Source organism: Chelmon rostratus, chromosome 19 (genome assembly GCF_017976325.1).
Source record: "Chelmon rostratus isolate fCheRos1 chromosome 19, fCheRos1.pri, whole genome shotgun sequence".
In the NCBI taxonomy this organism is placed as follows: Eukaryota; Metazoa; Chordata; class Actinopteri; order Chaetodontiformes; family Chaetodontidae; genus Chelmon; species Chelmon rostratus.
Window position 1 is genome coordinate 373,409 of NC_055676.1, and position 72,089 is coordinate 445,497.

At 41.0% G+C, this 72,089-nt stretch overlaps 3 protein-coding genes across 14 annotated transcripts in view; 2 read left to right on the forward strand and 1 right to left on the reverse strand.

The window, feature by feature from the left end:
* Nucleotides 1-2,524, forward strand: part of hmgcs1 (3-hydroxy-3-methylglutaryl-CoA synthase 1 (soluble)) — a 12,589-nt gene extending 10,065 nt beyond the window's left edge. For all 4 annotated transcript variants that reach the window (XM_041960855.1, XM_041960859.1, XM_041960856.1 and 1 more), the window contains exon 10: nucleotides 1-2,524. This exon is cut by the window's left edge and continues 1,028 nt beyond it. The gene's annotated coding sequence lies outside the window, so the exon portion shown is untranslated.
* A 2,831-nt stretch (nucleotides 2,525-5,355) lies between these two features.
* LOC121622651 (spindlin-1-like) lies at nucleotides 5,356-29,180 on the forward strand. 9 transcript variants are annotated; one of them, XM_041959512.1, is made up of 9 exons: nucleotides 5,356-5,488; nucleotides 5,725-5,850; nucleotides 9,626-9,726; nucleotides 11,070-11,165; nucleotides 13,911-13,959; nucleotides 14,165-14,300; nucleotides 15,476-15,593; nucleotides 19,597-19,830; nucleotides 25,931-29,180. In XM_041959512.1, exons 4-9 carry the CDS (start codon nucleotides 11,126-11,128, stop codon nucleotides 26,128-26,130), a joined length of 777 nt encoding a protein of 258 aa, XP_041815446.1. In that variant the 5' UTR covers nucleotides 5,356-5,488; nucleotides 5,725-5,850; nucleotides 9,626-9,726; nucleotides 11,070-11,125; the 3' UTR covers nucleotides 26,131-29,180. The 9 variants fall into 9 exon arrangements, 3 of the variants coding, with proteins under 3 accessions (XP_041815446.1, XP_041815445.1, XP_041815444.1); XM_041959511.1 differs by lacking the exon at nucleotides 5,725-5,850 and having other exon boundaries at nucleotides 5,364-5,488; nucleotides 9,626-9,822; XM_041959510.1 differs by lacking the exon at nucleotides 5,725-5,850 and having other exon boundaries at nucleotides 5,364-5,488.
* An 11,995-nt stretch (nucleotides 29,181-41,175) lies between these two features.
* dnajc25 (DnaJ (Hsp40) homolog, subfamily C, member 25) lies at nucleotides 41,176-48,186 on the reverse strand. The gene is made up of 5 exons (XM_041960881.1): nucleotides 47,777-48,186; nucleotides 45,968-46,120; nucleotides 44,610-44,980; nucleotides 44,371-44,470; nucleotides 41,176-41,647 (listed from the first exon to the last, which is right to left on the reverse strand). Exons 1-5 carry the CDS (start codon nucleotides 48,182-48,184, stop codon nucleotides 41,525-41,527), a joined length of 1,155 nt encoding a protein of 384 aa, XP_041816815.1. The 5' UTR covers nucleotides 48,185-48,186; the 3' UTR covers nucleotides 41,176-41,524.
* Nucleotides 48,187-72,089: the final 23,903 nt, after the last annotated feature.

Here is a 72,089-nt window from a genome sequence, read left to right on the forward strand (position 1 = left end):
CGATTCTAATTCCAGTATGGTTTTTGTCAAATTCACTGAATATCTCTTAGGGTCCACTAGCTGTCTTCTCTGTGCATGTGAAAAAAAATCCAGTGTTTATACACAGCCCTGGATCTCTAAATGGGAAACAAACAAAGTGGCCCCAACCAATCCAGACACAACAGTATTCCAGCCCATCAGCAACAGGGGAACCAGTTGCACTCTGACCTCTGCCCCTTCCTCTGCAGGCTACTGTCCCTCTTCATGTTCTCGCTCATGAGGAACAGAGCTGCTCCATGATAGGAATGAAACATCAATAACATTGCAGATAGTACCTTGCCAACTTGATATAAAAATATTTTACTTTCTACAGTAGACATCACATGTGTCAATACCTTGGCAAGAAACATCTTCACCTGTGTAACATTACTTATGGAGACTAACTTATCGTTGGTAAAAGGAGGCTCTGGATTCCACTATATTTCTGTTTTGGCCAGCTAGCTCAGTTGTTAGTGTGTAGCGTCCGTGGATTTGGTGGACAGAGCTTCTGAGGAAGCAGTGAAGTGGGAGGGAAGAGAAAGAATTGCTAACTCAATCTTTAACCTTGCAAAATCATCAGCTCTGATTTTTTCAAAATTCCATTAAAAAAAGCTTCAGGAGATGTACTGCAACATGTGTTAAAACATACTTAACAATACTTGCATTTTATTTTTTCAGTTGATGAAACAATTAGGTGATTGATAAGGCATTAATCATTTAACAATTCGTTAAAAAATGCCAAATATTCTCTGGTTTCAGCTTCTCAATTATGAAAAAAACAGCTTTTTTAAAAAAAAATAACTGAACTGATTTGCTGGTAAACAGAACAAGATATGGACTCATTGGAAATGGAGCAGGACATTTTGACTTTTTTTTTCCCAGACTATATGATTAACCCAGTTAGATAATTATCAGTTGCAGCCCAAATTCTTTCCAGACCACTGCAATGCCACAAGTAGTGTCTTTGCCTTTTTACTGCCACCACCCCTACAGTAAAATGTACAGAAACAGTTCAGTACAACATAATGAAGAGAGGAAAATACAGAGTAAATTATTTTTAAAAATATTGCCATTACAACATTATTGATTGCAGTGGTCACCTGTGAGCTCTTCTTTTTGTAATGTTGCTCAGCAGTAAAACATGCAGTTTAGTATGGACAGCAGGAAGGAAGGAAGGAAGGAAGGAAGGATTTATTGCAGAGATGTTGGATTAGACTACATTAGTTTTAGAAGGGTGGACCAACAATCTGGAAACAAAGTAAGTTTTATTATGACCCGTGTCATTTTACCTTTCATCTTTCGTCAGTTCAGACAGATGGTGAGAAAGGCATTTTGGGTTCTGTTACAGTTTGTTTGGTCCAGTTTTTCCCTCTGGTTTTACAGACACTAAACTGAATGCTGATCAAATGATGGATAGTTCAGGGACCAGGGATTTGGAGCATCCCCAGCAAATACAGTGAGCTCTGGCTCTGCCTCTTTAAAAGCTGGAAAGCAGTCACTTAAGCAGCAACAGTACAATGATGTATTGTGTTTATTTTTGTGCAAAAAATTACAGGGGAAAAGTATACTATACTGTATACTGTATCCAACAATTAATTACAGACCCTCGTGCAACCCTTGTCAAATCCCATTGTCAGGCAGTGATTGCCACAGTTTTGTCACTCCTCATTATGCCAAACTGCCACTCGTTTGTATCAGCCAGTGTTACATTGGAACAGCTGATGTGAATGTGAACTGCAGTGTTCCAGCATTGTTGTCTTTCCTGAGTGAGTTTCATTCAGTAAAAGTGTAACATTAAATCATACCAAAGCCTTAATGTCAAAGCGCTTTGTCTCATGAAGTTATAGGTCAGGACATTTAAATGCAACACACAAAACTGAACAGTTTCATGTCTCATGTCAGCAAATTCATGTCATTCATGTTAATGTTTTTCATTTAAAATTACTGGTTTTTCCTGTTCAGCATTGATTTGACAATAGCACTCTCAGCAACAAAAAACAAAAAAACAAATGTTGAAATTTATAGAGCTCAGGCAGAAAACATCAGCCTTAAACTTGATGTCAGGAATTCTGCTCCTGTTCATGGTTCGGACTTGCTCATTGACTTGCACACAGGGATCAGAGGAGTTGGGACAGTTGATGTCAAGGCGACTACCTTCTTGAGAAGCCTTACATGAAGCATGTATGAACTGTAAACAAAGCTTTTCTCCTAATAATGTACAGGTACACTTTTTAATTGTATAGTCAGAATTGTTTTTCTGGAGTTAGGCCTTGCTCACACCAGCATCACAGGCACACAAAAGATTGCTGTGACTGTTCTTGGTGTGACTGTAACATCTGTATTGTGTATGTTTGTAGGGCCTGTCTCAAAGGTCTCATGATCTTTACCAATGTTGATGGTAATGTACAGTACAATCTAAAAGATAATCTATGCTGTGTAGATGTAAATTAATGTAAATTAATTTTATTCAGTATGTTCAAATGTGTAGATTCAGAATAAATGGACATTCAACATATATGATGTATTTGTGATTATTTTTTCATCAGTAATTAGATTCATGACATTTCACCATACAGCCGTCCTATAACCTCCAATCTCCACAGAATCTCCACAGACATCCTATAATCTCAAAAATGACAGAGAGTTTACAAACAAAACATGCTAAAAAAAATGTGTATCCTGTATAATTGAGTTAACAATTGTTGGTCATAAAACTAACTGAAAAGCATGATTTAATTTAACAACTGATTAGTGATATGAGAAAATTAACACAGATTGAATTACTGATGGTTTAAATGATGGTGTGAATGAAACTGCTGTAGTTTCAGAAGGCAGAAAGTCCAAGAGGAATATATATATAGAAATATAACTACTAGCTATGACACTGAAAAAAAGAAAAAAGAAGCAAGACTTAGACACAGTGGAGCATTGAGATAAATGCTAACATCAGCATGCTAATATTCTGATGTTAATCAAGTTTAGTGTTTACAATGTTCCCTATCTTAGGTTTAGGACATTAACTAAGAATAAATAAGAAAATCTGTTTTCAGGAATATATTGACACAATTGACAAAAATGTCCACTTAAGATGACAAACAGGATGGGTGCCTGTTTCCATGGTTACCACTGTAATACTAATGTAGTGCTGAGAATGGCATAGGCACTTTTTAAAATATTTGTAAGTAGCAAATTAACTGAATAAAAGAGTATCAAATGTTTTGTATTGAGACTTGAAAACGTTGTCTGTGAGCTTCCATGCATGAAGTTCTATTTAGTGTTTCATTTTTGCATGATGGTTTATGTCGTCCTGATGTTTGGTGGTGAGTAGAAGCCCTGAAAGAGACGAATCAGAATTAATTCTGCTGAGAGTCGACAACCGGACATTGACCAGTTTGACATGTTTTATTGTTGTTGTTGTTGTTGTTGTCCACAGCATCTTTAAACACACAACTGAACCGTGAAGAGCTCCAGAGCTGCTGAAGGACATGCTGTCCCTTTTACTCTGTAGCAGTATTGGAAGCTGTAGCAGTATTGGAAGCTGAATAAGATACATGTGTGCACTTAATAAATGTAACTGAATCTGAGCTTTAGATATGACATAAAGCCAACATCGGTCATGTCAGCTATTTTATTCTGAGTCAACAAATGGCTTTCTGACTGTGTCCTTCATGATGTCTCCAGGTTGTTGAAGACTGTGTTGAATGACTGAGCAGGGTTGGTCCACACTGGGCTTGAAACAAGCTCTTGTCGTTCCACATCCCAAAGGTTACTAGCAGTGGAGCTAAGGGACGACTAGTGACTGCAGTGCCAAAGAGAAATTTACGATTGTGTTAAATGTTATTTATTAAGTGAGAGAAATAGCCTGCTTTGCAGCATGCGTGTTCTGCTGTTCTGCTTTACAGAACATGCATGTAATATGCCACTCATGGCACAAGTGTACAGTTTTGAATTACCCTATTTGCGTTCCAACCTCCTGCAGGCCTGCTTAAGAGCATGTCAAAAGAGGTGTGACAAAAACTAGTGAGTAGACAGAGTTACGTTTAAGTCACTGGTCCAATTTTGAAATATCCCTGCAGTGAAAGGAACCTGGACCACAGACAAATGGTCACAGTTGATGGACCAGTGTGTGGAGTAGTACAGTAAATATTCATCAGCACCAGCAAGGACAAAAAAGTGTTGCTTCAAATTTAATTGGAAATTGGCCATGCAGGTTTAAGCGCATTGTTTGGTTACACTACTGCTTACTATCACATAACAGTTCAACAGGAGGAAACAAATGAGAAACTTTTGCTTTAATAAGTGGCACAACACAGAAATGATAGCAACTGGCTGAGCTGATACTACATCTATTTGTCTAGTTGCCATTTCAGTTCATCTCTCTGTTTGTCCGTCTCTCTCTGTCTGTCTCACCCCCTGTCCGTTTCCTCCACTGGCGCATTCAACAGCAGGACGGATCACTATTAGGCAAGCAAAAACAGCGTAATGCGCCAGTCGTTGTCTTTCTATTTCCTCTCGGTTGCATTATTTGGCAGAACGAGTGAGAGGCGGGGAGAGAGAGTAAGAAATGTCACGTTCGCAGCATTATGGCCGGAAGTGAGGCGATAACGAAAAATAAGAGCTGTATGAGATCATGCTCTTATTCTTTCTCGCATCTTCTATATTTATTTTTAGTATTTGTTATGCTATCTGTAGATTTTTATCAAAAACTTGGCAGCGATGGTATAAAATAACATTTCACATAAGATCATAGTTGAAAAGCATGAAATAAATCTCTTAGGGTAAAGTGCATTTGAAAATAAAACAAAGGTGGTTTTAAAAATTGAAAACGAGAAGAAATGGAAGAAAGAGATTTTACTCCATATAGTAGAAAAAGCAGAGGGGGTGAAATTTGGGGCAATACAATAAACATATGTGAATGGAGAATTTCCATAATGAACAAAGGACATGGGGTTTTGCATTTTTTCGCAACATGTATGTCTGTTTTTACACCTGTAGAGTACTCAGGATACAATGTTTAAATCAGACAGTTTTGGAGTTGTTGGAGAGTATAGTTTTGACATGATGGTGCTTAAGATCGCGAGCCTGCATGCAGTCTCCCTGCAAAGATAGACAAAACAACCTCTGAAGATAAAACTGACATCCATCTGACACTGAGGAAAACAAATGGTTAACCTTCTTTTAAAGAAACCTATCGTGGCGTTTTTTTATTTTAATAAATATAACTTGTAAAATACTCTTTAATCTCTTGACATTGTCTAATCTCAAGCCCTAGCGAAATTACTCTGAAAGGCTGAACCGGACATCCTGCCTCACATCGTGTCTGGTTTATCTTTACGTGGTGAGATGGCCGATTGGCCGTGGAGTTCCGGCTGGTTTCTGTGAAGTCGAAACGGGATCTGTGGACAGACAGCAGGAGGCGAGCAAGACCGCCGCAGCCTCCTTCGACCACCATTTCTAAAAAACAACAACGGTAAGGCAAAAACAAACACGCGCTTGTCATTTAGCTTGCTAGTTAGCCCGCAGGTAAACAGCCAAAAACAACACACACTGAGCTCTGCTGTTGTCAGCAGCGTTCTCCCGCCGACTGCTGATCCTGCGGGGGAGGGGAGGGGAGGGGAGGGGCGGAGGAAGCTTCGGCAGACAGCCGGAGACCTAACGTGGTGTGTTGCTGTCTGTCTCTCTGGGATATTGCTGCCTTTTCCACAGAAACGCTGTCGGGCAGTTCTTCTTCTGTCTGCTTGTCTGAAGCCTGCGCGCCCTTCTGTTCTCGGGTTCTAATAATACTGAAGAAGGCGAACAACATGGCTGACGCTGGCCCTGCAGAACCTGCTTGTTCGTTTGTCACTGCAGATGATACACACACACACACACACACACACACACACACACACACACACACACACCGCATTCACACTGAAAGTTGAAAGCTAAACAGCTGTCAAAGTGTAGACCGAAAACAGTAACGTCTAGTTTCCACCTATCCCTAGTAAATGGAGATGAATGGAGTTTTGTTTGTGATGAACACAGCATCGAAAAATGAAAAACTTTTGTGAAAGTTTACCGTTGAAATCTTTTTCATTATCGACTTTGGCATATGTGTTTTGGTAAAAGGTCATGAGCTGTGTCATAGTTCAGCAAGAATGCTCACTAAGTGATTAAAGTTACTGCTCGACTGTGCTATATGGACACCAGGAGTCTTGTGGTGACAGTGTTTCCTTTAAAGGTGTTACAGGGAAACAGCCAATTTTCAATCAATTTCCTACCATTACAATGTGTGTAGCATATACAAATGAACAGTGTTAAACTTCCCTCCATGTTGCCTGCACCCACAGACCCCTAACATTTGCCTGCCGAAGGTGCTTTACCAGCTGTAGGACTGTTGTGTGAACTACAGATTGTACTTCCACATTTTTTATGCCCTCCTTCACAGACAGAACAGGTATAGAAGTCTGACCGAGATCAAACTGTCAAACTAGGCAGTGTTGATCAAATCTAAATAGATTCTGTTTCGTTTTGTCATCTCAGATGTTTGCAGAAGCATATTTTAGCCTACTAAAGTAACCAAATTAGCCAAAACCAAGCACTGCCCACCTTGCAGTACATCAGCCACCAGTGGGGGCTGTGTATGCTGATTGGTGTAGGTTTTCTACCTTCTGAGAAAAAGCAAGTACCACAGCCCTTTTCTCTGTTTTCTCTGGTCATGGAAAGACTGTATTTCTAGCATTGAAACACCCATATAAAGTGTAGTAAATTTGCCATTTACACTCACTTTTCTGTTAGTTCTGCTACAGTGTAGCATGGTTGCCAGCTATAAATGTTTCTGTGGTTATATAGCATGGTTATATGTTACTGTGGTCAAGCTCTACAGCAGTGAAGCATAGATGCTAGCTAAATATGATTCTGGGGTCACAGCCAAGGTTCCGGCTGTTCCAAAATATCCTGACGACAGTCTTTAAGTGAACAGTGGCCATCTGTAATGTAAAGTTGCTTTTGTTTGGCATTTCTGTCAAATGTATTTTCCCTTAGCAGTCCTCACTGACAGTAAGGTGGCAATTGAAGGAGGAAGGTGAATTCTGTTATTTGACATTATGTCTGCTCAAATCAAATCTTTATGTGTGCATGAAAGTAATGCAACCTAAAATATATCCATTAGCTGATGCTTGATTTGAGGCCGATGGAAATATTGAGATTGATTAATTCCTCTGGTACACATCTGAGGACTAATTTAAAGTGAAATGATAATTACTGAAAAGTAATCATCCGGCTGAATTAAAACCTTGACAATACTTCTTACAAATTTTGGAGAGTCTGTCAAGATTAAGTTGCATCCATGAAGTTAAGGTTGAGATGTGACTCTTCTTGAAAATATGAAAATTGGCCATAAGCCAGAAAAAATTGATGCGTTGTATCTTTTAAATACGGACTTCTTGGCAGAGTCCGTGTATTAGAACTAGTCTTTAAAATCATGTTAGGAAAACTGTAGCCTTGTTGTTCTTGTTGAATCACAGAGCTAAAGTCCAAATGTCTTAAAAGTTTGGGCAATGCCAGGACTTGATATAATCCAGATGTTTTGGGGGAGAACAGAGTGAAACGTTCAATGTTTGATAGCTTTTTCAGTCTAGAGCAGGGGTTGGCAACCTTTACCACTCCAAGAGCCGACCCGTTTCCCACAGTAAAGAAAACACTGGGAGCCACAAAACCCTTTTGACATGTAAAATAAAACAACGCTGCATGTAATGTTTTTTTGCCTTTATGCTATGTACAAGCAAACTATAATGTGTTGCATTTATGAAATCAATGGACGACTGCAGAGAAAACGAAATGACATTTCTGCACGCAACAAAAACAATTTAAAGTCTGACAAAAAGATGTTGGGTTGAAGGTGTTTTCAAGTAAAATTCTCAGTGCATTCATTAAAAAAACCCCACCAAACTTAAAATATCCACCTTCAGGTTCATTTTGGCAAACTCCAGGCAGTCTTCCATGTGCTTTTTACTATGGAGTGGCTTCCGTCTGGCCCCTCTACCAGACAGGTGTGTGCCTTTCCAAATCATGTCCAATCAACTGAATTTACCACAGGTGGACTCCAGTTAAGCTGCTGCAACATCTCAAGGATGATCAGTGGAACAGAAGGCACTGGAGCTCAATTTTGAGTTTTATGGCAAAGGCTGTGAATACTTATGTACTTGTGATTTCTTAGGTTTTTATTTGTAATAAATTTGCAAAAATCTCAAAAAAACTTTTTTCAAATAGTCATTCTGGAGTATTGTGTCTAGAATTTTGCTGAAAAAATGAATTTAATCCATTTTGGAATAAGGCTGTAACTTGTAACCAAATGTGGAAAAAGCGAAGCGCTGTGAATGCTTTCTGGGTGTTTGAATACACTGAAGTTATGTTCTTGACAAGGTCATGCTGAGTTGTTCCTGTCCAGCATTGTTTGGCCCTTCAACAGATCACTTATCATGTGTTGCCTGGGCAATGGGATGGAAATCAGAATCATAACACTTTATGGACTCCGAAAGGGAAATTAGGTAAATCACCACCAGCTGCAGCCAAATGCTCTCAAGTATCTTGTGTTTCTGGTAGTTTAGTTTCCTTCGCAGGTAACCAGCAGTGGGCAGGAATCTGAGTTTTAAATGTCTGCTTTGATAAACTGTCAAAAACCCTGATGGCATCAGAATTTACTCACAAGCATTTGTTGTGTTATGTGAAATTACGGTGCTGATGTGGTTTTCTTAAGTGCAAAATGAAAATGTACCTACACAGTATGTCAAAAAACAATTCTTCTCAGTGTCTATCAATAATTTTCTTGATTAATTGTTTGGTCCATAAAATAGACCAATAGTCTAGAATTTAGTGAAAAATGTCCACCACAATGTCCCAGAGCTTAAGCTGACCTCATCAACTGTCTGGTTGTACATGACCAACAGTCTAAAACTCATGATATTTATTGAGAAATTTCTTTCTTTCTCATTTTGAATGTGCCATCTTGGTCCATGCATGCTATGCATTTCGTTGTGTTGGACTGTTGAACTAACAGTCAGTACTGAAAGATTTAAGGAAAAGTGCAGCTTTGGGTCTTGGGTTAGGTTTGGTTGTCAAATTTGGCTGTATACCAGTCAGGTATAGTCAGGTCAGGCCTTAAAGATGTAGATATGGGCCGGGTATGTCTCTGTATCTGTCAACAAAAAAAGTTACAGCATAGTTTCTCCCACAAACTTGTCCTGTTCTTATTTTCATTGTTCTTGGTGGCTTTTTTCTCAGTTTTCCTTTACATAAATGACTGTGTTTGGAAGATTTCACTAGTGAAAGGTCTTTAGCGGATCACACAGTGAAGGGGACAGTGGGGTCAGTAGAGGGTCAGATCTGTTACATAACACTCTGACGGCAGGCTTTCCACGCAGGCTACAATTATCAATAATTTAAGTCATGTGTTGAAGACATGAAACCTTTAAAGGCTGATGTCACTAATTTAAATACAGATCTCAAATTTTGACTATATTACTGTTATCATTCAATCAAGGTCAGGGTCCTATTTTAAGAATAATCATCTTCCAATTTTGTGAAAATGTTGACTTTTAATACTATTATTATTTTCCTGTCACAGATTTGATCCTGGTTCTGCTCCACAGATAAGCAGCCTGAATCCTGAAAACCCAGAAAACTGCTTAATATCTCATCTCAACACTCCTGAATACTGAAGGCTGGGTAAACACTGCTAAACGTTCTTTGATTTCTCTGTAAATTGTGGAGTGGGTAGACAGAGACTGAGACTGAGACAGAGTGACAGAGTGCCATTTCAAGGTAATCAAATAATGTGTTGTGTTTATGTAATTAATTTGTAAAAACTAGACCTTATGTTTAAGTTATGATAAATGGTAATGGGGTCACTACCCTGAAGAGGACTGGGGATTACAGTGAAACATTTTGATCATATTTCCAATAACATACCTGAATTACAGCTTGATTTTTTTTTTGGTTCCTTGTTAACCAACAAGAATATTTTTGACTGGTTGTGCATGTTGGCCTAGAGGTTAATTTGCATACACGCACAGTGTGATGCACATTTAACAGAGTTGGACTCTCATGGACTTGTGCTGTAGCATTGGTTGGACAGGGTGGATGAAGGGGATGGATGGAATTTTTTTACTGTTTACTCTCACAATCTATTTCCAGTTTTAATAGGTTAATGTGACTTGGTATGGGACTTTTGGGACTTTTTGGTATATTAGCATGTTAATTCTAAACATGAAACATTTAGCACATTAGTGTAACATACTGATAATATATTAATATATTAGAATGCTAACATACTCAGATGGCAGAAATGAGCATAACATTCATTCATGTAAACACGCTGTAGCCATGTTATCTTGCTGGTCCTATACAAATTCTGATATTGGTCAGTAACTAACTGATTAAAGAATAAGTTAACAAAATTGTTTAATTTGACCAGACGATACCAACTGTATTGTACTGTATCAGTACTTTACACTTTTTGAATGTATGCTACAAATAAATTGGTTATGTTTATCTGTTGGTTGATGTAGAGAAAGTACTGAGGTCCAATTTGTCTAATATTTAAATGGTCTCCATACAGAAGTCCCAAATCAGACACCTTTAGGCTTGAAAGATGTATTTTTTCACCTTTAATTGAGCTAGTTCCCCCTGCTCCCAGTCTTTGTGTCACCATATTCTTATTAGTTCGGCACAGATTTTACAGCATGCAGCTTGAGACAATCAACATCATCAAGACTTCATGATATTTAATATCAAGCTGAATATTTTTGACCAGTTGATGAAATAATTCAATGATATAAAATGATCTGTGCCAGCACGTGGCAGCGGCTTGACAGAGATGAGGTCTGTTGATGTTGTTGTATTTCCTGCTTGTCACCAGTAGATGTCAGTAAAGATCATATATGATCTGATTTCAGCCCAGCCGGGTAGTCTATGGAACCATGGACACATATTGGCTTTTGTGGCTAGTAGTCATCTTGTTTTTTTCTCCCAAAGAAGATAATGTACTTCTGTTGTTTTGCTCTGGGCAGTTTTGTGTTGTAGCTGTGTGGCCAGGTAGCCTGGCTGCCTCCCTGCCTCCAGATGAATGAAGAGCACTCCAGGACACAGAGACACAGCTGATGCAGGTCAGAGGTCATCCTCGTTGCCAGGACCAACACAGCTATTAACATTGAACTTGCATACATTCCGTGGTGGTAGCACTTGTTTTCTGATTGATTCACTGGATTCAGCTTTTTTCTATGAAAATCATCTTGCGCTTGTTGCATAGAGATAATCCATCACACTCAATGTTTAGTCAATGGATGAGTTCAAGAATACAGCAGTGTTAAAAATTTGAGAGTCAGCTACTGAACAACCAGATTATCATTGCAACTATTGGCCAAATTTACACAATCCTTTTCACCAGTTCCATGTTTGAAGATTGTTTGTCTTTTGGGTTGATTTTCACACAATGGAGCATGTCAACCAATGTATTTTAAGAGCTGACTCTTCAATTTGGGAGTTAGAGTTGACTTGTGTTTTTAATACTGCCTCTGCTCCCAAATTATTACTGCATAATAATAATAATAATAATAATAATAATAATAATAATAATAATTACATAATAATAATTACATAATAATAATTACATAATAAGAATTATTGTTATTATTATTGTTGTTATAATAAACTTTATTCATTAGGAACTTTTCAAAACAAGTTACAAAGGGCTTTACATGAACAGGATTAAAGCATTTCAATACAGAGACAAGTCAGATAGTTAGAATAGTCCAAAATTCCTAACAATAAAGATAAGAATGATAACAATAAAACAGACATGTTAAAAATTATGAGTGGTGGTAGCATCATTGAACTGCTATTTAAAAACACAATATTTGAGAAGTGATTTAAAAGATGCCACTGATTCTGCTTGTCTCAGATCCTCAGGCTGGCTGTTACAGAGGTTTGAGGCTCTGACTGCTGAAGCTTGGTCACCTTTAGTCTTGAGTCAGGATTTAGGAACTGCCACCAGAGACCTGCCTAAAGATCCCTGGCTGTGCTATGTTAAAGGGGGGCAGAAATTAAGCGATAGACCTTCAAGGTTACTCAGTAAAATCTTGAAAGCAATTCTGAGATGATTTTGTTGCCTAGAATTTGTTAAACACTGAACACCTGCATTTTGTACCTGCTAAAGGTGTAAAATTTGTGTCTTAACCCTGAATGCAATGAATTGGTAAAACAAGATGACCAACATATGCAATTTGTTTTTCAAATAAAAGGTTGCTGTCAAATGTGGGCGAAAAAAAAGAATGATTTGAGATTCTTTTTTTTAGCTGGATCTCTAACAGACAAGATAATAACTGATGAAAATTGATTTCCTTAATTATTTTTAAACATAGGCTTAGACATGAATTTGTGTGTCATCTGTATAACAGTGGTACTTAATTGTATTTATGCATGATATCTCCCAGTAGCAGCGTCTATACAAAGACTAACAGAGGACCAAAGATGTAGCCTGGGGAATATCAGAGGTCAGAGGAGCCGCAGAGGAGAAGGCATCACCAACTCACTACTGAAAAAAGTTTTGTTTGAGATGTGAGTTTAAACCAGTCTAGGGCAATATCCCAGATGCCAACCCACTTTTCAGTAAAATGATCTACTGTGTCAAATGCTGAGCTGAGGTCAAGACGAAGTAAAATTTCTAGATTTCACTACATCAATAAAGTCCATTGTGAAAGAGTATCCTGCCTCTAGCCACATACGATGTTAAAATCACCTTGAGATCAAAACACTTGTCAAAGTGAGACATAATAAGAAGCTTAAAATATATAAATATATAAATAAAACCGTAGTCAGATTTTGTCTGTCTGTATGTATGTAGAGTGTGTATGGCTGCAACTCGCTACCGGTAGCAATGGGAACAGGTAATATGGATGACCTCACAATTGAAGGCATTTGCTAAGCCATTGGAACTATAGAAGGCATCAAGCAGCCAGAAGAAATCAAACTTCTGTACATATCCAGACTGATTGAAATTAGACCATTTACACAGAGAAAACAGGCATCTGAAAATGTCTGATCCACAGCGGAGATGTTATGGGACAAGAGAAATCAACATTGTGTTTCAGGGATATTAAAGACTGAATAATTGAATTAAATAATTCCTTCACTAACTCAGTTCCCAGTCGAGCTGAGACATTGTTGCTGCCAGCATAAACAACAACACTACTCATAGAGGGATATTTTTAGATGAGAGCAGGCAGGCTTGTTTCCCATTGGTGTCAGCCATGTGTGCTCCCAGGAAGCACTTGGCAGCCGTCTGTCTGGAGAGGATAACACACCTCACTATGGAGTCCCCTATGATGAGTGTGGAAGGGCTAATGTGTGCTGGTGACTCCGCTGTGGAAAACGACCCAGCAGCAGCGATGCGCTTCCTGGTAGCCTGATAAGAAAGACAGTGTTGACTAAATGTTGATTGTGATGGATAATCTATCAGCAACAAGTCTTAAGTTTCTGGAACTTGATGTTTGAGGTTGTATTAAATATTTTTTGGAAACAGAAAATGGCATCTAGGTAAATATGTCAGAAAGGCATTTGTAAAACCATTAAAACATCACACTGTCAAATACTTGACCACAGAGGTGGTAATTGCTTTTGTTTTCTGATGGTAAAATCTGTTTAGCACCTATATATCTATATCAATCCATATGTCAATCTACATACAGCAGCAGTATGTGAGTGTCCTGGAGATTTTCACTTTTATTCAGTTTTCTGAAAAACATCATCTTTCATTTAAAGTATGCATCTCTAATAAATGCACTGGGACACACACAAGCATTTTATCAACATTTGATCTTCTCAGAAGTTGCAATTTGTATTTTTCTCCTCAGGCAGTGCAGGTGTTTCTTCAAATATGATGAAGAAAAAGAATCCCCATAAGTGAGTTAAGATGCTTTGCAACTTATTTATAATGTTATTGTCAGAATAATTGGACTCAAATAAACAGTATAATACATACAACATAATACGAGATAATGTTTCTGTTCCCACGTTAGGGAATTCAACATATGCAACTCGTAGTACAACCAGGAAACACAATCTCAGGGCAGATAATGTTAGCTGTGTTGTTTCTTTCTCCTGAAAGGAAACATAAGAGCAGTCTCAGCCAGACCACCAAGGTTCTGTCGCAGCCACGACGCAACATTGTCGGCTGCAGGATCCAACATGTCTGGAAGGAAGGAGGAGGACACGTGGTCTGGAAAGGAACAGTGCTGGACCAGGTAAGTAGAGGGTCAAGTAATCACTGAGTGAGGGATTAATGGACCCTAGCTGTAGTTGAGGCAGCCACCAAAATTATTTCATAGTCTCATGTGATGTCTGATGTCAGATGGATGTGATGATGATGCAATTTGCAGTTGGTTTTCCATGGTTGGGTCTGTCAGTCTGGAACGGAGCTGGGTCTTTGCAAGATTCAGTTTTGAAAAGAACTGCTCAGAGTAGTAGGTCTTTGCTTTGCAGCTCAATGATTTTATGTTTCGGTTGTCAGGCACATCAGCTGGTTCCGCATTGAATGGTGTAGCAGTTATTTTCTGTTCCGTTTGTTTACTTTTCATGGCCTGAAACCTCTCGCTGAATGCCCGAAAGAGTTTTTATGCTCACCAGCATATTCAGATGTCACAGCAGGCTTGTGTTAGTGCAGAGTAGGAAAATGCACAGTTTTACTCCTTTCCAGTTGCACTTGTTACAGCTTTAATTTAACTTCAGAGGATTTCACATTCAAAACAGAAAGTTTACTTCATCCAGTGCTAGCAGTTCTGTGGAATGCCATCTTGTGAAAGCTGCTTGTTGGGCACCCGGACTCTGCAGAAGAGAATTAACTTTATCAAAGCACATTTGTCCGTGCAGCTCACCCAGTTTAGCATTCCCCAGATATGATAACACTTGAGTTTGGCCTTTTTCATCCCTGGAACGAATGCCCTTTCAACAAAAAAATAACCATTTGTTAATTTCTTATGGAAAGCACAACACTCCACATCTTGGCATGTCTTTTCTTGACTTTCACCATGATGCATTGATGTGATCAACTGCTCAAACTGTCCTGTGTTCAGGGACCACTCAGAAGGACATACTGGTCAACTTTTTTATTTTGCTGTCTAGAGAATTGTTTGTATTTTTGAGTTGATTTTGGTATTTATGAATCACCTTGTAGGTTAGATCGGATAGCCTCGCAGGCTGTGTATGGCCCAGAGGCTGGGGATTCCCTACTCCTGCCATAGATAGTCCATAATAATCATACTATCTGCATGCACCACTGCAACCTGCTTCCAGCGAACTGACGTGTATTGTTGTTTATGTGAATGTCCTGACTTTTGTCCTGACGATTGCTAAAGGATGTGTGAAAAGAAGCACCAAAACAATGGAACAACAATGTTTCGAATGTATGTGTGTCCACCAGGTGCCAGTGAACCCGTCTCTCTATCTGATAAAGTACGATGGTTTTGACTGTGTTTATGGTCTGGAGCTTCAAAAAGACGAGAGGGTTCAGGGGCTGGAAGTGCTCCCTGACAGACTGGGTAAGACTGAACTGAGAAACAGGATCACACTGACTGACCACTGTGGTGATAGAAGGCTGCACAATCAGTTTATTTTATTACTGACAAAATGTATATCACATGTACTTAACATATACGTTTTTTGTTGGCAAAATATAATATGCTAGCATTTAGCATGTTATTGTTATAATGTTTAGAGGAGTAGGAGCTAATATTGGTAGATCCTATACATGCTTAAATGCAGCATGTAATACACAAATGCTTTGTACAATTGCGTATTGGCATAACAGGATAACATTTAGTGTGTTAGTGTAACATGTTAAAGGGGACATATTATGAAAAACTCATACACACATTTGGGTATCTGCAGTGGCTACCAACCCACAAAATGTGAAATCAGACAACCCAGTCAGTTTTTTGTGGGCTGGCCTGGTCAGAAAGCATGGGATTCAGCAAGCCTTCGAGATTTGGTTTCCCTTTCTATGTAAAAAGGCGTCTCATTTGCGTAATTCAGCCGTTCATCTGAGTATTTCCACCCACAGTCTGAGAAGGGCCTTTGTGAAGCGATGACATTGTTTTCCTTGCAAGCGCTGGACCGCCGGCATGTCGAAGTTGAGAGTTAAGCAGGGGAACTGCTCTGTTGTTAACAGCACATATCGCTACATTGGCCTCCAGCCTCAAAGGACATAGTGGCTGAGTGGATTAACATTATTTTTGGTGGCTACATCCCAGCTACAGTACCACGCCGGACTGGCAACAAAACTTTTCTTGAAGGAGGGATCCATACCAACTGTCCGTAGCAACAGAGCAGAAGGAGGGGATGTAAGTATCTAAAAAAAATCAACCAAACAAAGAAACACTAGTTAACGCTAACATCTGCGGTAAATATTAGATGTAAAGTTTTTGGTTAGTTAGCTGCTGCAGGATCTACAGTAATAATATTATTTATTAGTTAAATATCTGTAAGATAAAGTTTATCTTATTAATACTTTTAAATAACATGAGCGAAAAATGAGAGAATCTGTGTAACTTACATCTCTAAGATCTCTTAGAACAACTTGCCGTGGATCACTGGGGTCTTTTCACCCCCTTCCTCCTGTCCTGGAGTTACAGTTGTGTTAGACTCAGGTACTCAGGGGTAAGCAACGTTAGCATGTTGTGCTATGGGAAAATGTGCTTTACGTCTGTCTGTAATTTGGCAAACGGGCATGCTTTCCAGTGTGTTGATGTGTATATTGTTGTCTGTGTCACTGCCCAAATGATCAGAGACCTGACTGTGGTGTAAACTGTGTTGGATAGCAGCAGCTGGGCGATCACTGATTTACTTTGGATCTTGCAGATCTCACCAGCTGTGCTGCCTTTTGAGATGTACATACAGGCTTGTCGACTGAATTATTAGCAAGTATCAAGTTTTAACATTGTTCTGATGCAGCTGGTCATTAGTATTGTTACTACTGTGTTGCTTGGGTTATTGCTCACATTTACAGTATAAGTCTTTTGCCGTAGCTTTCTGTATATGCTTATGAGAGATTTATTTGCTTTTACTCCATGCTGTTGGAATAGGTTTGCAAGTATTATGATTAGTCGTATGATTCCCTAGTGATTAGTCAAATCTCCATTTATGCATGCAAGCATTAAATATTACTGCTCTTGGTGTTTAGGCAAACACATCCGGATAGTTGACTGTGGTACATCATGTGGCCTGTTGTTTTTGTAAGTTGAAATTGCTTACAATTTTTGAACTTGACATGACTAAAACAGATTTGTCTTTTTTATGTATCAAAGGTATCATGCAGTGATGTTGGTGTTGGCACTTCAGCTGTTGCCTTCACAGCTTTACAACCATTCCTGACATCAGTTTCAATAAAGGGACCATGTAAGAAACCTTGCTTGGAACTAGAGGAGGAGAAGAAAAACTCTTTAGAAGTTAGCCCATCAATCGACATTCCAGATCCACTGGATTCTACATGATCCAGCAGGCTCTGTCACAACCTTGACTGAGTCAGCAAATGTGATGTGAGTTACTCTATATTTACCTTAAACATGTTAATAGTCCATTTGATTACATTACTCTACTTATTTTAGCTCTAGCAGTATGGAAGCTGATGACTTTTCTGACATTTTTATTGTCTTTCTGATAGAATGGAATCTTCCAGCCCTGTCCATAAGACATCCCCAAGCAACAACTTCAGCTGGTGATCTGCTATTCAGAGTCAATTTCCCAAAGTCCAAGAAGGGAGAATGTACAGCAAAGACAGTGAAAGCAGAATCAACCTTCTGTAAGTTTTACAAGCTTTTTTTTAGAAATTCAACAAAGTCAAAAATGTACAAAAGGGCATTATACAACTTTCAAGAAATAAATAACAAACAAACTGTAGTCTAAATAAATGTAAAAATACTAAAATATAGCCTTATCTTATCGTCTTATCTTATTCCCACATACTTTCAGGGAACTCTGCCTGTGCATGTAGCACTATGCCACCGGGAATTACCCCTCTGATTCTTCAGTACAGAAAGCCCCAGCACCAGCTTACAAAGCTTCTGTAGGTCAAGTATGTGTAACGGCTGAACAAAGTGTACATGATATTTAGTCATCAAGAAAGGGTGACAGCCATTTTTTGGTCTGTCCATCTTTTTTATGTTTTTTTAGTGATGACAATATTTTGTTGTTTTTGCAAATATTTTTTTTTTATCATTTGTGCCTATTGTTACACAATCAGGACTATTGTAACAGGTGATACATTGAATAGCTTTGTTTCAAAAGTTGTGTGGTATTTGTTGTTGCACTTCTGACAATAAAAGTCAAGTCTATCAAAACTTATGTGTTCTTTCAGAGTTTGATATGTAACATATTAACAACATGAAAGAGGAACATTAGCAGTGTAAGATAGGATGAACAGTATTTTATTGTATAAAAATATTTTCTTCCTTACCCATGTTTTTATCACAATAGAAACTGGCAATTTGTAAGAATTAAAGAAACTTCCTGCTCTATTGCCCTTAGTCGTAAAGACCCATAGTCTGCCCTATAATAAAAGAAAAGATAATGACTGCATAATTACAATTGAATTCAGGAGAAGGAGAAGGTTATTTGTATGTTATGTTGCTAATAAGGACATACGTCACCAAGTGCTGCGATTAAATACCATTGTCACTATTAATCAGTATAGAATGTTTAAATGCTTAAACATCTGGTAAACACACATTTGAAGATATTAGGTATACTGAGACGAACACACACACACACACACACACACACATATATATATATATCACATACAAACATAATAAAGGAAGTGACATTAAGTTATTGACTAACCATACAGAAATCGCCTATTCACTACTTTGAGAGGCTCTAGTTGCTTAGGGTTCAAACATATATGGTAGCACCATTACACTTTCTCCGGCAGCCATGTTTCTCCCAGGGTTCACGCTCAGCCATTGCCAAAGTAGCACAATGCCTTTTTCGCATGGTAGAAGGGGGGGAGGGGTGAGCAATGGCTCACTTTCATTTAAAAGAACAGGCAGTCAAACCAGCCATTGAATAAGGCTGTTCAGACAGGGACAGGGATGCGGTGTTCGGTGCTTGTGGTATTTTGACCAAAGTATATCATAGACATTTCATAAAGACCACAGGAGACTGTATTAACTTGTGGAGAGGGGTATAATATGTCCCCTTTAATGTTTATTAATTTGGTCATTTTTGCAAAACATGATAACATGCAAACATTTACTAAGATTCCAAATGTTAAATGCCAAAAGTCAGTATGGTAACAGATTTTAACATTTATGTTAACATGAGTCTGAAATGGCCACAAAGTTGACAAGTTGTCACTCCATTTTCCACACATTCCTTTTTTTGTTTCATCTTTTATGAACATTACATCTTCACAGGGGTGTTAACATGGCTGTGGACTTTTTAAACATCATTTTGACCAAAGTTCCAAGGTTTCGGTATTGCTGTTAGTTATAAAATGTACATACTGTATAACAGTCAGCCTTATTTCAATTTTTATCCCCACAGCTAAATCCCGTCTAACAGACGTAAACCTAGCAGACACCATGATAGGTAAAGCGGTGGAACACATGTTTGAAACAGAGGAGGGACCAAAGGAGGAGTGGAGGGGGATGGTGCTGGCCCGGGCTCCCATCATGACCACCTGGTTCTACATAACCTATGAGAAAGACCCTGTCCTCTACATGTACCAGCTGCTAGACGACTATAAAGAGGGGGACCTCCGCATCATGCCAGACTCCAGTGCGTGAAGTAATCTTATTCAGCTTTTATTTGTACTGGTGGGAGTTTTAAAGTACCGGTAGTAGAGATTTTAAAGAGGAACCCACGTGGTCCCTTTATTACATGTGTTTCATATATCTGGATTATATCTGAAAAGGCACTGTATCCACTTTAAAAGGAAGCTGTAAATCTAAACTAATTTAAATGATATGATGATTTGATGTATTTATTGACAATTCTAACACTTGAATGACTTATTCCAAGCTAATTGTAATTAAAAGATAACAGAATTAGTTTATTTCTGATGTAATGCTTGACAATATAACACTGCACTAAACATCAGTTGAATAATTTGCATACATTTGCCATACCCTTATACAGTATATTGAAAAATGTTCTTCTTATTTGTTAATATCAGTTTAAGCCTTATTACCCAAAGATGTGATTTGAAACTGTATTCTATGTTCAGGTATGTATGTTATGGTCATTGAAAATATTTTTGACATGGTATCAAAAAAATTCTGCCAGAAACGGGAATGTAATGAACAAGAATAAAACATATGAGTTAAGTTACAAGGTGAAGCATGGCATTTGTCACAATTATCTGCGATGCTGGGATAGATTTGTGACAATCTGGTTTTGGAATAATGGACTCTAAACAATACTTTAAACTGTAAAAGTGTGAGATGAGCACAGGCTGAGCTAGTGTGAATTCTCTTAAGAGCAGTGTCCCACCAGTCATCTCCCAAATGTAGACCCAGTTCTTGTTCCCAAGCAATCCTGACTTTGGTAATTGGTGAACAATCAAAAAACAGGATTTCATTATAAACTTTGGAGATGAGTGACTTCTGAAGTGGATCGTGAGTTAGAAGTTCCTCCCACCGTAAATTTGGAGGTAGAGACGGAAAAGCTGGAAACAAAGCGTTAGCGCAGTGTCTAATTTGGAAGTAATGGAAGAGATGGGAGGGTGGGAGATGAAATTCTCTTGAGAGATCTGTAAAGCTGCAAAAACTGCCATCTTTGTAAAAGTCTTTAAAACATTTCAGGCCCTTATTATGCCATGCAAAAAAGGTTGAATCTGTAAATGCAGGTTGAAATAAATGATTCCTCAATAAAGGAGGTAATGTAGATGCTGACTTAAATTTGAAGTGCTTCCTAAATTGATACCAAATTTTAAGCGTAGAGTGAACCACTTGGTTATTTGTAAAGCCAGAGAGGTTGGATGGAATAGAAGAAGTAAGCAAAGCAGTTAGGGAGGATGAATCACATGACTGTGACTCTAAATCACACCATGGCAGATCAACTGATTTGAACCAAAATGAAATCTTGTGAATATGTGCTGCCCAGTAATACAGTTGAAAATTTGGAAGTGACAATCCACCATTAAATTTACATCTCTGAAGTGTGGATTTGCGGATCCTGGGTGCCTTTCCACACCATAGGAAGTGAGAAATAGTCTGATCAATTGTTTTAAAGAACTGCTTTGGGAGGAAAAGTGGGAGACAGTGGAACAAAAATAGAAATCTAGGCAAAATATTCATTTTGATTGCATTAATTCTTCCAATTAATGAGAGAGGTAAGCTTCCCCATCTTTGGAGGTCAGATTTAATATTAGACATTAAAGGCAGGAAATTAGCAGAAAAAAGAGAGTTTAGCGTTCTGGTTACATTGATCCCTAGATACCTAAAGCCAGACAGACTAAATTTAAAAGGGATGTCAGATTGTTTGAGTAGTAATGCTGAAGCATTGACAGGGTAGCATTCAGTTTTAGAGATGTTTGTAGCCTGAGAATGATCCAAATCTCTGAAAAGTAGATAAAATTATTGGGATGGAAAGGACAGGATCTGAAACATACAACAATAAATCATCAGCATAAAGAGACAATTTAAATTCTGTGCCCAATCGTGAAATCCCAGTAAAAATGGAAGAGGACCTGAGAAAGATTGACAAGGGCTCTATAGCTAGTGCAAACAGTAGGGGAGATAGAGGACAGCCCTGTCTGGTACCACGGGAAAGAGTGAAAAAACTGGATTGAATGTTATTGGTGGAGATACTAGCTTGTGGAGATGTATAGAGGAGACGTATCCATGAAATGAACACATTTCCCAGCCCAAATTTCTTAAGTACAGTAAATAAATAATCCCATTCAACCCTGTCGAATGCTTTTTCGGCATCAACCGAGATCACTACTTCAGGCGTTGCTGTGTTCGCTTTAGAATAGATCATATTTAGAAGAGTACGAACATTAAAGAACAGCTGCCGCCCCTTAACAAATCCAGTTTGCTCAGGTGAAACAATATATGGTACAATATTTTCTAAGCGGTAGGCCAAAGCTTTCGCAAGGATCTTAGTATCCACATTTATTAAAGAGAGAGGTCTGTAGGAGCTGCAGAGAACCGGATCCTTATCTTTTTTTAAGAGGAGACTTATGGAGGCTTGTCTTAAAGTAGGAGGGAGAGTGCCATGTTGTAGTGATTCCTTATATACAGCATGCAATAATGGGGACAGTTTATCTTGAAATTTTTTAAAAAACTCAACTGGGAATCCGTCCGGGCCAGGAGCCTTGTTATTCTGCATATTTCTCATAGCAAGAATAATTTCTTCTACCGTTAATGGCGAGTCAAGTTCTTTAGCAGAATCTGGGTTTAACACAGGGAAGTTGAGGCTATCTAGAAACAAATTCATTCCAGTGGTGTCAGGTGGAGATTCAGATTTATATAAAGAGGAATAGAATAAGTGAAAGACAGAATTAATGGTCTCGGGATCTTTATGCAATATACCTGAAGAATCTTTTACTTGGGGAATCATACGTGAGGCTGCCTGGCGACGTAGCTGATGAGCAAGAAGCCGGCTTGCCTTGTCACCATGTTCATAATACGTGGCATGTGAACGTAAAAGAAGCCGCTCTGCATCATTAGTGGTAATTAAATCAAATTCAGTCTGTAGCTCAACACGTTGTTTAAGTAAACTGGGAGAGGGACAGGTAGCAAGTTGTTGATCTAAATTATTGATATTATTAGAGAGTTCTTGCAATTTGGCTTTACGGGACTTACTCAAATGGGCGGAATACGAGATTATTTGTCCCCGTAGGTATGCTTTTAACGATTCCCAGACCAATAAGCATGAAATTTGGTCTGTGTCATTATTATTTTAAGCAATAAAATCAGCAATTTTAGCTGCAATGAATTTATTAAACTTATCATCTGAAAGAAGTAATGTATTGAACCTCCAAGGTGTTGGATACCGGGGTTGTGAGGAAAACTGAATGTCTAAAGAAAGAGGGGCATGGTCAGAAATAACAATAGGGTGGTAATTAACAGTAAGTACATTAGGAATTAGTTTAGAATCAATAAAATAATAATCAATCCGAGAGAAAGACTGATGCATGTGTGAGAAGAAGGAATATTCCTTGGAGTGAGGGTTGTAAAATCTCCAGGGATCAATGCAACCATTTTTGGAAATGAAATCAGAAAGAGACCTCGACATTAATGATGGGGTCAGAGTTCGCGGGTTAGAGCGATCTAAATTGGGATCGATTACACAATTCATGTCCCCACCAATTATAAGGAGATTGTTGTTCAGAGAGGGGAGACATTCAAAAAGCTTATTCATAAAGTGCGGATCATCAAAGTTGGGAGCATATATGTTAACTAATAAAATGGGAACATGGAATAGTGTACCTGAAACAATTAAGTATCTGCCATTTTTGTCAGATATAACCTTAAAAGGTGAAAACTGAATTGACTTACCAACTAAAATAGCAACCCCCCTAGCTTTAGAATTAAAATTTGAGTGAAATACCTCAGAAACCCAAGGACATTTAAGTCTGACCTGGTCTTTGATGCGCATGTGGGTTTCCTGTAGAAATACTAGGTCAGCTTTAAGACGTTTCAAATGCGCAAATATCCTAGATCCCTTAATTGGACTCCCCATGCCTTTAATATTCCAGCTCAAAAATCTCACAGAAGACCCAATATGTGGGGTATCAGAAGTACTAGAATTTAATGCCATTTTTTAAGATCATAGACAAAGAGATAGATTAGATGTGGGCCCCCAAGAAGAAGAAAAAGAAATGAAAAAAGAAAAAGAGGAAAGAAGAAGAAAAAAAAAAAAGAAAGGACAAAGATACAAAAACATTTGCAACACCCCACCCCATGAAGCTGGCGCCGGACATCATTGAAGGCGGCTCGGGCACGAGCCGTTCTCGGAGTGTGGTCGGGGAAGATAGAAAAGCTTGTGTCTCCAATCTTGATCCGTTGCTGAGCCCTGGCTCGGCGCAGTATGTCAACACAGTCCATATGATAGTGCAGACGAGCTATAATGGGGCGAGGGCGCTCACCTGGTCTCGGCTTCGGCTGGGGAGTGCGATGAGCGCGGTCCATGAGAGGCTCTTTCTCAAGCTTCAGTGCCTCCTTGAGCAGAGAAGAAATAGCTGTAGCAGTAGAAGAGGTAGAATAATCCTCAGGAATTCCCACCAACTGAATGTTATTGCGCCGGGATCTCGCCTCTAAATCCTCGCATTTATTGTCCAATCGTGTCAGTTCTGATGACAGGTGCTCTACTTTGGCTTGCAATGCGGTGATGTCGTCAGTGCAGGAGGAAAGCGATATTTCCATTTCTCCGACGGTGCCCTTCAGAGCGCACACATCAGACTGGATGTTTTTAATGCTGTCAGATAACTCGGACTTCACTGCCCGTAGCTCAGTCTTGATGTTTGACAAATTCTCGGTCAGGGCCGCTTGTAGCTAGGTTTTGAAAATAGCCGCCATCTCGACGCGGAGAGACGAAAGCAGCTCGGCCTTAAAGTCGGGGCAGGGAGGGGTGCCGCTGCCGTCAGCGCCCGCGGCTCCGTGCGAGCAGGGGGGGGGCCACTACGAGGCGGGGTTGAGGCAGTTCGGGTAGGCCGCGGTGTTTGTGTAGCTGGTTTAGCTTTCGGAGGCATTTTAATCGAAGAGAGGTCGGCGTTGAATTGAAATTATGGTGGTGGGGAAAACAAACAGCGGAAAAAAGACGGGAAAAAAAGTGTGCCTAAGATAGGATTAGCGAAGGTAGCTGCGGGAGCTCAGAGAGGCGCGTCCTACTCCATTAGTCGCTACACCGGAACGCACTTCCTGTTTTATTGTGAAACTCAAACTCGCCTCTCATTTCAGACCCCTGACTTCCGAGTGTCCTTCCCGCCTGTCTGATTGTCTGCCCCGCCCTGATTGTTTCCACCTGTTCTTTGTTACCTCGTGTATATATAGTCTGCGTCTCCCTTTGTCCTGTGCCAGATTGTCTCGTGAATCTTGTGAACCCTGTGAACCTTGTCTAGCGTCCTTGCCAATTCTTGCCTTGCTGAAACCTTGTTACCTAGTTAGTTCCTTTGATTACCTTGCACTTTTTGTTAGTTATCTTTTTGGAAACCTTGCGCCTTTTGTTTGTAGTCTTTTGATAGCCTTGCGCTTTTTGTTTGTTACCTTTTTGAAAACCTTGTGCCTTTTGTTTGTTACATTGGAAAACCAAGCGTTTTGTTTTGTCTTGTTCCTGATCTAAGTCTTTTGTAATAAATACTACCAAACTTCTATTACTCAATGGCAGTGATTCTGACTGCTAGGGATAAAAGTTCAGAGTGTTCCCATTCAAAAGAGACTAAAACCATGCACGCACTCCAATTTTTTTTTTTTACTGGAATGGTAAGGGGTTAATTTTGTATAGTATATGTTTAGTTAAATTTTTTTTTTTTTTCAATTTTGCTGTGCTTATACATTGAACATTTACAAATACTAGTGTTAGGTTGACTTATAGCGTATGTGATGGAGTTCTTACTTGTGTCTCTACTGTTTTTCAAATTGCTTCATGAAATCTGACAGAATGGGAAATGGATTTTATTGATATAGCGCTTTTCTAGTCGAACCACTACTCAAAGTGCTTTTACAACACAAGCCTGCATCGGGAGCAGTTCAGGGCTCAGTATCTTGCCCAAGGGCCGAAGACAGGGATGGAACCACTGACCTTCTGATAAGTGGACAACTGCTTTACCTCACTATGTGTCACTAGAAGAATGAAATCCAGATAAGATGAAGGATATGTTTATACCAATTAGTGCTAACATCTCTCTCTCTCTCCCTCTGTCCCTCTGTAGACGACAGCGTCCCGGCGGAGAGGGAACCTGGTGAGGTGGTGGATAGCCTGGTGGGTAAACAGGTTGAGTATGCCAAAGAGGATGGCGGCAAACGAACGGGAATGGTCATCCACCAGGTGGAGGCCAAGCCCTCTGTCTACTTTATCAAGTTTGACGATGACTTCCTCATTTACGTTTACGACCTTGTCAAAACTTCATAAGACTTTGTGGATGTCCTGAGCCCCTCCCTTATGACAGAAAGAAAATGCAGCACATGATGAAACATCTGAAGCATTTGATCAAGCACTTATTCCTCAGACCATTAAAGACAAAACTCAAGACTTGAAAAAAGAGTTCTCACAAAGGAAAAAGACTATACAGATCTTGAGAATCGCCTTGTTCTTGTGTCTGGGAACATTTGAGATGGGCAGAAAAAAGAACTTGCTGATGAAGACTCATCTATGACCTTCTTAGCCTCTTACAACAGAAAAATGGCCATGGTTTTACATTACGATTTAAAGGTCCAAAACAGTATCTTTCTGAAAAGGGCAAAGGCATCCAAAAATGTTGCTTTACAAAGAGAAACTAAACCTTCAAATTAATTTTCAGTGTCGGATTTCTTCCAGTGGGCTGTTTGCAGAGGAAAGTTTTGGTCATGGTTATGTGTGGTACAGATAATTTGAGATTATCTCTTTGTGAACATGTCAGTATAGAGTTTGATACTAGCCAACTGTCTGTGCTCACCTTGGTGAGTTGGCTTCAAAGACTTTGTAATGTTTCCTACATCATCTACCACATGAAAAAAGAAAAGTGAGCAGACCCCCAGCAAAGAAATGAAATCTGGAATTGGTTGGTGGAAGGATTTTCAAGAAAGAAGACTAGCAGGAGGATAATTCTTGGACCAAATTTGTTTTTGGTACCCTTTTCAACGTTCATGTAATGCAGCTCAGTGTTGTTGATTAGTTCTGTAATCCTTGTCATCTGTCCCATCCAATAAGGACTGGCATCACAACTGTATGGAAGGCTATTTCTGACACAAAAAGAAAAAACATGTTTATCCTATGAGAGAGAAGTGATAAAAACACAAAAACATGATCATTCAAATAGGGGATACTCAGTTAAAATTATGACTTCATAAATCAAAATGATGAGCTACAAAGTCAAATGAATTTTTACTCACTATCTCTTAATTTGATGATTTTGATTAATTAGAATTAGAATTTATTAGTTGTCATTCTAACATGAATACAAATATTGATTTTGATTCAGTAATGTTTTGGGGTTTTGCATTAGTTTGTAAACCTTTTACTTTTGTCAGAATGTTGACTTTATAGGGTGGGAAACAGGAAACTGGTCCCAGTCTAACTTGGAAGTTGGACTTCAGAGACTTTCTGTAACGGTTAAAAAAGCTAAACAACTTGATGGTTTGGATTCACAAGTGGGATTTTTTTTTCATGCTATAGTGTGCTGCTTTCACAGGCTCCATTTTACCAAATTCAACTGAATATTCATGAAGGGAGCCAACAAATCCTCATCTAACGATATCTGCAGTTCAAAACTGTTATTTAAAAAAAAGTTTTTTTGTTTTTTACTTTCATTTTCTATTTTGATCTTTTTGCTGTCATCATTGCCAAAACCCCTTCCTGTGTTGAAGTTGTTTGATGTCAAAGATGATCGGACAGCTTTTTCTTGTGATTACACTAAAGCCTTAGGATTTGCTCTTGTGCTGTCTTTTCTAAGTAATCAGTGAAGGAGTGAAAGGAAAACGAAATGAGGCTGAGACTTGGCCAAAGTCTTTTCTCCCCTTGGCAGTTTGTTTTAATGTTCGTGTTGTTAGGTTTCAACTTCAAATACACTGACACTTCTAAGTGTTACACATTAATGATTTAAGTAGTGGAAAACATGTTTCAATGCACCTTAAATCCCAAGGATGAGATAAGAATATTCCCATTCCCAAGTTCATGAGTATTTTAGATTTAAATTGTCACCAGAATCTACAGGAAAAAAAATGTTTTCATCAGTTGTCGAGATGTTAAGCATTGGAAGCCTTCCAGTTCACTTCCATGTCTCAGTTGATAAAATTATTACCAAAACAACAGCATCCCAGTTTGTATTTATGCATAAACCAAAAGATTACAGACTTATGATTTAGTTTCTGTCCACAGCCTATGAGATGATTCAGCCTGTTCCACAGCATTTATGCAGTAACAGAGGACACAGTCAGTTGTGTTTGTTATATGAAGAGATTAACGACCAATGAAGGTTTATTTTTTTCATAAATGTACATTTTATTTTATTTGGATTTACTTGAGACTGAAGGTTTTCCATAAACACGTGTTCTGTACTGATTTGAACTTGTCACTTATGATTAAAGTGTTTGAGAAAAACTTGAATATACTTTAAAGGTTAGAATCAAGCTGTTTCTACTGGACAGTGGCTGATTGTAAATAAAGTTGCTGCTTTAAGTGTTTTGTCAGCCAGCTACATTTTTATACTAGAAAAGAACTCGAAGAACCTTTATCAAAGCAACAGAACTACAAATTACACCAGAGATATCAACACATTCACAACACAAGTATTTTTTGAAAAAAGGCCAATATTTTCATCTACACAAAAATGTTGGCTTTCAATTTATAACTCGCACTTTACTTGTGTGTTTCAGTATATGTCATTTTTTTGTAGGTTGAGAAATGTATGCATTGGACTTCTGAGCCCTTATTGCAGTCAATACTATTCACTGTCATTCTGCTCTTCTCCCAAAACCAGTAAATGAAAACTGAGAAGAGAAACCAGTCACGGCTGATTAGCCATGCATCACATACTTTACCAATCACATGGTTCGGCTAAATTCAGTGTACAGAGCAGAGTAATGTATGTAAAACCTTCGGTCTGTATACTTCCTGTGATGTCGTTAGTTGCCAAGACAGATTACAGCTCTTATTATACTGTAACCGCACTTAAAAAAAAAAAAACAGACTCTCCCAGAGATCTATAGGTTTCTGCACTTGTATATCCGTTTTGGTTTTCATTAAAGAGAAGTATAATTGTGATCATCTCAACAGACACTTTTTTAATGAGATAAGGCATCGTTACTAAGACTTGATTTGCAGCGAGGTTATGTCCAGTCAGCATATTTCACTGTTGTAAAACAGATTATTGTTGTCAATGTTGGAATGACAGTCCCGTCTATCATTCTCCTACTTTGTATTGTTTGCTTTTATATGTTTTAAAATGTATGTTAATTTCTTTGTTAATGAAAAAAAATGACACATTTGGCGTACTTTGTTTCCTTTCCAGGATGGTACACTTTCAGATATTTGACATCTGGAACTGTTTTGTGGACGTGAGCAGGTAGGAGTTGAGGGAGGTGGACATTTTACTTCAGTGAAGAAACGCAAAGCACTGATCAGTCATTATTATATTTGTTAAGCTCTCAAAAATTGAATATCAGCCAGGGCGTGGAGTTACAAATAATAAGAAACTGTATTTGCATAGCACCTTTCATTCAGGAATTGCATCTTGAAACAAAACACAAACACAAATTGTGCTTCACAATATAGGTTAAAATAGACTACATAGAATAAAATCAAGTAAAATGCAACAATTGAAGGGAAGTACAGTAGTGCATAAGCACAAGGCAAAACACACAGCTTTCTTTTATAGGTAGTGTGTGTTCCAGAGCTTTGGGGTGAAATTGGCTGCATCCCTGATTTTTGCAAAGTTCTTGAAGGCACTCAATAAACATGAGATTTAGTAATGTAGCTTGGCTAGGGTTGGTTAAGGGCATTTTATACAAGGAGGAGGACCTTAAAATCAACTCAGAATGTTACAGGATGCCAGTGCAGAGCAGATAAAATGGACCAATGTGCTCTCTCCTCTTGGTTCTGGTTATTACCCGATCTGCAGAGTTCTGAATGAGCTGAGGTCTCTCACTTTTCTTTTGGAGGCCAGTAAATAGTGCATTACAATGAAAGAGTCAGCTTGAAATAAAGGCAGCTTGTAGTACAATATTAGAATGCGCAGTTCGCTGAAGCTTGATCCAGGCAGGCGATGAGGAATGGCAGACAAAAGAAGATCAGGGACACAAGGCAGGGAGACTGTGACAGACACAGGCTGATCAGAAAGATGAGGCACAGAGTTTGGCTGATTTACTGCAGGGAATCCAAGTGGAGAGTGGCACAGAGGTTTCTAGGCAGAGGAGACAAAACACAGATATGAGGCCAGGAGCACCAAGCATGTAGCAGACTAGCAAGAGGCAAAGAGTGTAGTAAAGGACTGGGGTTTATATACTGTGAGCGTTGTTTGCTTGATGAACCTCAGGTGTGCAGGTGAACCATGCCCAGTTCAGCTCAGGCACATAGCACACAAAAAACACAAGGGAGGGGAAGCAAGAATTACAAGGAAACAGGTGTAACGGAGTTAAAGTAGTGGTATGATTCCACTTGCCATTTTAATAACACATACACACATACAGCAACAGTTTTAGGTTGTCCAAGGGTCATTGAAGGCAGCAGCCCTGCTACCTGGTGTCGTGCAACCCGGAGGATAGCAACAGTTGCACCTCGCCGTCCTCTGGGTGTGTATGAACACCAGGCGCTCCGCTGTCTGTCCATATTAAACTTGGTTTTTGTTGTTAAATGTGTACTAAATGTGTAATGTTCGCACTCATAATGGTTGAGCACGTTCCTTTTTTTTTTATAAAAAGTTGACGTAGTTTTCTTTTGTTTTCTTTTGTGTTTAGTCAATTGGTTTTCCCTCGTTTTTATTTCAGACCGGAATGTGTGTGTGTGTGTGCGCGCCGCTGCGACGGGGACTGACTGTATATATGTGTGTTTCAGAAACCAGGTACGGTTATTAATATCCATTGATTGAAATTGTTTGTTCAAATAGCAAAATATAGAAAAATAGCTACAGTTGCACCTCGCCGTCCCCTGGACCGGAATGTATGTGTGTGTGTGTGCGCGCGCTGCTGCGACGGGGACTGACTGTATATATGTGTGTTTCATAAACCAGGACCAATAAATGGCGTGTCTGGATGCCAACTGAACTGAGTCTGTGGTGATCATAGTAACACAACGCAAGAGTACGACCGCTACAATGGTGCCGTGACCCGGATGCTGCTGCTACGCTGCCGGGACGTTGTGAGCCTTCGCCGCCACGGTGCCTGCTCGTCTCCATGGTGACGCCCCGAGCTCGACGTGGGATCAACGACCCTTTACGCAACTGCTTCTCCTGTGCCTTATTCACTTCCTTGGTATCCTGAGACTGGTTATAGTGAATAATTCGAGTTTGAACTGTTTTTATTGTGTGTGATTAATGTGGCTGGTCTGTGCCATGGTGTTAAAAAAAAAAACAAAAAAAAAAAAAACAAAAAAGGTGGTTTATTGTAGCTGCATAGAGTAACAGACTATCAGCTGTGGATTTTGATATTCTCAATTTTTTTTTCTTTTCTGTGACAATGGATGAATTCAATGTGTCAAGTGTTGGAAGGGGTTCTAAACTGTGGGTTAGTCAGTATCCTTCTCTGGGTGGGCTTGGGGTAGACAGGCAAGTTACATCCACTCCTCACTGTTGCCCTGGGAGCAATGAGGCATGTGCCACTGCAGATGCTGGGGTGGATGGTGAGTCTGCACTTTCTGGTCACGATGTTCATGTTCTCAGTGACCTGGTGAGACAGATTGGGACCAGTATAGGTGAAAACATTATTTCATGTCTTAAGTCCATTCCAGCTAGTGGTACTAACATGACTCAGTCAACCACAGCTGATCTTTCTAAAGTTAACTTGACAGTTACACATGACAGTTATGAACCTCATCCTTTCAGGGGGGATAATACTGATAGGATTTCAGTCTCAGAGTGGGAGGAAGCTATGAGGCTTTACCTGAATAGGAGGGGCATAGAGCTTTGTCACCAGGTAGATGAAGTTTTGGGCAAGCTAAGGGAGCGGGCACGTGATGTGTGGTGACCATTGGGCTTCGCAGTCAACCCTCCTTAGACTTACAGTCAGGCCCTCAACCTGTGTTTGACATACTTAAGCAGCATTTCAGTGAGACTGTGACCTCTTTTATGCCCCTTGCTGACTTTTATGACACAAAGCCTTGGCCAACTGAGACTGCTGTTGACTATTGGATTCGGCTCAATAAAGCCATTGACACTGCTGTGGATGGACTGAAGAGAATGGGTAAAACTCTCGATGATCCTTCCCGTGAAGTGACAGTCATGTTTATCACTCACTGCCCAGATACTGAGCTGTCTCTAGTCTTCAGCTGCAAGCCACTGGATGAATGGACAGCCACTGATGTTCAGGTGAGGTTGGATGAACACCACCGGAAGAGGCGCCTCCAGCAGCATCACTCTCCTCACCCTGCTACAAGCCTGCAAACCAGCCAGACTGGAAATGTTTTGCAGTGTCATGCCCAGTCCACAGGGGGAGCCCCTACCTCTCAACCAGCTGCAGCCAGTGGAACATCACAGTCTGGAGGACAGTCTCTTGAACATGTCATCACCCTCCTTGAGCGGTTGCTGCAGCGTGAGGCTCCCCGGTGTCCCAGGTTGCCGAGGCCAGGTGCTGGTGGCCGCGGTCCGTCTCGGGGGCCGTGTTCAGTTTGTGGGGGTGACGACCATGACACCGCATCTCATTGTAGGAGTGAGCGGCTCTGTTTTCACTGCTATGGTTCTGGACATCAGGCTGTCACCTGTCATGCTGTTCCTCCTTCTGACCTACCTGCTGCTCAGCCTGGCAATTCCACCCAACAGGGAAACTAGTTGGCCCGCATGAGCAGGGGGGTAGCGTAGGGCCAGATGACATGTCCCCACCAGTTCCTGATGACAGTGATCTTGAGTCAATATATTCACAGTTTTGTTCTTTAGCTGGTGTTAGTGCCACTGTGATTGTTCAAAATATACAAAGACTCTCTGCTGCTGATAACCTTTTTCACACTGATGTGTTGATCGGAGAGACTGTAAAACTTAGGGCTATGTTTGACAGTGGCTCCATGGCCTGTTCTTTGAGCTCCAGTGTGCTTCCCCTCCTGGAACAGAACAATGTTTTTTCCCCTGACTCTGTTTCTCCCACTTCAGTTGTTCTTGTTGGTTGTGGAGGTTCGAGAACAGACCCTGTCGGAGTGTGTGAGTTACGGATGAAAGTGTTTGGTTGTTGCTTCTCTGTTCCGACGCTCATTGTGGAGGGTCAAAGTGATGATCTCATTCTTGGCAGCAATGTCATAAAGCACCTCATTCTGGTGTTGAAGCACTCCGGGAACTTCTGGGGGAAGGCTTCGCTTCCTGGTCAGGTTCCTGTGGAAGAAGAGAGCCTGCTGCAACTGTTGACCACTGTGGAGGCATGGAGAGGTGATGAGTGTCCTGATACAGTTGGTTCTGTGAAACTCAAACATTCTCAAACTCCCTGCTCATCTGTCTCTCTCAGCAGGCAGCACGGTGGTTGTGGAGCCCAGTGAGTCAAGAACAGTGCCATGCTCAGTGATGGTGGGCCGTGTCGTGACGCCACTGTGGGGTGATGGATGGGTTCCAGTAAGAGTCGTTAACCCTTTGCCTAGACCAGTGACTTTGAGACGAAACTGCAAGATTGCTGACGTGTCACCATGCGTGGCGATGGAAGACTTTGACACCAACTACCTTTATGCAACTGACTTACCCGATGAAGTTAAGTGTGCTGTGACAAAAACAGTTGATAAGACTGACACTGACAGTGAGAAGAGCTTGACTGTTGACTCGAACTGTTCCGTCCGACCGACTTTTAGTCCCACACTCTCTGATCTTGGTCTACAGGACATTGACATTGACGCGACTCACCTGACCCCCTTCTGGAAGGCAAAGCTGGTTGACCTGTTGGCTAGATATGAGTCCATTTTCTCTCGCCACAGGTTGGACTGTGGTAAAGCCAAAGACTTTGTACACCGCATTCGACTGAGTGACAGCAAACCATTCAGACTCCCTTATTGCTGTCTGTCCCCATCACACTATGAGAAGCTGAGAGTAGCTTTAAATGAGATGGAAGAGCGTGACATCATAAGGAAGTCTACAAGTGAGTATGCATCACCTCTTGTTCTTGTCTGGAAAAAGAACGGTGACCTGAGGCTCTGCACTGATTTTTGGTGGCTGAATGCACGGACTGTCAGGGACGCACATCCCTTGCCTCACCAGGCTGATGCCTTGACTGCCTTGGGGGGGAATGCGTTCTTCTCGACCATGGATTTGACTTCGGGGTATTACAATGTTGAAGTCCATGAGGCAGATAAAAAGTTCACTGCTTTCACCTCCCCGTTTGGCCTTTATGAGTACAACAGGCTCCCACAGGGACTTGGTAACAGTCCAGCCACGTTCATGAGGATGATGATGGCTATTTTTGGTGACCAGAACTTTTTGAGTCTTTTGTGTTATCTTGATGACATTCTGGTGTTTGCCCCCAATGAGCAGATATCATTACAGAGGTTGGAGTTGGTTTTTGAGAGGTTAAAAGCACACAACCTGAAGCTAGCTCCCAAAAAGTGTCACTTCATGAGGCCTCCGGTGAAGTTTTTGTGGCACATTGTGACAAAGGAGGGCATATCAACTGATCCAGAGAAAGTCAAAGCTATTGTGGACTTGCACGTGTCTGACTTAATGGTGGAAGGCACTGACATCCCATCCCCCACCAAGATCAGATCCTTTCTGGGGATGGTTGGCTTTTATCAGCAGTTTTTTGAGGGGTACTCTGGTATTAGCAAGCCTTTGTTTGCACTGACGTCTGGCGTGAGAAGGCTGCGACGTACCAAAAAAAACATCCAGCCTAAGTCTCGAGACCTCTCCTCTGCTGATTGGACTCCTGCATGCAGTGAGGCTTTCTGTGGTGCCAACTCACCTGAAGGATAAGGTTCTGAGAGGTATCCATGATGAGGCAGGGCATCAAGGGCAAAAGAGGACACTATCCTTGGCAAGGCAGCGGTTCTACTGGATTGGGATGGAAAAGGATGTCAGAGATTATGTGCAGCGCTGTCACCGTTGCTTGGTCAGCAAGTCTCCTGAACCTGAGGCCAGGGCGCCACTCGAGAGTGTTCAGACATCTAGACCTCTTGAGTTGGTCTGCGTTGACTTTTGGTCAGCTGAGGACTCATCCAACAAGTCTCTGGATGTACTTGTGGTGACTGACCATTTCACTAAGCTGGCTCAGGCCTACCTCTGTCCCAACCAGTCTGCTAAGGCTGTCGCTCATCAGCTCTGGAATAACTTTTTTTGTGTTTATGGCTTCCCAGAGCGGGTGCATTCAGACCAAGGTGCGAACATTGAAAGCAGCCTTATTGCTGAGATGCTCCAAGTTGCGGGTGTTGAGAAGTCTCACACAACACCCTACCATCCCATGAGTAATGGGGCAGTTTAAAGGTTCATCGCACCCCTGGGAACATGATCGGAGCCCTTCCACCCAGAGCCAAGCAGAAATGGCCCCAGCTCCTGCGTTCACTCACCTTCTCTTATAATGCGACAGTTCATGAAACCACAGGTTTTGCACCCTTTTTGCTCATGTTCGGCAGGATTCCCCGGCTGCCTGTGGACATGTTGTTTCAGTCTGTGCTTGTGGATGAGCAAGTGGTTGATTATGATGTTTATGTGCAATGTCTCCGGCGTGACTTGGCTGAGGCTATCAGGGTTGCTCAGGTTTCAACCACTAAACAACAAGAGAGGCAGACTGGGCTCTACAATCGCAAGGTGAGGGGTGCACCTGTGTAGGTTGGGGATAGAGTCTTGTTGGCTAACAAAGGAAAGAGAGGTCGAAGGAAACTGGCTGATCGCTGGGAGAGCCATTTGTACATTGTTGTGGAGAAACAGGATAGTACTCACACCTTCAGACTCAGGAACTGTGCAACGAACCAGGAGAAAGTGGTCCACAGGAACCTCATCATGCCTGTGAACTTCTTACCTGTTCCTGAGATTTTTGAAGAAGATGGCTCCTTTGTCAGTGTCCCGACTGATGAGGCTGAGATTGAGTCTGTGGCGGATGATCGTGGTCATCTGAGTGATCTTCCTGGATCAGGACCCGAGGACAGGACTGTCTGTTGGATTTCTCAACTCCCAGCCTCTGGAGATCAGGAGACATCCTTGGATGGTGTGGATGGACAGGACACTGCTGGATCTGACGAACCTGACGTGGTTGTGTCTGACTACCATGATGACAGTAGACTTGACAGTCCAGTTGAGATCAGATCTGACGAACTGAACCAGTCTGACCCTGGTGGTCCCGCTGTCAATACTGGCTGTTTTGTTGATTTACCTGACTCTCGACCTGCATTCTCTAGTCTTTCTGTTGACTTGCTGCCTTCTGCTGTCGGTTCTGTTACCACATCGGAGGCAGAACGTGACCTTCCCTGTGCCGCTGTGCAGAGAGTACGGACAAGGTGTGGGAGGGTTGTTACACCAGTCGTCAGACTGATTCAAAACATGCACCAGAAGGTTCTTGCTGGTCGCTAGTGTTCATGTATTGGTCTAACAGTATGTGTATGGTTATTGGCTTTTGTATAGCCATGAGTTCCTTCACTTTTGAGGAGGGTTTGAAATATTTGTTTTAGTTGTTTTTTTTTTCTCTGTGTTGGTCTCACACCTGCGTGTGACTACTGATGTGAGTGAGTCCGGGTGAGACATTTTGTGTGCTGTTTTTATGTCATGATATTCGAGTAAATTGAACATGTACATGGGCATGTTTTTCCTATGGGTGTTGGAAGGCTTTGCAACCCTTCCTCATTCTAATTCTTCAGGAATAGTCTTTTGACTGGAGTATTTGATATCTGTGATATTGGTAGCACTGAGCACTGAACACTTTGAGGATTTTTATTTCTTTGTCTATTTCCTCCTCTTGGGGTGATGTTAAAGGTGCCTGGTATGTTGTAGGTTATGTACTGTACAGTCCAGTCTCCTTATTGTTTATTTGTTTTTTTAATTAGTTTCGGTCTGATTGTATGGGCAAGTGGAGATCAGTAGGGGGGAATGTAACGGAGTTAAAGTAGTGGTATGATTTCACTTGCCATTTTAATAACACATACACACATACACCAACAGTTTTAGGTTGTCCAAGGGTCATTGAAGTCAGCAGCCCTGCTACCTGGTGTCGTGCAACCCGGAGGATAGCAACAGTTGCACCTCGCCGTCCTCTGGGTATGTATGAATACCAGGAGCTCCGCTGTTTGTCCATATTAAACTTGGTTTTTGTTGTTAAATGTGTACTTTAATTTATGTTCGCACTCATAATGGTAACGTTCCTTTTTTTTATAAAAAGTTGACGTAGTTTTCTTTTGTTTTCTTTTGTGTTAGTTAATTGGTTTTCCCTCGTTTTTATTTCAGACCGGAATGTGTGTGTGTGCGTGCCGTTGCGACGGGGACTGACTGTATATATGTGTGTTTCAGAAACCAGGTACGGTTATTAATATGCATTGATTGAAATTGTTTGTTCAAATAGCAAAATATAGAAAAATAGCAACAGTTGCACCTCGCCGTCCTCTGGACCGGAATGTGTGTGTGTGTGTGCGCGCGCCGCTGCGATGGGGACTGACTATATATGTGTGTTGAGTCTGTGGTGATCATAGTAACACAACGCAAGAGTACGACCGCTACACAGGCAGTTGGATACTGCCAGAAATGTATCTTTGTTTTGCAGTCAAATATTAGGATTTCACTTTTGTCCTCATGCGACTTCAAGAAATTATTGCTCATCCATTTATTTATTGCCAAAAGACAGTAATGGAGTCAGCATCATTTGGTGTGGCAGAGATGTACAGCTATGTGTCATCTGCATGATATGGCAACATACAGAATGTATGTAACAAAACAGATGCCATGTTCCTCAGATACATGACGTCCAAGGCTGACATAAAACATTCTCCCTTTGATGTATGTTTTAAACCAGTTTAACACACAGTCAGGAAGACCCAGCAACTGTTCAAGATGATTAACATATCATGGTCAGTCATATCAAATGCTGCGCTTAGGTCTAAGAGAAGAATTGAGACCCTATCTTCATCAGGATTTAGTCCTGAGGTCACTGATTATTTTAGTAACAGCAGTTTCAGAGCAGTTCTTTAAAAAAAGAGAATTTGCACTGAAACTATCCTCCAAAGACAATTATATTTTCGATGCCAAAATTTACAGTCACTGTTCTTGCCCTAGTTTTCCAGCCTTGCTCCTGACGTGCAGAGATTTCTCCAGATTCTCTGAATATTTTGATGACTTTATGGATTAGAGATGGTGAAATCCCCAAATGCCTTGCAATTATCCATTGACAAATTTAACTTAAACTGTTGGACTATTTGCACACACAGTTTTTCACAAAGTCCCATCCCAATCCCATCCTTGCTTGTGAATGGCGTCTTTTATGGATGCCCCTTTCACTTAACATAGTGCTATGCCAACTTAACATGTTGCAGGCATCAAATTCAGCATATATTCAGAGTATATATTTACAAAAATCTGTTTGAACATTAAATATCTTGTCTTTTTACTATTTTCCACTGAATATATGTCAAAAAATTGCATTCTGTTTTTATTTGCGGTTTACATAGCAATAGCATCTTAACTTTTTTGGAATCGGAGTTGCAACTAAACAGCTGGTAATGGTCAGAAGCCTGATAAATATGATTTTTGACCTTTTTTCCACATGCAATACATTGTACAATGAAAATTAAAATATATATATATATATAAAATCCTCTGACTGTTACCAACGATTTCTTTAAAGAATCCGTTTCTAAAACTTGGTAGCAAAATGTAATTTTCAGAAAATGTCCATTAAATTTTCAGTTATTGCTGTGGAATGTTTGTGTGTGAGGCCTTACTGCTAAGTGCTTTCTTCAAGAAATACAGTACAATGACAAAACAGATGTATGCATATTTACTGAAAAGAAAATGGGCTTAACAACTATACTTATTATTATACTGCAGAACTTAAACATCATTCCACATGTTCTTCACGAAGCACTTTAATCCAGCTGGGTAGTCTACCGCTGGCAATTTAGCCATGACCAATTCCTCACTCATCTGTTTTCAGATCTTCTTACAAAGCAGATCAACATTAGTGACATAGCCAGTGTCAAAACCAAGGAATTACAGAGTCATTTTATGGCCCAAACCAAGCAAGATAATAGAAGCTGACATGAAACAAAGGATTTGATTTTGTGACTTTAACCATTATCACCGACAGTACACACTGATCTGGCAGGTGTTACAGCACACAGGGGTGTGAACAGAGTCTTTAAAGTTATTTTTCATGTCTTCATACAGCTAACTCCTTAATTTTACTTGTGAGCAATAGATTAGATTAGACTGTATTGATCTCACAATGGAAAAAATCCCTACATAGAGTGCAACAGTATGCTTGTTATTAGAAGACTGTCCATTATCCCCATTTGACATGCAGTGCCTTGCCCCTCTCTATTTCCATCCAGATAACTTTCTATCCAAATGTAGCACAAATCTTAACATAAAGAAATAGCAGCAACCGTCAATTTTGGAATGACAAATGTTGCAAGCAGATTTTATTCGCTTTAGCTAGCTAACAAGCGAACATAGGGCCGTGAGTTGACGGAGACGCTGTCCATGGCTGACTTTACGCTTCCAGACAATTCTTTCTTTTTGATTAATTAAACAGTCCAGATGCAGGGTGAATTTAAAAAAGCTAAATGGTTGTGTCAGTGGCGGCTGGTGGTGAAATTTGGTGGGTGGGCTATCAAATGCATAATAAAATAAATGATAAAATAGTTAACATAGCTGCAAAGGCAACATCACCTGATACACAGTTACATCAATTACAGGTCACTATACTTTGTTAGTGCTCTATATCAACTCTCTCTCTCCCTCTCTCTCTCCCTCGCTCACTCACACACACACACACACACCCATTCTCTCTACACCCTCTCTCTCTCTCTCACACACATACACTACAAAACGTGTTCCAGCTGCACCGACTGCCCACAGATATCCTGCTGCAGCTGTTTTATTCCAGCTGTTTGGCGACATGTAGTGTCAAACACGCCTTCAGTGCAACAGATAACCTCAGCAACAACAGCGTGTCACAGTCCTTCAACAGGTCTACATGGGCCTACCGTATTTGAAAAGAATCTCACATCAACGGCCTTTCTGAGATGCAAACAGGTTAATCACCATGTCATTGAAATCTGGTCATTTTTAGATGAAGTTCCTCTCGACAGACAGCACGGCAAGTGCATTCAATGTGTCCTGCCCCATCGTACTTCAGAGAAATGCTTTAATCCTCTGGAGCGTACTGAAACACCTCTCTGACTCTGCCGATGTCATCGGAGTTGTGATGGCTATTTGTGTTCATTTCAGAGTCTTAGAAAAAGTGCTCTGAAGGTTGTTCTCCGTCAGCATCCTCAAAAATGACAAAGCCCACTTTAACCCCCGAACTCCGCGTTACTGTACATCACAATCAGCTCACCTTTCAGTTCGTTACAAATGATCAGTGAATCATGGGGGCATGACATGACACCTGTCAATCACTGACAATGAAATGAATGAAAGTGGACTGTACATGCTGGGGCTGTAAAAAATAAGCCCATTTACAGATATTCTAAGTTTTTCTTCTGACTGATTGGTGCTATTGCTACCTTTGGTTTAATCTAAACTCAAAACAATCTGTTGTAAGTTATTTAAAAAATAATTTTCTCATCTTTTGTGTTCTAGCTTAGCCCATTTATACCAGCCCTCCCTGGGTTGTGTTAATATCAAAGACTGTGTGACTGTGTAGTTACAATATGCATTTAATGCTGCCTCCACACCAAAATGACATCAGAAAGACCAGTGAAATGTGAAACAATAAATAATATTAAGTTCTTTCAAACAGCAAGCAGCCACCTGAACTTCTGAAGAGGCAGAGGGCAAAAACCATGACAAACTGTGAGAAATATCTGGCACTGCACAATTTACAGATACTTGCAACTTTGGCTTCCATTCGCACAATAAGACTGTGATTTACATAAGCATTTGAAATGTGCTCATCTCTTTTTGCTTCAACTTTTTTTTTGGACAGAAAAACACAGTTGAGAAAATCCCTGGAGGAAATGTATTACGTACCTGACATTTCATCAGTATTCTCTTAATGTTTGAACAACTGATATGATAAACAAAGGAACCGTTATTCCCAGAGTCAGATGAGAAGATGGTTATATCAATACCCCCCGTAGCCTAGTTACTAGGTGGTATGTTAATCGCCTTGCACCTGGATGATGTCAGTTATCCAGCAGATAATCATTTCACAAAAATCACCAAAACTCAGTCATCCATCTGTTTTTATGAGCAGGAGAGTGCAAAAAACTTCTGGAGAAAATTACAGAATAAAATTTCATTAATCATTAGACTTCTTTAAAATGAAATAATCCTGTTGGTTTGAAAAAAATAGCATGGTGTAAAAAATTACTCAATCTGAAGCCCCAGCTTCCAGCTTGTTCCACTTAGTCATTCCCATTTACGAGGCCTGACTGCTATGAAAATATCTCTCACTATATAAACAGGCATTGTCAATCTTTCTGTACAGGCGTTTCTCCACACAGCACGGCATGCGTTGTCCGTGTATGTTGGCACTGAGGCAGGTGTGTATGTTGAAGACGGAACTTGTGGCTGTCAGTCGTCGATGAATGTCAGCCTGCCCGGTCCCTCGTTTCTCATCCAGCGACGGTACCTCTTCATCCTCGGGTCGGTTGCCATCTTCACCTTCATTTCCTCCTCCTGCTCCTTTCTGTACACCTGAAAGACACACATCAGGGACGTTTATACTCGCAAAGTCTACAGTTTACAGCACTACATCTAAGGCTGGAGGGCTCTTTGCTGCTCACAGCTAGACCGTGTTTTCCCAGGGCATATTACAATAAAGTAAAAGAACAAAAAACAAACGAACAACAACAACAACAACAACAACAAAAAAAACACAGCCACATGGTCAATTCAGTACAATGAACATCTCCATAGACTGCATAATTCCATCAGTAAAACAACATCACATCATACTCACCACTCTGCTGCCGGAGCCTGATCATGGGTTAGCAGTTAAGTTAACAGTTATCATCATCATCGAAATGGTGCTTTCAAGGTTTAAGGTTCAAGTTTTATTTAATGTATCATTGCTCAACACAGGGTTGTGCAAAGAAATACAAGATGTATTACTATACTGATTTTGTATAGATATTGATGGCCCACCGATTGATGAATCCTACTGACTTTGGTGATCCCCTGACTTTTCCTCCAGCTCCATCAAGAGGTTAATATGTCCAATTTTTTATAAAAGATCTGTGCTATGAAATTTGGTACACGCAGTCATATTCCCCTTGAAGCAGTTATAAATCTATCTTTTAAAATAAAAGTATCAAATGACAATGCGAAAACAATGAAAAAGCAGCATGACGACTGAGTCATTGATGGAAAAAACACTTACTCCAAGCACTAATATTCACTGATACTCTCAAGTGGGGAAAAAGAGACATAAAACAACACAATGAGACAAAATGAAAATAAATAAATGAGTAAATAAAAATGAATTTGAAAAGTGCTTAGGAGAAAAAACAAAGATACAAAATATCAGTGCAATGAGCTCGGAAAATACTCACAAACTTATCTGACTAAAACAAAAACAAGCACAACCCCTGTTTTCTCCCCTGAATTATCCACCTTAGGGCATGATATTAATATAACAAAAATATTGAACTTTATTTGTACAGCATCTTACATATACATGAATTGCAGCTCAAAGTGCTTTACAAGAAAGAAATCACATGCACCTGGTGAGTGCTTTATATAAAAAAAGACAGAATGGACATAAAAACAGTTAAAAAATGAATGTATAATAAGATGGAGAATAAAACCCACTTGATAATGATAATAAGGAAGAAAATAAAAAGAAAAACAATGCATAAAGCCACAGAGTAAAATAACAAAATATAGGTAAAAACAGAGTAGAATGACAAAAAATGAGGATAAAGCATAAAATAATGATCTATATAGGTAAATGTAGATTGCATAGAATGCATACAATCAAGTAAAATACAACATTTCAAAAGAAGTGCAACAGCACATAAGTGCAAGGCAAAGCCCAAAAGTTTCTGACCTGTATCAGGAAGTCAGAGCTACTTAGTAAAAGGCTAAAGTGAAGAGACTGAAGAGCAAAGTTTTTGGGGCGTAATGGACAAAGGCTGCATCCCCGATTTTCTTTTGACTATTGCTGTAACCTCCAGTAGACCAACAGCAGATGATTGCAGTGTCTTTAACTCAGTTTTGTCCCCAGACTTAAAACCCCTTTTCTTCTGATTTAATTCAATTGTAATTTCAACTGTATTATCATATAATAACTCAGACGCACACACACACACTAACAAACAAACACATCCAATCACAAGGCTTGGGAAGGTACATTATTTTTACATCTGAAGACTGCAGACTGGTGGGAAATTTAGCACACAAAGGGGAATAGCTTGTCACATAGACTCACCACATTCATTTACACACTAACATTCAGTAACGAAAGAACAAACCTGATACAATAAAACTGTGGGCTCAAACCGCAGGTTCCTTAACACATGCTGGACTCAAACCGCAGGTTCCTTAACACATGCTGGACTCAAACCAGCAATTTTCAAAAGGATTTGAACCTATTTAGGTCTGTAGACTATCATTGACCACTAGTAGCCTACTTCTATGCCATTTTAATTTATATAGCAGGGTTATCTCTTTTAGACATGACCATACGCCACAAGTACGAACACTCAAACAGACAGAATTCAAATACAATGGGACAGAATGGTTACTTCTCTAATGTTATTATCCTAACTACTGTTCTACTTCAAACCTAGGCATTACAACATAAAAATGTCATACTGGGGCAAAAACTCAGGAGATCATTTGGTGTGACGAAAGTCCCAGACTGGTTACTGGCCATTTAATTATTAAGTGACCTGCCTACAGGCTTCGACACTTTGAAAAGACTGTAAAGCAAAATTTCATATAGAAAGAAAATCTGCTAGTACAGCATCAGTATCAGCAAAGTAAGGAATTTTCTAAGATGCTTCCTTACCCTTTGAATTGGCACCTACTGCTAATATTCAGAATTGCTCCGTCCAGTTGACAGATGTCCTTTAGCCCAAGGTTGCTGACAACACCATACTGTCAAAAAAATTCTTTCACGTCCAATTCTGTGGCTCATTCACATGAGTTTTATGGACTGTGCAGTATTTATATTGTTATAGAGTGTACACATTTTACTATATTTTACTACATTTTAAGAGATTCTTATTTCCTCTCTGAATTTTTAACTGTTGGAGCAACTGCAACTGGCCAAAGTTTCCCTCTGGCATCAATAAAATATCCCAATTCTGTTTCTGAATAGGAAATAAAGGAAGAGGTTCAGAAGATAGATGAAGGCAAAGAAGGAGGACAGATGAAACAACGAATACAGAGAGGAAGAATTTTAAATGACAAACCTCATAGTTTCCTTTAATCCAGAGCTGTTTCTCCAGGAAGGACTGTCTGGTGTTTTCATCCAGACTGTCAAACTGTGACTGTGACATCTTCATGTACCTCCTGAAAATTAAAACACAGTCTGCTATAAGGTAACGTGACACTGAGAGGATGCTGAGGCTAGACACATTTCTAGGTCTACATTCATTTCATTCATCCAGGTGGTACAACACTACACTGTGTCTTTAACTTTAAAACTGGCCTGATGATGTAGAACTTCTCCTCGTCTCTGTACTCCTCCCTGCAGATGGTGAAGCGGTAAACCCAGGATGTGTACCAGGCCACGTAGTTGGTCAGGTAGTAGGGGGAGAGCACGATCTGACAAAGCAGGATGTCTGACACGTTGGGCTTCTGGTAGCCTCCTTTGATGTCGATCTTGTTTTTGATGATGTCACGGATCACCTCCTCCTCTTGCTCCCGGATCTCCTCTTTGGAGCGGCGGTTCTTGCCCTTCTCCTTGGTACGGTTAAGAAGGCCCTGCTGCTTGGCGATCTCTGTGGCTTGGATTCGGTATTTGGGGACAGTCACCAGGTAGTTGATGGCCTCGTTGTAGCTACTGTGCCAGCTGTAGTACTTTGTCAAGACAGGGAGATAAGAGGTATGTGCTAATGGGTTTTGACTTGCCTGTTTGAGGCTATACTCACATCTGTACATGTGTCAAGACTACAGAAAGAAAAAAAAAAACACTGTTTCCTGGAACAGACAATAATTCAATATAGTTATTTACTGACTATTAGTGGAATCATAGGATGATTAGAGATTTAGACAATGACCCAAACTGATCAAATTACAGCCACAGTCAATCTCTGTTCTCTTTTAAATAAATTCATTGTCTGAACCTCATTTATATGAGGTTAAACCAGAATCTTTCATACTGAAAATAATCCAAACACATATAATCACTGGCAGTTCCACCACCCTCTACTCCAAGACTCTACATATGGTGGTGAAAACTCAGCACATCTTCAGGTTGATGCTGCAATCCATGTAGGCCCTCTACATTCAGCGGACAGAAAGAAGGCCAACAACATCATTAAAGACCCCAATCACTCGTCCTGCTGCTGTCTGGTAGGATCCTGTACCCTACCACCAGGCCCAGAGACAGCTTCATTTCACAGACTACAAGACTGACGAATTCTTGAGCTCTCAAGCTCATCACTGTCACTGTTACTTTTATGTTAACCTGTTTACCTCTGTGTGTGCACATCCATCACTTGTTTTTAATACACACGCACGCACGCACAAGCACACACACATTGATTTTACTGCTGTTTACAAGCTGTTAAACCACCACAGCATATATAATTACGTGCATTACCTGTCAACATCCTGTTCTGACCTGTCCATAAGTGGTTTTCTTCAAGCATAATAATGTATGTTTGTACATTGCTGCACAACTTGTCTAAATTACACTTTATTCATTTTATCACTTCTGTACACCAGTCAACCTCATTACACAGCATCTTATAAAGTGTCTTTATTTTATAGTCTATAGTCTTTATTTTATTGGCTTTAGAACCTGTTGGTAGTTTCTGATCCTGCTGGAGGCTGCAGTTGTACCTGGAAGATGGAGATGGCACAGATGGTGACCAGGATGACAATCCTGACGTCCACTTTGGGGGTGAGCTGTCGGCGGTAGTAGGCGTAGTAGTGCTGATAGTACTCCTCTGGATGGTCAAGCATATAGTCGTAGTCGCGCCGAGTGTCCTCATCCTACACACACAGAATTAATTAATTGGAGTATTAATTACTAACCCTAATCCAACAAGGCATTATTTGTGTTTTACTTTAATGTTGAAGACCTGCAGGGGGGGCTCAAATTAGAAAAAAAAAACCCAAATAATAATAATAATGTTACAAAACACACATATCTGTACTTCAAGTCTGTTTTCTGTTTTCAGTTTGTTTTTTGTTTTTTTCAGATGACAAAAGAAAGCTCCTTGTTTTCTGGTGTAAAATAATTATTTTTAAACTTGCTGCCGTATCTGGGCCGCTATAAAGCAGCTTTTTGAATATTACAGAGATAGAACGAAGATCCTACTTCAATAGTGCAATAATACCATCTGTCCTTATAGAAACAAGAGTATGACCTGACATGCTAAAATCTTTTGAAAAACACCCAGAGACATAAATATCAAACATCAAAAGATAAGTTAAAGCATAAGACAGAGAAATATACATCTAATATCACAGAAACAAGTCCCTAAGAGAGAATGGCAGGGATACCAAATGGACGTATAAAGAGATAGACAAAAAGGACACTAAACATAGTAGGGCACCATTGTAAGAATATTAAAAGAATATTAGAAAGAGGAGGAGGCTGATGACAAACTATGAGAGCTGCACCGACCAACTGATTAACTGACAAGTTGATCAACAGAAAATGAAGAAACAACTGAATTTATCTTAAAAGGAAATTATTGTTTTGTGTCAAACTTAACTGGTTCCAGCTTTCCAAATATGAATATTTTCAGGTATCAGGAGACTTCTATGAGAGCAAACTGAAAAACTTTGGGGTTTGAACTGTTGGTTAGACAAGACATTTTAAGACATCACCTTGTCCTTTGGGAAAATTGTGGTGGGTATTTTCATTTTTTATATTTTTATACATTTATTGACCTAACAATAAATCAATTAATCAAGAAAATTACTGACAGATCGATAATCGATAATAAAAATAGGCCTAATCATTAGTTGCAGCCCTACACATTGAAAAATGAAACTTGTGGAAAAGAAAGACTCCACCAGTTTTTACACTGGTAATGTAAGAATATTAAAGGACGCAAACGAAAATAAATTGGTCAATCACATGAAAAACATTCTAGCAATATTACAAGGTACATGACACACTATGAAAACTTGCTGTCTTGTATTGGTGCCATAGGACATCGCTTCATGAATATTATAGAGATAATATAGAAGGCAAATGGACTTCATGGATTACTATAAACATTGTAAAGTATCTTAGCATCTAAACACAAACTATATAGAATATATGTTATTAATATTAGGACGCAAGATGCAGACTATGAAATAAAACGTATTGCAAGACATAAGAAAAGATGCATTATAATAATATGAATAAATATGAGACGTAAGGAAACATCAGTCCCTACATGGACATTACATCAAAGGATGTGAACACTGTATAACTTCCTACAAGAGTGGGTATGGGTATAGCGAAGGAGGAGGTCGACAATAGTTTTACACTGTTATCATAAAGCATTTAAACATTTCGTGAGTTTAAGGAGAATATTAGAGACTTACGTTATGAGGATATTATTGGACACATTCTGCATTTGGGAGATAAACATATTCTAACAGAGAATGAGACAGACATATCTACGTGTCACAGACACTTGGACCGACCTTTAACGTCTCATACGCGGTCGCAATGAGCAAGAACTTCTTCTGGGAGGATTCCTGAGTCTCTCCCTCTAAGCCGGGCTCACCCGGCCTGAATCTGTCCGGGTGATACCGGCGCGCAAGCTGCCGGTAAGCACGGGCGATCTCTGCCTTAGCGGCCTCCCGGGTGACGCCGAGCACATCGTAGCAGACCTCGGTGCCGCAGTACAGGCCCTCCACCAGCGCAGTAACCGTCTGCAGGGATAACAAGGGCAACAGGAGCACCGCATACCACCACCAACAGTTCGCCGTCCGCGGGCACGCAGCAAACCCTCCTTCACCGTTGCAGCACCGGTTCGTGGGCGCAGCCATTTCTGTCTGCCTGCTGCTACTGCCGACACCGTACACGTATTTAGGTCCATCTGCGAACATAAAGCTGCTACAAGACACGCCTACTAACGTACATGATACGCCCTAGAAATGGTTAGATTCAACGTTACGCACCACAAGTACTTGGATAGGTTTAGGAGAAGCTCTAAGGAGGTGTGTCGTCCAGTAAAATGGGTGTGTTATGTTCCAAAGTAGGTGTGTCGTTAGTCTGCGTGGCTGCAGCTCGACTCTCGCACTAGCCGCTCTGAGTGACGCATGCGCAAGCGCGTCCGCCATCTTGGACAGCTAGGCATGTTACTATCACAGAACTGTCATTCATCCACTTATTACTTCCCCATCTGTCCTGTGTTAGCATATGGGTCTTTTTCAACTGCCAAACATCACAAAATATGCATATATTTGTTTGTTACAACCCTAAAACCAGCAGTGGCACTACATCAAACAGCATACTATACATGAAGGTATATAGTTTGATTTGTTGTCCGTCTTCTATGGAGCAGTGAACCCCTTGAGAAGTACTACTGGTCCCACTTGAAACCTCAGAAACTCCTAACTTAAACACTGCAATTAAACTAACAAAGAGATAAGATGCATCATAGTCCCTTTGATTTCAATATCCTCCGGAAAACTATATTCACACATGTATCTTGCAAAATATTGAATTCAAATTACTTACATGGCCAGAAGAACACTTCACAGGTGATATAACCTGGACAAATCTAAATGTGACAAAAATTGAGGAAAGGGACCAAGGAACAAAAGGTGCAATGAGTCAAGTATGTGTGTAGGCATATTATACTGTAATTCTTCTCCATGGGTAAATACTCCAGAGTCTATATTTAAGTAAGTGTAACCAATGATAATATAATTTTTGTATGTGTGGGGCAGTGGTGGAATGAATATTCAGGCCTTTTGTTTCAATAAAAATAGCAATACCTGCAAGTAAAATTATTCAACTATAAGTGAACGTCCTGTGTTCTTAATCTTATTTATGTGAAAGTAGAGAAGTATCAGCAAAATATACAAAATTAAAAGTACTCTACTGGCAGAAGAGTGACATTGTTATGATTATTGTTATGAATGCATTATTGTGTATGCAGCATTTTATGTTGTGAATTGTTAAAGAAAAGTTATTTTTAAATACTTTATATATGGTTTGTTAGCTGTATCTATAACATTGCTTAAACTCAGCATATATTTATTATGTATAAACTTGATATCTCAGTGTCTAGTACCTAATATCTATAAAATAAATGTAGTGAAGTGTAAGTATAAAGTAACTTAAAATTGGAATACTCAGATACTTCATAATTTTACGTAATAACAATGTGATGATAACAATGATAACATTAAATAATGTACTGAGTTACTTTCCACCACTGGTACAGGGTGGAAATATATGACATTAAATTACTTAAATAAAATATTTGCATTGACATTTTAATGTACTAAATAAATATACTTGATATAAACAAGTCATATAGCTTGTCTTGCTGTTAAGATATACAGCTGCAAAAACACTGCATTATATCAGGCGTAAAAATAATTCCAAGTTGAAGGGTTAATTTTATCACTAAAAGTGAATAAATTGTTTAGATGCATTAGTTACTGCCCCTTTAACCTATTAATGTCCACAGTGGAATTTTATAATGTCCTTTACAGCATCTAAAGTACTAGCTGAGGTTAGTTTTTCTTAATATCCCTTTTTTAATCCTAGTTGAATACAAACTTCCTTTGAGCATTTATTTAATTTATGGCTATGAGAAACAAGGGGCACATTTTCACTTATAATGACTTCTTGTTTGTAGGAGACATCTCTCATTAATTGAAAATAAAATCATGGATCTGGGTATCAATCTGTTAATTTCTTGTTAATTTATTAATTTGAAATTTGATAACTAGATTTGAAACATCTGTGATTAAAAGCCTAGTCATGAGCGTTGAGATGATATGTTGACCAACTGTGTAGTAATTGACACAGGTGCATCTAGCTGATTAAGACACCAGGGGCCTGTTGCACAAAAGTAGGATTCAGACATCCAGGATAAGTTATTGAGCCTGGCTCAACCAATCCAAAACAACAGAGTTCAGGCTTAATTGGTTGCACAAATGCCAAGCCAGGATAAGTAGACACAGATTCATCAAGCCAGGTGAAACCAATCCTGGATAAGTTGCAGCACACAGCTCCTCAAACAGGGCCCGCAATCAATCACAGATTCACTGATTCACCATGGCAGCTCGTGCAGCTTACTTCTCCCCATTGGAGCAGGAGATAATTATGGAGGCATATGAAGAGGTGAAAGACCAAATTTAAAAAAAAGGAAACACCGCCACTGCCGTAAAACAACGAGAGAAAGCGTGAAAAGTAAAGTATTGCAGATCGTCTGAAAGCGTAAGTATTGCACAAACACACACTCACTACTCCACTGAAACCATCACCAAAGTTTATTAACACCCCAAAAAACGTAGTTGTATTCTGATTATGAAACAGCTGGAACTGCCAGTGAAACTGACTGCAGATGTGAGTGAAATCATGTAAATGCAGCTCCGTATTTGCTCCTCTGTTGTTTCATTCATTATGTGTGTGTGTCCTTTGTTCATTTTTTAATTTAATTTATTAATTTCATATTAAACATGGCTGGGCCCAAACGAACTTGGCAGCAAGTCAAGATCAAGTGCAAGAACATTCTGCAGAACGGTAAGTGCCCTGACCAATATTATGCATGTACATACTTTGTACCCAGAGGGTGCCTGCTCACATATTGTCTGTACTTATAGCAATTAAAAAAAAAAACCCACAAGCAAGGCACAGGTGGTGGGTCACCACTAGCTGACCTAACCCCTCAGGTGCCCATGAGGGAAATTTTTATACTGTCAGATGGTCTGCAATGCTGACTACCTGATCAGCAATGTTGTGGCAAAGTGGCCCGGCTCAGTGCATGATTCCCGAATCTTTCGGTCCTCTGCAGTCTATCGGCGCCTGTCACAAGGTGAGCCACATGACCTCGATTAACAGCCACTTTTAACATCAAGGTTGTGTCAAGAATGTCCCTCTATTGATGACATTTTGCATTCAAAGGTGAATTCTCTGGTGTGCTGCTGGGGGACAGAGGGTATGCCTGTGAGCCTTTTTGCCTCACACCTTACGCAGACCCTCTGGGAGCACAGCAGGCATATAACAATGCCCGTGCCAGGACAAGGGCTCGGATCCAGATGACCTTTGGCCTCCTGAAGGCACGCTTCCAATGTCTGCTCCATCTGAGGGTCAGTCCAGACAGAGCATGCGATATCACTGTGGCTTGTTCTGTCCTCCATAATGTGGCCTGCCTGAGGAAGGAGAGGGCCCCCCAGAGTGCCATCAGACGTGGACTGGGACAATCCAGCCATCTTCCTGGATGACGACAGCGGTCGGCTGATCAGAGACCAATATGTTTTAAATTATTTCAGTTAAAGTGCATTCTGTACATTTAAGTTGAATATGGCCTGCAATAGCAGAGGAATTTCTGTTCTTTTCTATTCATTTGGCCTATTGTGCTGTGTACTGTGCGTACAGGCCTGACATTTGTCTGTTCATTTGTTCAGTATGGATTTGTCCTGCATTTATTCCAGTGTGCAGACATGCAGGGTGTTTTATATACAGACCTTTGAGAATGTGTATTTATTCTTGTGATGAATAATCTGCTTTGATTCTGTGCTTTCTATCTTGTAGAGCACTGTGTGACTTCACTTTTGAAAGGAACTGATGGATTACTTGCTTTGATTTATTCTATTCAATAAAGGAACGACATGTCATCATGTTACTGTATGATGTGTATTTTTATGTTGATTCCTTTATTTCGAACATGTAATGAAAAAAACAAAGCAAACAGACAAAAAGTGAAAATAAAAATAAAGAATAAAAAAAAGCCGCCTTCTTCATTTCATGCTGATCTCAGAGCGAAAGGGAGTAGGAAGAAGTGTAAACTTATTAAACCCTACCCCTTAAGTACTATTACATTTTTATCAAAAAACTCATGACTGAAACATCCTGATTCATCCTCAACCTATACATGATCCATATATTCAGCAATTACCGATAAATAACGTGCACAGTATGCAGACACTGACAGTTACATTATGTATAGAAAAAAGTGTTGTGATTCACAAAACACACCCAAATACCTATTAGTCATTTCTATATCTTGCAAGAATCAATTCTTTATACCTCTTTTTTAAACTTAATTATGTTATTTTAATTCTACACAATTTGTTCCATAGTTTTACTCCACAGATCGTAACACAAAAACTTTTCAATGTAGTGCGCACTTTAAGAATCTTAAAATTAATTAAAATTAATGATCACAAATGTTTAAATAATGACAGTGGGTCTCGTTGAATGTGATAAGAATGTGTAGTGGGAGGTGGAATAAATATTGGTTTCCATTTGTGGTAACTGCTGACTGAGATAAGGGATGTGATTAAATAGATCCTGAAACTTAGCCTGGTCTGGAGCAGGCTAGCTCCACAGAATATATCTCTATGGTAACTTATGTCAAAACATATCCCACTTCCCCCTATTCCACTTTTGTGCAACCAGATCAAGGATAAGTTGATCCAGGATAACCAACATATCCCGGCTTAATTCCTTATCCTGGTTTTGTGCAACAGGCCCGATGTTTCAGTCAAACAAAATAAATAAATGTTATGTTCTGACATGAACTCATTTACTAATACAGCTTTAGATGACAGTGATCTGAGGTTAAGGAGTGCACATGTACTTCTCCTATCTTGCACTATTGCAGTGGTGGAAACTTTTTTTTAGGTTTTTATGAATAACTCCTCTTGAAAGGATCTGATATTTAGATTGTAAAACATGTTTTTTCTTTTCTTTTTTTCTTCTTTATACCAAGTTAGTTAGTTATTTTAATTGATTTGAAATGTACAGTATAAGTACATGTATCATGGTGCTGTGCATGTTACAGCTGACACATGTGGACACTCTGTACAGCTCTATTTTTACAGCATCCCCACCACCACCATATGCTGCCAGTATATCTGCCTATCACACAAATGTCTGTTCTGTTCCAGTCACTGATATCCACTGTACAATGATATGGGTCATACATTCGTACATACTGTTCAGTCTCTTTTTAAGGTTACGTTTCTCTTCCCTAATCCCCTTTCCTGAGGACACAAGTCACTCATAAACAGTTGGCTAAAGAGGCAGAAAAACATGCTGCTATTTGTCCAAGTAGATGCATATCAGAATTTTAATCTTTACCATGTAATTTAATTTGAATCGAATTTGTAAAAACCTTTTGTACAAAAATGGTGACTATGAATCTCCAAAATACATATATAACTCTGGATGAAATTGCTGCTAACCAATAGGTTGACAACCCAAGAGCCATGGCACTAGCTAAAGTCATGTTACTGATTTTGAAAAATGAAATTATTCCTTATCTGTGGCTGTAAACTTTTTTTTATTTAAGGTGATCTATTTTATTTTAGGACAGTAGATTTCCCAAATTCCGTCCTCATGACAGATATAATTGTGAATGTGTGGAACAGAGGATCACACTTTAAACAAATGTTTTTGTGTCCCCTCTGAGACGCACCAGAGGATGAAATACAAGAGACACGACTCACCTGTATGCCTGTGCACTTGAGCAGCCTAAAAATGTATGTTACAAATTTCTCTCATGGTGATAAAATAAGACTTATGGTTGAATCAAATGGATGATTGCAATGAATGGTTCTGACAGAAATGAAAAGAGGCCATCCCTGCTCAGCATGTTCAGATTTCAGGAGGGCTGACATTCCCAACATGCTATTCTGCATGGCTGACCATTTACAGCAGGAGGTGTGAGTTTCAGGATGTGAGCTGGATAAATGCTCCATAAAACATATCTAATTCAGGCTTAGGGACTAGCAGCAGACAACGACAGGAAGTCAAATGACCTCTGCCTTTGATGATTGAGTCTAGTCAAACCTCCATTAAGCAATATTTTAGACCTGCAAGCAGTGAAGCCTCAGAATAAAGATGTCTGGCTGATGGCTTCTTACAAGCACTTTGCAGTAAAATATCTCAAAATTACTCATCAGATTTTCATGGTATTTGTTAGAGAGAGAGAGAGAGAGAGAGAGAGAGAGAGAGAGAGAGAGAGAGAGAGAGAGAGATGCTTTATTAATCTCCAAAGAGAAATTTGCAGTTCCAGCAGCTCAAAGGGTAGAAACACAAGGGCATGCAAAAAAGAACAAGAACTACTTTCAAGTAAAGAACAACTTACACCTCTCTCTCTCTCTCTGTCTCTCTCTTTGTCTGTCTGTCTCTCTCTCTGTCTGTCTGTCTCTCTCTCTCTCTCTCTCTCTCTGTTGGAGGATGTTGTATTTTTAGGTAGGACAGCCCCTCAAACATCTAACAGCAGGTGAACTGGAGACTGGTTGACTGGAGTGTCAGTATATAGGAGCAGAGCTGCAGCGTCTCAACACGGATGATCACCACGACAGGGTACATCATTACCTCTGCAGAATTCAGGATATGACAAATATTATCAGCATCTGAAAAGATACCAAATGTGAACATAATAATAATTCTTCAGAGGTTTTCTTATCTTTTTCTCTGTGTGTGCAGGGAGTTTGAAGCAGTTTGAAGATGTCTACTGAGAAAAACCCTGAGGCAGTCGGCTGTGACGCCTCCATCATGAGGAATGTCTGGGAGATTAGAGAGAGAGAATATGCACAGAAGATGCAGCTGGAGAAGGAACGAACAGAGAAGAGTGCTCTGGCCTTGTAAGGACCGAAACTGTGTGTGTGTGTGTGTATATGCATGTCCTTAAAAAGATTACAATAATACATTTTAATTCCCACATAAACTAAACCACTACGAAACAATTCAACTCTTTGAGACTGTTTTTGCACAACAGTTTTTTTCCTGCCTTTGTGAACTTGACTGATATAACATATACTGCGCAGATTAATTTGGGTAAAACTGAACATTGGACCAGCACTCTCCTTGAATTCGGTCTGGGCTACCTTTAAAATATACTCAGTTGTCAGTTTACAAAATACATTTCATAAAAACTGATAATACAAAAAGCCTGCAATAACTCATACCTTCATGAAGTTAATAATGTTTTTCATTGAAACTGTTTTAGAGATGTTAATTGAACTTTTTGATCATTTTAGAGGACGTAGTTTGTGGTGCCTTTGAACTGTACTGCATTATATCGACAAGTGTTTCTATTTTTTGTCCAACACATTTCCATCAGTGAGTCTATGTATAATGCATAATGACAGGCAAGCTGTTGAGCTCAGCTCATGGGTAGAGTTACTGTACATCAGACAGCAAATACAAAGTTTGTCTTGGAGACCTGGGCATAAATGTCAGTCTGTAATCGGTACAACAGAATATTTTAAACCCACTTGAAACCATTCAATATTCTAATAACAGTGCCGATGTGTTTGTGCTTTAGCATGAAAATCTGTGCCTGTTTAAAACAGTTTCTTTGAAATGTCAATTTGTTTGAAAACATAAAATATATTAAGCACTTATATACGCTCAACCCAATTTTAGAATAAATTACCCCTCAGTAACTTCAAATGGAGAATATTAAATCCCATTTGAAATGATCAGTTTATACTGTTTTCACATAGGTTTAAACTACTGTTTTCAGTTCTGCTTGAGTAAAATAAGACTGAAGCAACATTAAATCTACATAAGCAGGAGTAGTGCATTCTTGGCAATGTGAATTGACCAAGCAGCAGGACAGTCCCCATTTCTTGTATATCAATATAAACAGTGTGGTTTTATTGAAATGCTATCAGTCAGTATTTTTACTTGAGTATTAGTGCATCACTCTTTACATTATCTCATCCTGCACAGAGTGTCACAGCAGGCCTGAATATAAACAGTGCAGTTATATACATCCTCACACCTTCACACCCCCAGCAATAAAACACATGAGCATAAAAGGAAAAAGGAGGGGAGAGAAGCTAAGATCGACCACAATATATTTTTGCCTGTTAGTAGCAGACCTGAAGATGACAATGCAAGTCCATAAGTTTAGACCTACATCACCAATATATCCTTATATAATGTTGTTTATATTAAACTATAATCACAAAAGTAGAGGAAACAGTGTTACTTACTAGTGCAAGAATGAGGCCACCATTAAAGATTTACAGTTTTACAGGAAGGTTAAATGTCTCATTCCGTTTTGAAGAAATGTTGTCCTTGTATGTACTCATACTTTTTGTGGCCGTTTTTTACCTTTTCCATAAGTGTTTTGTCTCACAGTATGTATTTTTTTCTCACAGAATTAACAAGGACTGGGAAACTCGTTTTTCTGCCGGACTAGGGAACTACAAAAGGGTGGAGAGAAAAATGAAACCTGCTGACAATCAGATAGACAATAGCAACATCTGGAAAAGCAAGCAGCCCCTGGTTCCTCCTATTCTTCCTCATGGCGCAGCTTCAGGTCCACCCTGTAGACCAGAAGGCCAAAGAAGAGGCGTCTTCACTCCAGCCCCAAACTACAAGGACAAAAAGGGGCAAGACAAGAGTTTAAATAGGCTACAGTTACTCATGTACCTCACACAGACTCAACCTTTAACTATGGTGTGGGGGAAGTCATGGAAATACAACAAATCCTTGCCATCACCAGAAGAGGGCACTGCAGCTACTTCAGACTGGGGCAAGTGCTGGATGTTTGCTACACAGCAACCTTACTCTGAAGCAGGCAAGCCTTGGCTAAATGGGCCTAACAAGATAGATCCTCATAGCCTTTATCTCTGGAAGAAGCCAGTCAGGCAGGTGGTGGACCTAGACTTAAGTCTTCCCACTCAGCAGTGGCAGATGTCCTGGAGAACATCTGGCAAAAACAATAAGAAGGGGGATACATCTTCCATCAATTGCAAGAATGTCCCCAAATCTGGATTCTTCACCTTGCTGATGGAGTCTCAGCACCACAATCAAGCCTTGTGCTCATCAGATTGGAGTGAGTCATGGAGGTCCACCAAGCCAGTAAGTCAACAGGATCATTTTATAATTCCAAATGATAGTCTAATGAATGAGTCTACAGCTAACAAGCAAGATAAGGATAGAGAGATGAGCTCCAAATGGGGAGAATGTTGGAGGCTTGTCAACCACCATGGCTGCAACATATATAACTTGCCTCAAGTAAAAAAAAATCACAGTCCAGAGTGGGCCAACTCATGGAGAGCAACCAATTCTTCTTTGAGGCAAGATCAGAGTGATACCTATGATGATCATAGGTATAGGTATGAGCTGCATCTCCACAAAGTCATGTATATCTCTCATGAGCAGGAGCACAAAAATCTATACCTGCAGCTCTGCAATGAATTTAAGGCTCTATCTGAGTGGTACAAATCATGGCAGGTGACCAAAAACAACTCTAAACCATGTGAAGAAATAGAAAAAGTCCTGAAGGTCTCACCACCAAGAATGGAGACTGTTTTGGAGGCTGAGACAGTGAGGAAGAATACAAAAGTGCATTATTCAATATCAGAGAAAGCTGACCCATTATATGAGCATCTGAGACATAGCATGATATATCACTCAAAAAGAAAATTAACCCAATCTAACCCGCTTCATCTGAAACATCTGGAAAATGTCTTATCTGCCTCAGAATGGAGGCACTCCTGGAAGACACTGAAGCGCAGAATGAGGATGGAGAGAAGAATGAGACCTGACCCTTCAAGGCTTTTCAGGGTGTCTGAGAAGGGAGGAGACATGAAGGCCACTGCCACAAAGTGGAAAGACTCATGGAAATTCACCCAGCAGCCTCTGAGTCAAGAGCCTGAGTTATGGCAGCAGGGTTGGTCCACCTTGCCCCAAATCCGAGTAGATCGTGCAAGGAACCAGAACCACTTTGCACCTATTGAACTCCCTAAGAATGGGCCAACTGGGGAGCGGAGTTGGGGTGAATCATGGAGGTTCTTGAGGCCCCAGCACCGATCAGAACGTGAGCAGGGTAGGGTGCAAACCAGCCAAGGGAGGCCAAGTGTGGCTTCCCACTCACTTAGTGATTCTTTGACACATAGGTCAGTCAGACAAGCAAGTGCTAGATCTGTTTCTGACTGGCAGGATGCCTGGATGGTCTCAGAAACTCAGTTCCACCATGACAAACCCTCTTTCACCCAGTGGAGGGAAGCCTGGAAGTGGTCCGTCTTCAACAAAGAGCACTGGACTGAGCAGCTGTCTAGAAAGAACTGGCTGGATGTCTTAATGGAGATCCAGTCCCAGAGAGAGAAGATCTCCTTACAGAGAGCCAAATCTAAAATTAGCCGATCTTTTGACAACCAGATGTTTGGGGAAAGATATCCTGAGAAACAGTGGAGCGCTTCTTGGAGAGCTGGGCCACTTCTGTGGTGTGAACAGAGCATGACCAGCACTAACCAGCGGCAACATGCCACCACCACTGGTCATGGATCTAAATGGGAAATGTCTTTCAGACTTGCCAACCCCATGCCCGATATGGAAGAGCCCTGGGTGGAGTCCTCTCTTAACCCATGTCACAATACTGTCATTTGGTCAAGGAAAAAGAACATACAAAACAACATCAACACCAGCTTTAGCAACAACCCTTTTACCTTCAGACATTGGGAAAAGTCCCACTGGTTCCTTCAGGGGGGCAGTACACAGATCAAAGACATAACTAAGTCGAAGGAACCCTTTGACCCTGAGGTGATCATAACAAAAAAGTCCAAAACAAAGAGGCATTTGTATTCCAAAATTGAAAGTAACAAACAAGAGAGGAAGTGGACAGGATGCCACCTGTTAGGTAAAACCCAACCACGTCCCAAGAAAGGACCTGCTTTATTCAAGAATCTTATGACGGATCATGAAAAGAAGTTCTTTGAAGACTGGGCACAATCTTGGAGACTCCTTGTCTGGTCTGGTAGTCTCAAAAAGCAGATGCTTTTCAAGTTGCTCTTAGGTTGGGATGAGTCGTGGAAGTTCCTCCTTCCACCATACCAGCCGATGAATGGCCCCAAGACCAAATAGAAGGCGTGGCTCAGTCAAAGTTTAGGACTGTCAAATTGGAGAGAACACTTTCTTCAAACTCTAAACATCAGATAACCTAAAGCATTAAAACAGGCCATATGCCAATAAATTAAAAAAAAATAATAAATGCTGTGCTACCTGCAGTATTTTTTGTGTGGCTGTCTTAAAAAAATGGTATACTAATGTATTCATACTATTCATACAAAGTATGACACCAAATTGAGTATGAATTTGCATCATGACCATTCTGGACATACTCAACTGCCCAAAATGCATTGCATCTCTTCAGACTGTCCAAAGGTTGACTGCAAGGGAGACAGTTCTAGCAACAAAGTTTTTTTTTTAATTTTTGTGTGCTATTGCATCACTAAATCCACATCTGAGAACTATTGAGTCAACAAATCAACTGCTTGGATTTAGAATATTGGCAGTTTTAGAAAAATTCATTGCAAATCAAAAATGTTTGTCTCCAGTGTTTTCACAGTCCAGAAGCTGTGTAAGCACCAGCAGGGGTAGCTAGCGAGCCAGCCAACCAGTCATGGAATCCCCCCTCGCCCCACAGTCACAAAAGTCACTGTAGCCAACACAGCAGACAACTTCAGCAACAATTCTATCTAGTCTATCATAGTTATTCTGTTCAAGACATATTGCCTGAGTGTATTTCAGTGTTAACAGTCTGCTGGTAATGGCATAAATGCTTATTTTGTAGGCACTGCACTGTAAATACTTACATGTTGTTCTCATTCTCCATTCTCATCAAGTTTTGTTCAAGATCACTATTAGACTCTCACAACACACACTGACTACTGTGGGAGGTGAACCTGCTGATTATTATAATACCCAGAACTTTTACTGGTGATGTAAGGAAAACAAAATAAATAAATTACACTGTGTGAAGAGGGAAACTGTAAGTTGAGGTTTGAATTCTTATTGTGTGAGGTTTTAAATTTTCAGTGAAGACTGACGAACAAATGTTTACGGAAGTATGTTGTGTGGAAAGTGGATTTAATGCCATTTACTGTATTTTGATTAAAGGATATAAAACAAGCATTTGTAGTGTATTTCTGAACTACATCACAAAATGTTGTGGCGTTACATAAAAACAATTTTTAATAGCATAATAAAAATAGGTATAACTTCAAATAGTTTACATAATGATACCTTTAGGTGCCTGCTCACATATTGTCTATACTTATAGCAATTAAAAAAAACCCCACAAACAAGGCACGGGTGGTGGGTCACCACTAGCTGACCTAACCCCTCAGGTGCCCGTGAGGGAAATTTTGTGAACAGGAAATCCTTTCACAGCATTAATGTTCAGGTGAACATGACTTTATGACATTAATGAACACTGTACATTGCTTGTGATGTGCATTGAGCCTTTTTGCCTCACACCTTACGCAGACCCTCAGGGAGCACAGCAGGCATATAACAATGCCCATGCCAGGACAAGGGCTCGGATTGAGATAACCTTTGGCCTCCTGAAGGCACGCTTCCAATGTCTGCACCATCTGAGGGTCAGTCCAGACAGAGCATTCAAGATTCCAGATTCAATAGTCTTTATTGTCATTGAGCATGTCAATGAAATTTTCATTGCAACCCCCATGTTAGGAACAGATAGTAAGAAAGATAAGATTAGAAAGAATATAATTAAGATAACTACAATAAAATAAAATAAACCAACATGCAATAAAAATATTCGTAAAAGCAATTAAAAATATACCATAATGAAAATATACTAAGGCAATAAAATATACTAAACAATAAACAATAAAATATGGAAGTGAAATGTGCCAACAGAATAAAATATACAAGCAGAATAAAATATACACAGTGAAATGTACCGACAGAATAAAATATACCAGTGGACAATAAAATATACCAATTTAGTTAACTTTTAGGTACACACATATACTTAAGTACACAGAAGGTGTAGGTGTAAAGTGCGGTGTGCAGTGGTTCACAGTTCTTACAGTCTCTCACTGCAGTGAGGGGCTGCTGGGGGTGATAGCTCTAACAGCTCTGGGGAAGAAGCTGTTCCTCAGTCTGTTAGTGGTGGTGCGGATGTTCCTGTACCGCTTTCCTGACTATAGCGGTACAAACAGTCTGTGGCCCGGATGGCTGGGGTCCGTGGCAATGGATCTCGCCCTCTTCCTGACCTGGCCTTCATATATAGAGTCTAGGTCAGGAAGGGGGCAGCCCACGATGCCCTGTGCAGTTTTAACCACCCGTGATGGTTGTTTCCTCTCCTGTGCCGTGCAGCTGCAATACCACACTGTCACACTAAGGCAGAGGATGCTTTCAATTGTGGCCCTGTAGAAATTGACGAGCAACCGAGAGGAGAGTCCAGCCCGTATCAGTTTCCTGAGGAAGAAGAGCCTTTGTTGTGCCTTCTTCACTAGGAGGGAGGTGTTCATGGACCAGGAGAGGTCAGATGTGATGTGGAGACCCAGGAACATGATGTTTTCCACACGCTCCACCACTTCTCCGTCCATGAGGAGGGGGGCGTGATCCGTCTTCCTGGACCTCCTGAAATCCACGATGACCTCCTTGGTCTTCCCTGTGTTCAGCACCAGGTTGTTGGCTGAACACCACTGGGTGAGCTGGCGTATCTCCTCTCTGTAGTGGGTCTCTTGTTATCTGAGATGAGACCCACTACTGTAGTGTCGTCCGCAAACTTCACGACTGTGTTGGTGGGGTGTATGGCAGCACAGTCGTGAGTAAACAGGGTAAAGAGGGCCGGGCTTAGCACACAACCCTGTGGCGTGCCCGTGCTGAGGACCAGAGGGGATGATGTTGCGTTCCCTATTCTCACCACCTGAGGCCTGTTGGTGAGAAAGTCTCTGATCCAGTGGCACAGTGACGCAGGCAGACCCACTGCGTGTAGCTTCAGCGCCAGCTTGTCTGGGATGACGGTGTTAAAAGCTGAGCTAAAGTCTACAAATAGCATCCTGACGTAGTTGTTGGGCTGCTGCAGGTGGGTCCTCTGTGGACCGATTCCCTCTGTAGGCGAACTGAAGGCTCTCTAGGTCCGAGGGGATGAAGCCTCTGATGTACCTGAGAATAATCCGCTCAAAGCACTTCATGATTACCGGAGTCAGAGCAACAGGCCGGTAGTCATTCAGGCAGGTGATGGATGTCTTCTTCGGTACCGGAATGATGGTGGAGGACTTGAGGCACTCGGGAACCGTGGACAGCTGCAGGGACATGTTGAAAATGTCCAGGAACACTCCTGCTAGCTGGTCAGCGCATGTCCTCAAAGTCTTGCCTGACACCTTATCCGGTCATGCAGCTCTGCGGGTGTTGATCCTCCTCAGGGTGGATGTCACCTGGTGCTGCTGCAGGACGAGGGGCTGGTGCTGCTCCTCCAGCCGGGGTAGGTGTGTGACTTCTTAGCTGCCTGATGTGTCGAAGCGGGCAAAGAAGCTGTTTAAGGTGTCAGGCAGGGTGGGGTCGTGGCTGGCGATCTGAGTGTTAGGCTTGTAGTCCGTTATGGTTCTGATGCCTCTCCACATGTTCTGGGGGTTGTTGTTATTGAAGTGATCTTCAATTTTGTCTTTGTACCGGAGGTTGGCCTGCTTAATTTCTTTCTTCAGCTCTGCTCGAGCCCTGCTATAAGCCAGCCTGTCACCAGCTCTGTAGGCAGTATCCCGGGCTTTCAGCAGGGACCGCACTGTGCTGTCCAGCCATGTGTGGCATGAACGAGGGGACGGCAGGAGAATTTGTATTACTGTTGTCGACAACGCCACCTAGGGTAGGCCTAGGACACTGCACAAGGCAGACACAGGTTCGTTTTACCACCTTCAAGTACGGGGAAGAGACAGTACTTTTAAACATTAAAGTACAGATTTTATTTAATACAATTCTTTTAAAATTAAGCTTCAATAAATGACCAATATAACATGAATATGATAAATGATGCAAACAACAACAACAACAACAAAAAGAAATCTCAAACCAAAAATACACACAACATGCAAAGAATATAAACACAAAATTCACATTAACAAACCACCAGTTATTTACAGTTAAAATTTATAAATCCTGACTGCTTCTAACACAAAGGGACCTAAAGTTCTTTTTGTGCAGTACCAGTCAAATAAAGAGAAACAGTTTTACCAGAAATCCGGAACCCACGACTGAACTGGGAGGAGGGACATCCAGAATGGACCAACCCCACACTTGCCAGTGCAATCCAGAATACCGCAATCCAGAACACCGCAATCCAGAACAGCGGAGGTGGGAGGAGTTGTGCCAGCCGTAGCCGGCGCTTTCAAAGGTGTGGGCCAAAGGAAGTCCCCAGGAGACGCAGGAGATGCATCTTAACCCTGCAAGCAGAAGAAGCACCGGTCTCCAGACCCCACGGAGGCGTACTCTCAGCCTCCGAATAAACGTGTGTGTTACCACGCACAAGAAACCACCACACTACACAAAGAAGAGAGAGCATTAGACTGGCTGGGTACAGCCCAATGGGTCAAAGAGAGAGACATGCCACTTACCCGAACATCAAATGCCACTGGAGCACGCAAACGGCGCCTTTACGCACAGCGGAGACACTGTAAGAAGGGAGCGCATACATAAGTGCCAAATACGCGCCGCACAAAACCATGAAAGGAGGCAACGCGTACACACTCACCCACAGAGCAGCGCGAGGTTCCCAACCGCAGCTGTAATTTGCTACAGCTGACCAGGTGTCCACACACGCCACCAGTGCACTAAAACAAAGTGGCGTTAAGTGCCAAGTAATCGCAAGGATGGTGCGTAAAAGCAAAACGAAACTCACCCACGGAGAGCGGAGTGCTATTTACGCGGAGTGAATCCAACGCAGCTGGACACACCAAACGCCGCCACAGGCACAACTCCCACGAAAAAGCAGCAAGGATCCACGCACAGGAGAGGCAAAAGAGGATCTGAGCCACTTCAGACCTGGGTTTAAATCCCCTCGGTCCTGCCCCGCAATCAGCGCGAGAGCCAGGTGCGCACACAGGTGCACCCCAAGAAACAGGTGGGGGAGGGCGCACGCTCTCCACACTGCCACACATGGTTTCTGGTTGGGAAACACTGTGATGGTCTTAACAGGGAGGACAGCATCAGTGCAGAACTGAACATGCATGGGATATTACTGTGGCTTGTGCTGTCCTCCATAATGTGGAATGAGAGGGCCCCAAGAGGACCATCAGACGTGGACTGGGACAATCCAGCCATCTTCCTGGATGACGACAGCGGTCGGCTGATCAGAGACCATTATGTTTTAAATTATTTCAGTTAAAGTGCATTCTGTACATTTAAGTTGAATATGGCCTGCAATAGCAGAGGAATTTCTGTTATTTTCTATTCATTTGGCCTATTGTGCTGTGTACTTTGGGTACAGGCCTGACATTTGGTCTGTTCATTTGTTAAGTATGGATTTGTCCTGCATTTATTCCAGTGTGCAGACATGCAGGATGTTTTATATACAGACCTTTGAGAATGTGTATTTATTCTTGTGATGAATAATTGTCAGGAAGGGGGGACTTAAGGGGAACTATGGGTCGAACCCAGGTGCAGACACTACGGGGAACGTAGACAAAGACAAGACTAGATAACATGAAACGTGGCATGTACATGAACAAAGACAAGACAAGGAAAACCAGTCACGACACGGAAGGACATGAACACAGACAAACCAAGGGATGCACTAGGATCAGATTAATACGTTTAATGAGACAACGAAAATCTACAACTAAGGAAACTATAAGTAACTCACACTCTAGGGAGAAGGGCTATACATACAAGGCAACACAGGGAAAAACTGAGCAATTGAAAACACACTAACACAAAGCCTGGCGGAACTACGACAAGACAAGAAACTTAATTACATAAACTGTGGGAAGACTATAGACATAGACATGACTAGGAATTAACTATGAATAAAATAAACAGAAAACGCTCCCGAAGGAGGAAAACACAAAAGCTATGAAAATGCAACTGACAGAACTAGATAAGAAAAACTATCCATTCAAAGGTCACTCCTAAAAACGGAATAAAACAAGAATCTAATAACAAAAGTACTCAAACATAAAATCACTCTTTATCGAGGAAAACAAATCGGCAAGCTACAAAACTATGAAAAGAAAACAGAAACTAAGTTATGCACGTACAAACAAATAACACGCACGACAGGACTAGGGCATGGGAAACTCAAAAACAGTTAGGGAATTACAGACAATACTAAGGGCGGGGAACACTACATAAATCAAGACATGAACATGAACTAAGACTAGAACAAGGCGATTCACTCACATAAATCACGGCCTGGACATGAACAAAGTAAACTCGCTTACATAGACTGTTAGAATGACAAGATACAAGGACAAGACTAGAAGCAAACTTACTTGGAACGTGACACAGACATGACAAAGAAATCACACGACAAACACTCACAATGGGCGCTATGGCTAGGACAAGAACGGTGGCTGTGGAAGACGGCAAGGGGACAAGACAAGGTAACGCAGACAAGGAACACTTACATGAACCACGACAAACATACACTATGGGGACTATGGCTTGAACTACGACAATAACACAGACTTAGGGTACATCCCATTTCTCAAAATTGCATCCTCGTTTCCCTCACTTGCGTCTTTTCCTTGCGTCTTAGTCCCTCCCACCGGGGATGCATGAGAGGACGCAAGGAAACCACGCAAGGGGAGAAGAAACGAGGAAACATGTTTTATGAGAATTGAGACGTCCTTTCCTCTGAAGCATCACGTGAAGCGACGTCTGTTTCTGATGACGCGACACAGCTGGACCTGCTGCAGTTACCGTTATATTCACACCCCCACCGCCCCCCGCCCTCGATATATTTACATTTTATACTTATATTTACATTGTTAAAAAGTCTCCAGCACTAGCAAGTAAATATGAAACACTTTTATTAACACACATGAGAATTAATGAGTTCATTCTTGGCTGAACGCCTCTTCAGTTGAACAGGTGTCATTTTCTGACCTGAACTTTATCAGCCTCGCTGTGTCTTCTGTCCCGTTCAATGAGACAGATCTCAGATCTGTCATTGAAGAGAAACCTACGAGCCATGAAACACATTATTTCACTCAGATAACACGCAGAACGAGTGACGACAGGCCGATGTGTTAGTGTTAGAACAGGTTGTAGATTAAAGACTGCTGAGTGGAGACAAAACTGGAGACAGATGTTTTAATGGAAGACGCTGAACGCAGAAATCAGCTGCTGCGGGACTTTTATCCATCAGTAGAAATAACAGCGGTAAACCAAACTCTGTCTCCAGGTACGTCTCTCTCAGGTCTGGCATATCCCGTCACTTCTCCACATTTGACATGATTTCTCTGAATATCTGTAAAGAAATAAGTTTTCCTGCCTGCCGGCCTGCGCACTGTGAGAGGCAGTTGCTACGCAACGTAAGTGTGCCATGTCAAATGTGGAGAAGTGACGGGATATGCCAGACCTGAGAGAGACGTAGCTGGAGACAGAGTTTGGTTTACCGCTGTTATTTCTACTGATGGATAAAAGTCCCGCAGCAGCTGATTTCTGCGTTCAGCGTCATACATTAAAACATCTGTCTCCAGTTTTGTCTCCACTAATCAGTCTTTTATCTACAACCTGTTCTAACACTAACACATCGGCCTGTCGTCACTCGTTCTGCGTGTTATCTGAGTGAAATAATGTGTTTCATGACTCGTACGTTTCTCTTCACTGACAGGTCTGACATGTGTCTCATTGAACAGGACAGAAGACACAGCGAGGCTGGAAGAGGCGTCCAGCCAAGAATGAACTCATTAATTCTCATGTGTGTTAATAAAAGTGTTTCATATTTATTTGCTAGTGGTGGAGACTTTTTTAAATAATGTAAATATAAGTATAAAATGTAAATATATCGAGGGCGGGGGGTGGTGGGGGTGTGAATATAACGGTAAAGGCAGCAGATCCAGCTGTGTCGCGTCATCAGAAACAGACGTCGCTTCACGTGACGCTTCAGAGGAAAGGACGTCTCAATTCTCATAAAACATATTTCCTCGTTTCTTCTCTCCTTGCGTGGTTTCCTTGCGTCCTCTCATGCATCCCCGGTGGGAGGGACTAAGACGCAAGGAAAAGACGCAAGTGAGGGAAACGAGGATGCAATTTTGAGAAATGGGATGTACCCACGGACTTAAATACACAAGGGGGAAACACTAATGAGACACAGGTGGAAACGATCAGACAATCACGCGGGAGGGAAAACACAGGAAGTAAAGCAACACAAAGACACATAACATGAACCTTCAAAATAAAACAGGAAGTAACCAAAACCAGGCAAAGACAAGACACAATGGGAAACTTAACAAATATACAAACAAGACAAGGCAAGAGTTGAGACTAAGACAATACAAAAACTCTTACATAAAACGTGGCATGACTATAGACTAAGACAAGACTCAAGCACATAAAACATGGCATGACTAGAAGACATTAGGAATACACAGAGTAGAACAGAGAAACGAACATGAACAAAGAAGACACTACAATGAACACTTACAAATTGAATGAGGCAAAATAAACAAGAGAACACTTAACAAAAACCGGCGTGCATGGCACGGGTCATGACAATAATCTGCTTTGATTCTGTGCTTTCTATCTTGTAGAGCACTGTGTGACTTCACTTTTGAAAGGAACTGATGGATTACTTTCTGTGATTTATTCTATTCAATAAATGAATGTCATGTCATCATGTTACTGTATGATGTGTATTTTTATGTTGCTTGATTCCTTTATTTCGAACATGTAATGAAAAAAAACAAAGCAAACAGACAAAAAGTGATAATAATAAAAATAAGAAAGAAGAAAAAAGTCACCTTCTTGAATTCATGCTGATCTCAGATTACATGAGTGAAAGGGAGTAGGAAGAAGTGTAAACTTATTAAACCCTGCCCCTTAAGTACTATTACAATTTTATCAAAAAACTCATGACTGAAACATCCTGATTCATCCTCAACCTATACATGATCCATATATTCAGCAATTACCGATAAATAACGTGCACAGTATGCAGACACTGACAGTTACATTATGTATAGAAAAAAGTGTTGTGATTCACAAAACACACCCAAATACCTATTAGTCATTACTATATCTCGCAATAATCAATTCTTTATACCTTTTTTTTAAACTTAATTATGTTAGATATTTTATCTCTACACACAATTTGTTCCATAGTTTTACTCCACAGATCATAACACAAAAACTTTTCAATGTAGTGCGCACTTTAAGAATCTTAAAATTTAACTCACCCCTTAATTTATAACATCCCTCTCTATCACAAAACAGTTTGTGAACGTTACCTGGCAGTAAGTTATTCTTTGCTTTATACATTATTTGCATAGTATGCATAGCATAGTATTTGCATATATATATATATAATATGATTGCAATTAATGATCACAAATGTTTAAATAATGACAGTGGGTCTCGTTGAATGTGATAAGAATGTGTAGTGTGTCACGGTTCAGAGGCAGAGGCTCAAGCACAGATGAAGTTCACAGCACACTATTAAGTTTAACACCAGAGTTTATTTACAAACAAGTGAAAATACAAAGACCCACGAGTGCGATATTAATATGTACAGTGAAGAGCAACAAACTAACCAGATACTCTGAGCAAATATTACAGAAAAACCAAAGTACTAGACTGAATAGCAAGGTTACTGGACAGGAACCAAACTAACAAGAAACTAGACTAGCAACAGAACACTAACGTAGATAGCTACAGGACCAGAACTCAGTACTAAATTAAGCCAGGGACAAACTAAAGCTACAAAACTAATATTACAGGACCAACAAAAGACAAGGGTTACTGACGGAGACTGAGGGGAAGGCAGAGACGGTGCGGCTGGAGGTGAGGCAGATGGCAGTGGACAGGTGTGGCAGTAGATGTGGCTTGGCTAGAGTTGGAGCAGGGGTTTTTAGGTGGCAGAATCTTCAGAGACCAGAGGAGAATCCGGCAGAGGGTAGCAGGGTGGTCCAAAACTGAGGCAGAGCAAAGACACAATTAGTTTCAAGCACCAAAATTACAAAGAGCAGACTTACAGATCTTGAGCAGCTGGGAATAAACTAACTGGAGGTAGTTTACGGTCCGGCGTCGAGCCATGGACTGAAGCTGGTATTTATGGCAGCAAGGAGAACAATGGAGCAGAGTAGACCACACCCCACTGCAGGTGAGTAGAGTTGACGATCAGCAGATTCCCAACACCTGTCCGTGCCTCACAGACCAGCCTGCACACACCCACCTAAGGAGGAGTGTGATAGAAGAGGGAGAGATAGGAGGGGAGGGGAAGAGGGATTGCCACTAGGAGAGGGCAGAAGTGGAGGGCGTGACAGTACCCCCCCCTCTACGTGCACCTCCAGGTGCACGTTGGAACCGTTCAGGATGCTGTCGTCTAAGGTCCTGGATCAGCGTTGCATCCATGATCCGTCGTTGTGGAACCCAACTCCGTTCTTCGGGCCCATAGCCCTCCCACTCGACCAAGAACTGAAGTCCTCTTCCACGACGGCGCACATCCAACAATCTCCGCACAGTGTACACAGGACCATCATTCAGCATCCTGGGAGGTGGAGGGGGACGAACAGGGGGGGCCAGAGCACTGTCCCTGACAGGCTTTAGCTGTGAAACATGAAAGGTGGGATGAACCTTCATAGAGGCAGGGAGTTTCAATCTCACCGAGCTTGGGTTGATGATCTTCTCCACAATGAATGGTCCAATGAACCTGGGTGCCAGCTTCTTAGATTCCACCCGTAAAGGCAGATCCCTTGCTCGCAACCAAACCCTGTCTCCTTGGGCATATGTGGGTGCCACAACTCGTCTCCGATTCGCTTGCTCCTCCATCCGCCGGTTGGCACAGATTAATGCTGCTCGAGCCCTCCTCCATGTCCTCTCACACCTTTTCACAAACGCTTGAACTGAGGGAACTGCAATCTCCTGTTCCTGTGCTGGGAAAAGGGGAGGTTGATAGCCAAGAGAGCATTGAAAGGGTGAAAGGCCAGAAGAGGAGTTCACCAACGAGTTGTGCGCATATTCAAACCATACCAACTGACTGCTCCATGCCGTGGGATTTTCTGCTGTGACACATCTAAGGTATGTCTCCAAAGATTGGTTGGCCCGTTCCGTCTGACCATTGGACTGAGGGTGGAAACCAGAGGTTAAACTGACAGTTGCTCCCAAAGCTTTACAAAAATGTTTCCATATCTCGGATGTGAATTGTGGTCCACGGTCAGAGACGATGTCCAAAGGTAATCCATGGATCCTGACAACCTGCTTCACCATCACATCAGCTGTCTCTTTAGCAGTGGGTAGCTTAGGGAGGGCGGTGAAGTGAGCTGCCTTGGAGAAGCGATCAACCACTGTAAGAATTGGTATTACCTTCAAATGGGGGCAATCCGGAAACAAAATCCACAGCAAGGTGGGACCAAGGGCGCCGGGGGAGAGGCAAGGGCTGCAATAGACCTGAGCTCGGTTGATTGGACGTTTTTTGGCGTGCACAGACAGGACAAGCAGCAATGAACTCCCTCACATCCTTGTCCATAGAGTGCCACCAAAACCTCTGCTTCAGGACCCTGAGTGTTCTGCTGACCCCCAGATGACACATCAGCTGCGATGAGTGGCCCCACTGAAGAACCTGAGATCGAACATAGTTAGGCACAAACAAGCAGTTAGATGGCCCATTACCTGGATTGTCCGACTGGTCTGGAGCTTGACGAACCACGTCCTCAATGGGCCAGGTGAGGGCTGCCACCAGACAGGACCTGGGCAAAATGGACTCTCGTTCTCCAGACATCTCCTCCTTGGAGTACAGGCGGGAGAGGGCGTCTGGCTTTACATTCCTGGAGCCAGGGCGGTACGTCAGAGTGAACTTGAAATGGCCAAAGAACAAAGTCCACCGAGCCTGCCGTGAGTTCAATCTTTTTGCTGAACGTACATACTCCAGGTTCTTGTGGTCTGTCCAGACCACAAATGGCTGGTCAGCCCCCTCCAACCAGTGCCGCCACTCTTCCAGAGCCAGCTTGACAGCAAGTAGCTCCCTGTTTCCGACATCATAATTTTGCTCTGCTTGGGACAGACGACGTGAGAAAAAGGCACAGGGATGAAGTTTGTTGTCACAGGAGGCCCGCTGAGACAGCACTGTTCCCACGCCAGTATCTGAGGCATCCACCTCTACAAAAAACTGATGCTTAGGATCAGGTTGGACCAGGATTGGGGCAGACGTGAACCGATCCTTCAATGTCTGAAAGGCCTGAGCAGCTTCAGGGGACCAGGCAAAAACCCTGTTGACAGAAGTCAGAGCGGTTAATGGGGCAGCAACCTTACTAGTGTCCCGAATGAACCGAAGATAAAAATTGGCAAAGCCCAGGAATCGCTGCAGCTGTCTTCTAGTTTCAGGGACTGGCCAATCCTTTACCGCGGACACTTTCTGGGGATCCATCTGAATCTCCCCCTGTGAGATGATGTAGCCCAGGAAAGATGTGGTGGTGGCATGGAACTTGCACTTCTCAGCTTTGATGTACAGACGGTTCTTGAGGAGCCTCTCCAGAACCAGACGGACATGGCGGGTATGCTCCTCGGGAGTTCATGAGTAAATGAGAATGTCATCCAAATAGACAAAGACAAACCTGTTGATCATGTCCCTGAGCACATCATTCATAAGGTTCTGGAAGACTGCAGGCGCGTTTGTAAGGCCAAAAGGCATGACCAGATACTCAAAGTGGCCCAGTGGTGTGTTGAAGGCCGTCTTCCATTCATCACCCTCCCTGATCCGGATCAGATGGTAGGCATTGCGCAAGTCGAGTTTGGTGAAGATGTTAGCACCATGCAGGGAGGTGAAGGCCGAGTTGATCAACGGAAGGGGGTAGGTATTCTTCACAGTGATGTCATTAAGTCCTCGAAAGTCTATAC

Coding starts and splice junctions, on each gene's coding strand:
- dnajc25 (XM_041960881.1), bottom strand. CDS start 48,184: ATGTTCGCAGATGGACCTAAATACGTGTACGGTGTCGGCAGTAGCAGC. Junction 44,471..44,609: donor GAGAAGTTCTACATCATCAG/GCCAGTTTTAAA, acceptor TTTAATTTTCAG/GAGGTACATGAAGATGTCAC. Junction 41,648..44,370: donor GGATTAAAGGAAACTATGAG/GTTTGTCATTTA, acceptor TGTGTCTTTCAG/GTGTACAGAAAGGAGCAGGA.
- LOC121622651 (XM_041959512.1), top strand. CDS start 11,126: ATGAAGAGCACTCCAGGACACAGAGACACAGCTGATGCAG. Junction 15,594..19,596: donor AGTGCTCCCTGACAGACTGG/GTAAGACTGAAC, acceptor TTATCCCCACAG/CTAAATCCCGTCTAACAGAC. Junction 19,831..25,930: donor CCGCATCATGCCAGACTCCA/GTGCGTGAAGTA, acceptor GTCCCTCTGTAG/ACGACAGCGTCCCGGCGGAG.